This window comes from Nicotiana tabacum, chromosome 14 (assembly GCF_000715075.1).
Source record: "Nicotiana tabacum cultivar K326 chromosome 14, ASM71507v2, whole genome shotgun sequence".
Classification (NCBI taxonomy): Eukaryota; Viridiplantae; Streptophyta; class Magnoliopsida; order Solanales; family Solanaceae; genus Nicotiana; species Nicotiana tabacum.
The window spans coordinates 57,208,173-57,280,261 of NC_134093.1; the positions used below are offsets into that span (position 1 = coordinate 57,208,173).

Genomic DNA, 72,089 nt, shown 5'->3' on the forward strand with positions numbered 1-72,089 from the left:
ATGACTTAAGAGGGCTTAGGGCTGGGTCTGCTTCTGCGGAAAAGGGCCGCACCTGCGAGTGTTCACCTGCGGACTATTGTCCGCTTCTGCGATCTCCTCCGCGCCTGCGGGTCCTTTAGCGCATCTGCGGGCATCGTAGATGCGGCATTTCCCTTCGCACCTGTGACCCCTGACCACACATCCCAAATCCACTTCTGTGCTTGCCTCTCCGCACGTACGATCATGCACCTGCGGTCTCTCCACCGCATGTGCGAAAATGACAGATGCCTGAAGATTTCAGCAGCAACACAAATCCAACTTTTGATCCGTTAAGCACTTGAAACTCACCCGAGGCCCGTGGGACCTCAACCCAACCTACCAACCAATCCTATAACACCATACAAACCTAGTAAAGCATTCAAACCACATCGAACAACATCAAAAATCATGAATCACCCTCCAATTCAAACTTAAAGAACTTGAAACTTCAAATTCTTACAACCGATGTCGAAACCTATCAAACCACGTCCGAATGATCTCAAATTTTGCACAAAAGTCATATTTAACATTTCGGACCTACTCCAACTTCCGGAATCGCATTCGACCCCGATTTCAAAAAGTCCACTACCGGTCAAAATTTCCAAAAATTCGACTTCCACCATTTCAAGCCTAAATGAGCTACAGACCTCCAAAACATAATCCGTACATGCCCCTAAGTCCAAAATGACCCAACGGAGCTAACGAAACCGACGAAATTCCATTCCGGAGTCGTCTTCAAACAGTTCCGACTACCGTCAAAATTCTAAGACTTAAGCTTCCATTTTAGGTACTAAGTGTCCCAAATCACTTCGAATCACCCGATAATTGAATTCAACCACGCACACAAGTCAAGGCACATAATACGAAGCTGCTCAGGGCCTTATGCCTCCGGACGAGATTTAATTTCTCAAAACGACCGACCGGGTCGTTACATCCTTCCCCTCTTAAACAAACGTTCATCCTTGAATGTGCAAAGAATCGCCTCGAAGTCTTCAATCACTGAAAGCACATATTCAACATACACCCGCGGGGGACCCCACGTCACCCCAATCTACATAAGCCTAACGAAACCATCCCAACTGTAAATTATCCTTTCTATCAACACCGATAAGCCTTAGAGTCAAAATTCTCACCATCCATTTGTCTTCAAAAGACATGATTCTAAATCCATAACCGATATCAGACTCAACCAGCTGTAACAACTCATGCCTACACCCACAAGGTATGACCACACAACAAGACACACCACACATAGGCCTATAATAACATTTTTTATCACAATAGTTGCCCGTAATCAAAACCATCACCGGCAATTAGCCTCATATCCATTAGAACCCTGTTCAAACCTCCACAACACTGACAACGATGCAAGAAACATGAAGTCCTCTTAACTATAAACCCGAATCAACAAGTCACAACTAACACCACCGGGCACACACCCCGCAAAGTAAAACTCAATAAGCACCGAACGAAATTGACTGAATATAAAAAGAGAAACACATAAGGAAACTACCAAACAAGCCCGACAGGCACAGCTCTCTATCAATACTATCCTACAAAACAATATAACAAAGAAAGAATTAAAGCATATGAACAATCACAAGGGTCCCATCCTGATATAACTTCCATCACGGTACTCAGCCCGGTTCAAACATATCAAATCATATGGAATCGCGAGGGTCTCACCCTCAACTCTGAATCACAAGTTGAATACACATCATACCAATGGAAATCTTGCACTAATTCAATTCTGCCAATAAAATCACAACACTTACTAAACCCTCACCCCAGTAGAGTATCAAATCACAAATCGTAACCAATTTACTCAGGAATCATATCAAACCTGTCATAATGGACAACATGAATTCACTTCTAGTCTAGAAACATTCGATAATGAATAGAAACAAATGATAGACACGGGCTACCACTCATAGAGTCTCCCAATAGGGGTAAATACCTAAACATAATACTAAGTCATGAACTCACCCATAGGTGGGACAACAAATAGGGGAACTCGCCCCGATAAGCAGAACCGAATAAAAATACGAATGGTGCCCCTCTGTAACAAATCAAAAGAATACTTGTATGACATCATCTGGCGCAGTGGCCTCAAGCCTATTATATGAAACACATCAACGGGCCGAGCCTTCCCCTATTGGGCGCCCTATACTCGCCTGAATACTTCGATGTGACACACCTGTACAGAATCTAGGACAATCTCTCACCTTGTGACTGGTATCTCCACACTCGAAGCAACCTCTCTACTGACATAGCTGTGCGAACTGTGCGGTACGGGTACTCTGAGACCCATGAGCACCTAACATACTATGCGAAGCCTAAAGTGCAAACCAAACTGGATGACCCACAAAACCTCTTCCATGCCGTACCCTGCCTCGAAAATAAGGACCAGTAGATCTCTACAGTCTACGAAACCTCCTCACCTCCCTGTCCTCTCTCTCATGATCTTGCCTGCACTCTCCCTCATGGCCCTGTATGTCCTCTACACGGTGAGCGATCCCTACCACCTGCTGAAACGAAATAACTAACTCTAACTCCCGAGCCATACTGAACCGAATATCATGCATGAGTCCCTCAATGAATCTAAAGACACACTCTCTAACTGTGGCGACCAAAGCAGGTGCAGGCCCGGCCAAATCACTGAATCTCACGGCATACTCTGACACTGACATAGTGCCCTGACGCAGCTGCTCAAACTCCGCGTGCCATGCATCTCGACAGGACTAAGGTATAAACTCTCTCAGGAACATCTCTGAAAACTGAAACCATGTAAGTGAAGCTAACTCGGCTGGGCTACCCATCTATATGCCCCCCCACAACTGATAAGCCGCTCCCTTAAGCTGGAACGTAGTAACAACAACCCCAATTATCTCAACAATATCCATAGTACGAAGGATGTTATGGCACTCCTCTAGAAAACCATGTGCACTCTCTGAAGCTAAACCGCTGAATGTAGGAGGGTTATATCTCTTGAACCTTGCAAATCTAAGCTGCCCTTCCTCGGATGTTACTGCTCTGACCATAAGCAAAACTGGAACCACGGCATGTGTTACCATGACACCTGGAACCTGACCAACGTGAACTCGCTGCTCCGGAGTGTGGGCGGCGGGAATTTGGGCTCCTCCCCCGGTCTGTGAAGTAACTGGTGCAACTGGAATATCCCTGCCTGAGCCAATATACCAAATATGCTCAGGAACTGTGCTAAAGTCTCCGGAAGTCCGGGGGTAATAGCAGGCACCTTCGGTACTTGCCCCCAACTGGAACTACTTGCGGCTCCCCAACTGCTTCTCTGGTAGGTGCCCTAGCTGCGGCACGTGCTCCTCATTGGCCTCTGCCTCTGACCATAGCGGTATCTACTCCGAGGGTAACATCATCATGAACTGCAGCTCGTGTCCTCACAATTTGTAAGAGAATGGAATGGTAAATTTCAAACTTCAAGATCAATGAACTCGCACGATTGGAATGAAGGAAGTGAAATTGTCCTAATAGTTTTGTAGCCTCTCGAAGATAAGTACAGACGTCTCTGTACCGATCCGCAAGACTCTACTAAACTCGCTTATGACTCGTAGCACCTATGAACCTAGGGCTCTGATACCAAATTGTCACAACCTAATTTCTCCTCTGTGTGACGTCGTGACGGCACCTAGTCTCTACAACTAGGTAAACCTAACATTAATTGAAACAACATTATTTAATTAACATCTAAGAAAATAAATAGAAATCTCTTACAATTCCCAAAACCGGTAGTACAAGTCATAAGCTCTACATAGTGTTTGCTAGAAAACATCTAAATACAACTGTCCAGAAAGAAGAATAAACAGTGCAAAACGAAAACATGAAGGTGACTCTGAAACCTGCGAACGCAACGGCAGGTTTACCTTGAGTCTCCGCAACGACATTCCACATAGCTAGCTAACGAACAAATACCTGGGTCTGTACAAATACAAAAATTGTGCGGAAGAGTAGCATGAGTACACCACAGCGGTGCCCAGTAAGTATCAAGACTAACCTCAGTGAAGTAGTGACGAGGACTAGTCAAGACACCCACAGGTGTAATTAACTGAACAAGCATAAGTATAGGTATGACAGAACATGACATCTATCTAAGGACCCCGCGATATGGCAAACGACATAGCAACTGCAATAAGGAAGGAAAAATAGGAAGTAACAGCAGAACACCAGAATAAGACACAGAAGAATGAACGAAAATGCAACCCAAATCCAAAAATCACAATATAGTAGAGGCAAGTAGTAACTCAGGATCTGCAATAGTTCTCACATCAGGTCTCAGCCAACAACCCCAATAAATTATTCAAATCCTTCAAGTGTAAACTTTCACCTGTAAGTTTTTAAATTGAAGTCTTTAGAATATAATCCTTTCCAATAAGAAATTATTTTTGAAATATACTTCCTTCAAATAAATATCTTTCAAACGTAGTTCTTTCAAGATAAAATCTTTCAAATATAAACTTTTCAAATAATTAGCCTTCAAACATAGTTCTTTCAAGATAAATACTTTTGAAGTATAACCCTTTCAAATAAATATCTTCAAACATAGTTCCTTAAAGATAAATACTTTTCAAATATAAACTTTTCAAGTAATATCCTTCGAGTATAAGTCACCCTGTGACACCTAAGCATGGAGGATTAGCAGCTCCGAACACGGATATAACCACATGGGACATCTACCGGGATATCGGTCCCGCAGTCCCAAATTAATTATGCAGTACAGGGGGGGAGGGGGATCGCCCGGAATACGTCTTGTCACGACCCAACTGGAGGGTCATGACTAGCACCCGGGCCATACTTGCCGAGCACCAACGTACATTTTATCTAACCTTCCTTATTATCTTTAAGGGCCGACAAGACCAATATAAATGAAAGACATGGATCATGAACATCCAACAATGAAAGATAATGTCATGAACATACGTAACATGGGACGACAAGACTGTCAAGAAACTATATATAAGGTACGAGCTACCATGGTGCCATGAAAGACTATACAACAAAAATCAGCCGACAAGGCATTCCAAACCATACATGAGTCGACACCTGTCTATGAGCCTCTAAAAGAACATAAGTGTTACAACATTGCCGGAACAGGGCCCCGACATACCCATAATGTCTATAACAAAAATGCATACCAAGACCACGGCAAGTCCGGAGAAAGGATCTTGCCAATAATGCTGAACCGGATAGCCTACTGTGATGGGGGAGCTGCGTCTACCCGTCTATCAGGACCTGCAGCACGACATGCAGCATCCACAAATAAAAAGGACGTCAGTACGAATAAAGTACTGAGTATGTAAGGCAGAATAGCATAAGTAAGAACAATAATGTAAACAGTGATAGGGAATATACAACCTATGACATCTGGGTACCTCTGAGGGCTACTGACATGAAATACATGATACATACATATATATATACATAAACGTTTAAAACATATGCCTTTGTGGGCATCATCATCATCATATCGTACCCGGCCATAATAGGCTCGGTAAAACGTACCCGGCCATCATAGGGCTCGGTAGAATCGTACCCGGCCACGTGGAGCTCGGTAAAACCCAACTGATCAGTGGTTGCACAATAGGTGCCATACCCGGCCAACTATAGCGCGGCTCGGTAGAGTAAAATAGATATATATATATATGATGCATGCTGGACTCATTGGAATCACATTTTGAACCTTTCAGAGTGACGTAAGGTCGGTATCCTTCGTACACGTTATTAGGATTAACTCTTCATCAAGAATCTTATAAGAATCAGGAACTACCAACAACATTGATAATATAAGAATAAGAGAAGTAACATCAATATCAATCGTTTCATAAGAAGGGCAGCAATGTAAGTACTGCTAGCTTCTAAGAGTAGAGTATCTTTGGGAGCTCGTTCATTACATTATTACAATTGGAGTCGTGCAAAAGAATGAAGGGGATAGCCTCACATACCTTGTATATACTGCCCAACCTCAAGCTATGCAAATATCACGACTCCTTAGTCTACAATAAAAGAAATGACACTATCATTATCGTTTAAGCGTCGTAACTATTATGTATCGACCGCAACCTATTTTACGATGAAACGGACAGCACCTCCCCTATTTATATGACTTCACACAAGTCAATACAATCACCAAACAGCCCAAACGACATCATTAATAATCATATTGAGCCTCCAAAACAGTCCACCAACTAACAACGTTACTACCAAGCCTTTCGATATATATTTCACAAGTTCTAGCATCAACGACTTAGCCACAACTTGGATAATCTTAAATATATATAGAGTAAGAGGTTCATTACCTTTAAACAGAAAGAACAACTCCAATTTGACCTTAATTTTCCACGAAATATCCCTTCAATTCTGCCACAAGAACAAGGAAGCGAAACTAGCAATTAATTCGGGTTTTTCGGCACTAGAATTACTTTAGAAGACTTGAAATCACCTAGGGTTGATATTAAAAACTTGAAGGTGTATTTACAGAACATAAAGCACTTAAAACAACCTCCCACACGAGCTGGAACAACACAAAAATCAGCAACAACAAGAAGAACAAGAAACTTACTAGCGCCACGGGATTCCCGATATTTGATTTGTGTTGTTTTCCCTTTGTTTGGATCTTGGATCATGAGAGAACCTTGAGAGACTGTTTTTAGGGTTATAAGGTCTGAATATACTGAAAAATAATGACTTAAAACGGGGTTGAGTTATCTTATATATGTCCAAATGTCTTAAACCGCCTTTGTGGGCCCCATAGAGAGCAGCTTGGCGCACTCTCGCGAAAACGCGAATATCTCTCTATTCCGAGATCGTATCGACGAACGGTTTAATGCGTTGGAAACTAGACTCATAGATCTTCAATTTGATAGGTAGATCACCCCATAATTCCAAGCACATTGGGAGTAAAATGCAGTAACATTTGACCTAAAGTTTAAGTAAAATTATAAACCTAAGTTGCGACAACTTTTATCGACTTTTATTTCATAACTCGCTTGACTTCAAGACTTATGATGCGGATATTATATGATTCAAATACATTAAAACAAGACCTCTTGGGACAGTTAATCACCTCTAGTGTTATCCGAAAATACGGGTTACAACATCCTTGATTAGCTTAACTTCAAATACTTGTTAACCACTCTTATACACCCTTGTATCGTTTAAGACCAATAGGATTAACTTATTATCATCTCAAAGATAATCTCTTCTTGGATTTACGTCGACTACCTTACGGCGTGATCTATGATATGCGAATTTGGGTTGTAACATCCTCTCCCCCTTAGGAACATTCGTCCTCGAATGTAAGGGTTTATGGGGTGTCTAACTCATCGTGGATTCCGACGGAGATTTCCGGCTGAGTTTCCCCCATAAAATGGACACTAGCCAAACTTGCAAGCAGTTAAACCCAACCTATGGCCATACAAGACTATACAAAGCATTATGGATATGTACATTATCTGCATATCACCATTTTGTATTTAAAAAAAGAGTATTCACAAGCTATTGCTTACCTCATAGAGCCGTTTCACCTTATAATGCGTCCTTCTTTCCCCCGGTATCCTCGTTATTTTCACTCTGGAATAGGTAAGGGTATTTAGACTTCATCTCCTCTTCTGCTTCCCATGTCATTTCTTCTATATTCTTGTTCCTCCATAATACTTTCACGGAAGCTACATCCTTTGTTCTCAGCTTGCGGACTTGTCGATCTAATATAGCCACTGGCAGTTCATCATATGATAGATCCTTTGTAACTTGTACATCTTTGATAGGGATGACCCGAGAAGGGTCTCCAATACATTTCCTCAACATAGATACATGGAATACCGGGTGGACAAATTCCAATTCAGATGGCAATTCTAACTCGTAAGCAACCTGTCCAATTCGTCGAAGAATTTTGTACGGCCCAATATACCGTGGACTCAACTTACCCTTCTTCCCAAAACGCATAACACCCTTCATCGGCGAGATCTTCAGGAAAACCCAATCACCAACCTCAAATTCCAGATCACGACGTCGGACGTCGGAATAAGACTTTTGCCTGCTTTGTGCCGTCCTCAGTCTCTCTTGTATCACTTTCACCTTCTCAATGGCTTGGTGAATCAAATCTGGCCCATATAATTCTGTCTCACCGACTTCGAACCATCCAACTGGTGATCTACATCTCCTCCCGTACAGTGCCTCATACGGGGCCATTTTAATACTGGAATGGTAGCTATTATTGTAGGCAAATTCTATAAGTGCCAGATGGTCATCCCAATTCCCCTTAAAATCTAGAACACATGCTCGTAGCATATCTTCCAGCGTCTGGATGGTACGTTCAGCCTGTCCGTCAGTCTGCGGATGGAATGCAGTGCTGAGATTTACTTGTGTGCCTAAACCCTTCTGAAAAGACCTCCAAAAGTTAGCCGTAAATTGAGCTCCTCGGTCTGATATAATAGATACCGGCACACCATGAAGCCTAACAATCTCCTTGATATACAACTTCGCATAATCTTCAGCCGTGTAAGTTGTCTTAACTGGTAGAAAATGGGCAGATTTTGTAAGTCGATCAACTATCACCCAAATGGAGTCAAACTTATGATAAGAGCGAGGTAATCCAATAATGAAGTCCATATTAATCACCTCCCATTTCCAGGTCGGAATCTCTATATTCTGAATCAATCCACTGGGTTTCTGATGCTCGATCTTTACTTGTTGACAATTAGGACACTTGGCTACAAATTCTGCAATAGACTTCTTCATGTTGTCCCACCAATACTGCTCCTTAACGTCATGATACATCTTTGTCGAGCCAGGATGGATAGAATATCGGGACTGATGAATCTCAATCATAATCTTCTCTCGCAACCCTGCCACACTAGGCACACATAATCGGCCCTGGTATCTCAGTGTCCCATCTCCTCCGATCTTGAAAGCTGTAATCTTACACTGCTGAATTCCCTCTCTCAATCTTACTAAGGTAGGATCTTCATATTGCCGTGCTTTTACCTCGGCTACCAAAGATGATTCTGCTGTATTCTGTACAGTAACACCTCCGTCATCAGAGTCCAACAATCTGATTCTCATATTGGCCAGCTGGTGAAGCTCTTTGGTCAACCCTTGTCTACCTGCCTCAATATGTATTAAGCTTCCCATTGACTTACGGCTGAGAGCGTCTGCCACAACATTGGCTTTACCAGGATGGTACAATATCTCGACGTCATAGTCTTTCAGTAATTCAAGCCACCTACGCTGCCTCAAATTCAACTCCTTCTGCTTGAAGATGTATTGTAAACTTTTGTGATCTGTGTAGATGTCAATATGGACGCCGTATAAGTAGTGCCGCCATATCTTCAAAGCATATATTACTGCAGCCAATTCCAAATCATGAGTCGGGTAATCCTTTTCATGCTTCTTCAATTGTCGTGATGCATAAGCAATCACCTTCCCACGTTGCATCAATACGCACCCCAAACCTATACCTGAGGCATCACAATATACCACATAACCTTCTGTTCCTTCTGGGAGAGTGAGCACTGGCGCAGATGTCAATCGATTCTTTAGCTCCTGAAAACTATGTTCACAAGAATCAGACCACTGGAACTTGGTAGCTTTCTGTGTTAACTTAGTCAATGGTGCTGATATAGAGGAAAACCCTTCTACAAACCGCCTATAATATCCTGCTAGCCCCAGGAAGCTGCGGACTTCTGACGGTGTTGTAGGTCTCGGCCAATTCTTCACTGCATCGATCTTCTGAGTGTCGACACTAATACCCTCATCAGATATCACATGGCCAAGGAATGCTACTGAGTTCAGCCAGAATTCACATTTAGAGAGCTTAGCATATAACTTATGATCCTGAAGGGTCTGTAATACTATCCGCAAGTGGCCCGCATGTTCCGCCTCCGAACGAGAATACACCAGAATGTCATCAATGAATACGATCACGAACACATCAAGATAGGGCCTGAATACACTATTCATGAGATCCATAAAAGCTGCTGGGGCATTTGTTAGCCCGAACGACATCACCAAGAACTCAAAATGCCCATATCTTGTCCGGAAGGCCGTCTTTGGAATATCCTTCTCCTTAACCCTCACCTGATGATACCCTGAACGCAAGTCAATCTTGGAGAAATACTTGGCACCCTGGAGTTGGTCAAATAGGTCATCAATTCTTGGAAGTGGATACTTGTTCTTTATTGTAAACTTATTCAACTGTCGATAATCGATACACATCCTTAACGACCCATCTTTCTTCCGTACGAACAAGACTGGTGCACCCCAAGGTGAAGTGCTAGGCCTAATGAAACCCTTATCCAGCAAGTCCTTCAACTGAACCTTCAACTCTCGCAACTCTGCCGGGGCCATCCTGTATGGAGGGATAGAGATCGGTTGAGTGTCAGGCAACGCATCAATGCTAAACTCAATCTCCCTTTCAGGAGGAAGGCCTGGGAGTTCATCTGGGAAAACATCTGGAAATTCATTGACCACGGGGATGGATTGTAGAGTAGGCGGCTTCGCCTCCACATCCCTAACACGAACAAGATGATAAATGTAACCTTTTGAGACCATCTTCCTTGCCTTAAGATAGGAAATAAACCTACCTTTCGGTATAGCAATGTTCCCCTTCCATTCAATGGTGGGTTCACCCGGAAACTGAAACCTAACCATCTTCGTACGACAGTCAACAGTTGCATAGCATGAGGCCAACCAGTCCATTCCCATTATCACATCGAAATCAACCATTTCTAACTCAAATAAATTTGCCGAGGTTTGACGACTACAAATCATCACAGTGCAACCTTTATATACCCTTCTAGCAATCACAGAATCTCCTAACGGAGTGGATACCGCAAGTGGTTTACTTATCAATTCAGGTTCAATGCCAAACTTATTAGCCACAAAGGGTGTAACATATGATAAGGTAGATCCTGGATCAATTAGCGCATATACATCATAAGAAAACACAGACAATATACCTGTAACAACATCCGGAGATGATTCGAGATCTTGTCGACCTACTAGAGCATAGGTTCGATTTTGAGCACCACTCGAACTCGGCACTGAACCTCTACCTCTACCACGACCTGTCGACTGTTGAAAACCTTGTGCTGGAGGTCGAACTGATGAGGAAGAACCAGACACAGATCCAGTCGGTTGAGCCATACCACCACCTCCTCTGTTAGGACAATCCCGCATCATATGGCCACGCTGTCCGCAAGAATAGCACGCATCGGAACCTCGACGGCACAGTCCAAAGTGGGCCTTGCCGCACTGATCACAACGAGGTGTTGGGGGTCTCGTCTGACTAGTATCTCTATGAAATTGTGAGCCTGATGCCCTCGAACTCTGACCTGAACCAGAATAGGTAAATCGATCATACCGAGGCCTCTGAAACTGTGGAGGAGCACTAGCTACAGGTGGCGCCGAACTCCTCGAAGATTGGGGCCTGATACTGCCTCTGAACTCATCAGAATACCCTGCAAATCTTGCCCTCTTATGCTGGCCCCTATCCTGCTCCCTATCTGCCCTTTGCTGGCGCTTACGATCCTCTAGGGTCTGGGCATAAGCCTGAATACGGGAAATATCCATGCCCTCTACCAAGGAGGCTGTTGTGCACTCATTTATCAGATGTGGTCCCAACCCGTTCACGAACAGATGCACCCTATCACTCATCTCTGACACCATATGGGGAGCATACCTTGCTAAAGAATCAAACTGTATACTATACTCTCGTACACTCATATTACCCTGTCGAAGGTTCAAGAACTTATCAGCTCTTGCTCGTCGTATCTCAACTGGTAAGTAGTGACGAAGAAAGGCCTCAGAAAATTCCTTCCACACGGCTAGAGGAGCGTTCGGACCCCTAGATCTCTCCCAACTATCATACCAGAAAACCGCTAAATCCCGTAACCGATAAGAAGCCAACTCTACTGCCTCCGTATCACTAGCATGCATAACCCGCAATGTACGATGAACCTGATCAATAAATGTTTGTGGGTCCTCCTTGGGATCTGATCCGGTAAACACTGGAGGGTCTAGATTAATAAAATCACGAACTCTCGCACTAACCGGTTTATCAGCAACACCGGTATTCTGCCTCTGAGCCTGAGCAGCTACCAAGCTAGTCAACAACTGCACTACACTGCGCATATCGTGGTCTGTAGTGCCAGACGGTGGAACTGGATGTACTGGGTGCCTCCTAATATCCTCTGGAGGAGACGGAGAGGTATGAGACGGCATCTCACTCTGAGCCTCACTTTGGCCTGCTCTGGCTGGAGGGACCTGAATGTTACCCTCGCCCACAGCTGTATCAAGCCGTTTACTAATCGCTTGCTTCCTAGTCGAAGGCATCGCTGAAAGAAAACAATGTGAATATTAGATATGAACACTTACAACTCAACTCTACGCACGATCTAGATTTAGGAAGAAGGTAACAACCCTAGATGTCATGTAGCCTCCTGATTATAAATGTGGCGCGCTACACATCCATAATCAAAACTCTACTAGACACGGCTCATAGACAACCCCTAGGATAGACTTGCTCTGATACCAAGTTTGTCACGACCCAACTGGAGGGTCATGACTAGCACCCGGGCCATACTTGCCGAGCACCAACGTACATTTTATCTAACCTTCCTTATTATCTTTAAGGGCCGACAAGACCAATATAAATGAAAGACATGGATCATGAACATCCAACAATGAAAGATAATGTCATGAACATACGTAACATGGGACGACAAGACTGTCAAGAAACTATATATAAGGTACGAGCTACCATGGTGCCATGAAAGACTATACAACAAAAATCAGCCGACAAGGCATTCCAAACCATACATGAGTCGACACCTGTCTATGAGCCTCTAAAAGAACATAAGTGTTACAACATTGCCGGAACAGGGCCCCGACATACCCATAATGTCTATAACAAAAATGCATACCAAGACCACGGCAAGTCCGGAGAAAGGATCTTGCCAATAACGCTGAACCGGATAGCCTACTGTGATGGGGGAGCTGCGTCTACCCGTCTATCAGGACCTGCAGCACGACATGCAGCATCCACAAATAAAAAGGACGTCAGTACGAATAAAGTACTGAGTATGTAAGGCAGAATAGCATAAGTAAGAACAATAATGTAAACAGTGATAGGGAATATACAACCTATGACATCTGGGTACCTCTGAGGGCTACTGACATGAAATACATGATACATACATATATATATACATAAACGTTTAAAACATATGCCTTTGTGGGCATCATCATCATCATATCGTACCCGGCCATAATAGGCTCGGTAAAACGTACCCGGCCATCATAGGGCTCGGTAGAATCGTACCCGGCCACGTGGAGCTCGGTAAAACCCAACTGATCAGTGGTTGCACAATAGGTGCCATACCCGGCCAACTATAGCGCGGCTCGGTAGAGTAAAATAGATATATATATATGATGCATGCTGGACTCATTGGAATCACATTTTGAACCTTTCAGAGTGACGTAAGGTCGGTATCCTTCGTACACGTTATTAGGATTAACTCTTCATCAAGAATCTTATAAGAATCAGGAACTACCAACAACATTGATAATATAAGAATAAGAGAAGTAACATCAATATCAATCGTTTCATAAGAAGGGCAGCAATGTAAGTACTGCTAGCTTCTAAGAGTAGAGTATCTTTGGGAGCTCGTTCATTACATTATGTACAATTGGAGTCGTGCAAAAGAATGAAGGGGATAGCCTCACATACCTTGTATATACTGCCCAACCTCAAGCTATGCAAATATCACGACTCCTTAGTCTACAATAAAAGAAATGACACTATCATTATCGTTTAAGCGTCGTAACTATTATGTATCGACCGCAACCTATTTTACGATGAAACGGACAGCACCTCCCCTATTTATATGACTTCACACAAGTCAATACAATCACCAAACAGCCCAAACGACATCATTAATAATCATATTGAGCCTCCAAAACAGTCCACCAACTAACAACGTTACTACCAAGCCTTTCGATATATATTTCACAAGTTCTAGCATCAACGACTTAGCCACAACTTGGATAATCTTAAATATATATAGAGTAAGAGGTTCATTACCTTTAAACAGAAAGAACAACTCCAATTTGACCTTAATTTTCCACGAAATATCCCTTCAATTCTGCCACAAGAACAAGGAAGCGAAACTAGCAATTAATTCGGGTTTTTCGGCACTAGAATTACTTTAGAAGACTTGAAATCACCTAGGGTTGATATTAAAAACTTGAAGGTGTATTTACAGAACATAAAGCACTTAAAACAACCTCCCACACGAGCTGGAACAACACAAAAATCAGCAACAACAAGAAGAACAAGAAACTTACTAGCGCCACGGGATTCCCGATATTTGATTTGTGTTGTTTTCCCTTTGTTTGGATCTTGGATCATGAGAGAACCTTGAGAGACTGTTTTTAGGGTTATAAGGTCTGAATATACTGAAAAATAATGACTTAAAACGGGGTTGAGTTATCTTATATATGTCCAAATGTCTTAAACCGCCTTTGTGGGCCCCATAGAGAGCAGCTTGGCGCACTCTCGCGAAAACGCGAATATCTCTCTATTCCGAGATCGTATCGACGAACGGTTTAATGCGTTGGAAACTAGACTCATAGATCTTCAATTTGATAGGTAGATCACCCCATAATTCCAAGCACATTGGGAGTAAAATGCAGTAACATTTGACCTAAAGTTTAAGTAAAATTATAAACCTAAGTTGCGACAACTTTTATCGACTTTTATTTCATAACTCGCTTGACTTCAAGACTTATGATGCGGATATTATATGATTCAAATACATTAAAACAAGACCTCTTGGGACAGTTAATCACCTCTAGTGTTATCCGAAAATACGGGTTACAACATCCTTGATTAGCTTAACTTCAAATACTTGTTAACCACTCTTATACACCCTTGTATCGTTTAAGACCAATAGGATTAACTTATTATCATCTCAAAGATAATCTCTTCTTGGATTTACGTCGACTACCTTACGGCGTGATCTATGATATGCGAATTTGGGTTGTAACACGTCTGTAGTCCCAAAATAAATATGCAGTGCTGGGGGATCTCCCGGAATACGTTCGTAGTCCCAATATAAATATGCAGTGCTGGGGGATCTCCCGAAATATGTCCGTAGTCCCAAAATAAATATGCAGTGCTGGGGGATCTCCCGGAATACGCCCGTAGTCCAAATTTAAATATGCAGCGCAAGCAACTGAGATAACAACTATAACACGACGGAAACCTCGTACATTACCACAACGAGTACAAAAGCAACAATGAAAGAAATGCAAAGTACGACAAGCAAATCAACTCAAGAATTTAAATCACAAGAACGGTAGAACTCATTCACAAGGAATAACCACAATAAAGAATGGTAGGCACAAGGAGAAAAGCTTAACAAGGGAAAACAAAACAAAAATGTAGCAACGATTCCACAATATTCAAGTCAACAAATAAGTTCAAGCACGCACTCGTCACCTCGCGTACACAGATTACAATCAACATAGATGACTCAAATCCTATGGGGTAGTTCCCCTACACAAGGTTAGGCAAGATACTTAACTCGAGTCAAGCTCAATCAATCAGTAAGAATGCCCTTTCCACGAATATCCGGCTCTGAATGGCCCAAATCTAGCCAAAAGAAATTACGTATCATAAATACAACAATAATAATCTCATCTAATTAAAGAAATCCACATTTAACGAAAAATTTGAAATTTAACTCAAAAATCGCCTGTGGGGCCCACTTCTCGGAATTGGGTAAAATTAATAAAATACAAAAGCTCATTCACTCACGAATCTAACCATATCAAATTTACTAAAATTCGACACCAAAATCTCGGTCAAAACCTCAAAATTCGGCCTAACATTTCTCAATTTTTCACCCCAAATCCTAATTTAAACGATGAAGTCAAGCATAGATTAGTGCAATATAACCATAAGGGAGTTAAGAATCATTACCCAACAACTTCCTCTGAAAATCACTCCAAATTCCGCATTCTACCGAGCTCTCAATCAAATTTGTGAAGTGAACTTCAAACCCTCGAATCTACCCCTTTTCTGCCAAGTTATTCCGCATATGCGGACCTTGGGTCGCACTTGCAGAATTTCCTTCGCATGTGCGAAAACGACTTAAGAGGGCTGGGTCCACTTCTGTGGAAAAAGGGCTGCACCTGCGAGTGTGTGCCTGGGGACGATTGTCCACTTCTACGATCTCCTCCGCGCCCGGGGGTCCTTTAACGCATCTGCGGACATCGCAGATGCGGCATTTCCCTTCGCACCTGCGACCCCTGACCACACATCCCAAATCCGCATCTACGCTTGCCCCTCCGCACGTGCGATCACGCATCTGCGGTCTCTCCACCGCATGTGCGAAAACGACCGATGCCTGAAGACCTCAGCAGCAACACAAATCAAACTTTCGATCCGTTAAGCACTCGAAACTCACCCCGAGGCCCCCGTGACCTCAACCCAACCTACCAACCAATCCTATAACACCATACGAACTTAGTCGAGCCTTCAAACAACATCGAACAACACCAAAAATCATGAATCACCCTCCAATTCAAACTTAAAGAACTTGAAACTTCAAATTCCTACAACCGATGTCGAAACCTATCAAACCATGTACGAATGATCTCACATTTTGCACACAAGTCATATTCAACATTTCGGACCTACTCCAACTTCCGGAATCGCATTCCGACCTCGATATCAAAAAGTTCACTACCGGTCAAAATCTCCAAAAATTCAACTTGCACCATTTCAAGCCTAAATGAGCTACAAACCTCCAAAACACAATCCGGACATGCCCCAAAGTCCAAAATCATCCAACAGAGCTAACGAAACCGACGAAATTCTATTCCGGAGTCATTTTCAAATAGTTCCAACTACAGTCAAAATCCTAAGACTTAAACTTCTATTTTAGGGACTATGTGTCACAAATCACTTCGAATCACCCAATAATTGAATTCAACCATGCACGCAAGTCAAGGCACATAATATAAAGCTGCTCAGGGCTTTATGCCGCTGGACGAGATTTAAATTCTCAAAACGACCGGCCGGGTCGTTACAACCACGGTCGGTACCCAGTAAGTATCAAGACTAACCTCAATAGAGTAGAGACGAGGTACAATCAAGACACTCACTAGTCTAAAACCCTGTGCAACATGATATACAAAATAATAGGAAACAAATAACACTAAGGACAACACAAATCAACCAGTGAAATGCACATCAGGAAAATAAGAACACCATAATATTTCTCAACATATAATAATTACAAGTACACCCAATTGAATCAAGTCTTTCAAATATAAATCTTTCACCTATATACTTCTCAAATAATAATTTTCAGGATATGATACTTTCCAATAAATATATTTCAAATATACTCCCTTCAAATAAATATCTTTTAATATAATTATTTCAAATAATCTTTTTCAAATATAATTCTTTCAAATAAATCTTCTTGAATAAAATTCTTCCAAATAAATATTTTGAATATAATTCTTTCAATTAAAAAGTCACCATGTGACGTCTCATTTCATAATCACACAAATATGGGTCTCAACCAATTTTCATATTTTCACGGCAGTTCGTGCCCATAATTAAATCATCCCATTTTTCCGGAACCTCGTTTCCACTTTTCAAATCACAGCCGCATGGACAGTTCACGTGCCAATATCATCATTATTTACTCACGGCACCTCGTGCCCATATTCATTTCATAATCCGCCTGACAATAGCCACATGCTCCCAATTTTCAGTATAGATCAGACCATTATCATGTTTACTGAAACAGCACGATCATTTCACAAGATAAAAAAAGAAACACAATAAAGATCACAACATCACATAGAAATTACCAACTCAATAATTCCACATCATCAAATATCACCCATGACAATAGCCACCCTTATCTCTCCTATTGCCGCCCTTATCACTCCTATAATAGCCTCCCTTATCCCTCTGCCCTGACAATATCAATAGCAACCCTTATCGCTCCTATTGCCACCCTTATCTCTCGTATAGCCACCTTATCGTTCCGCCCAGACAATATTCTAACAAACACAACAACAGTGAAATGCCACCCTTATACCCACATAATATCAACAGTGGAATGCCACCCTTATATCCTCAAAATAACAACTCACACAACAAAATAATTTACATGAGAAATTATCAAGGCAACATGACAAAATCAATTCATATCACAATTTGCCCAATAGCCACAACCAAGTTCCAAAGATAAAACCAAATCAATTAATTTAACAACAAATAGTAGAAGGTTCCACACAATGTGTATAACACCACAAAAATAATCAACAGAGATAGAAATTATTCATCATAAAGCAAAGCTTTCATTAATCCAAATTTAGATAATTATATTAACACATCTTCTTAAGCTTTCTTAATTAATTATTTGCATAGGAAAAATGCATAATGAAAATTAAATTCCAAGAAATATCAACCATCAAACTCACGGAATTCACATAAATATACAAGTAATAATTACATCAAATTGTCATATAAAAACAAATTCAATAAATGTGACTTGAGGCATGGCAAACAAATGATTAGATACATGCCAACAATTATACTTTCCAAAAATCTTCTATTTTCCAACTTTCGCCAAAATGCGTCGAATTGTCCTACGGACTTCCAAATCCAAATCCGATCAGACGCCTTAGTCTAAAATCATCATACGAAGATATTTCCATCATCGAAATTCTATTCTAGGGTCGTTTAATCAAAAGTCAACTCTCCGGTCAACTCTTTCCATTTAAGCTTTTAAATAAGAATTGTTCTTTTAATTAAATTCTGAATCTTTCGAAAATCAAACTAGACCACACCCACGGGTCATAATATATATTACAAAGCTGCTCGAGACCTTAAGTCGCTGAACGGGGCGTTAATTCTTAAAACGACGAGTCGGGTCGTTGCAGAATTGCCCCAGTATCGTATTATGGCAATACTGCAATTTTCGAGAGGTGATGCTCGCAGGAATTGCCCAAGTATCGTATTATCACGATACTGCAAGACGGAAGACTTGGAACCCATGATAGCTTTGAGTTGCGGCTTGATTTGAAAGATTTGAAGAATTAGAGTTCCACTGATCGTATTTGAGTTTGAGCTCGAATCCTTGGCCCGCTTATGAGTCTATTGTCCCTCATAGCATTATAGCTTAGTTTGCTGCTTAGAAGGAGTTACACGTTTCGATGTTTGTTCCTGCAAAAATGAAATACAAACATACCCATTTATTGCAATGCAGAATATGTTACGATGTGATGTAAATGATGCATGAATGATGATGCCTAGCTGCCGGCTAGCCGTTATTTGGGATTGGGATGATGGGATACTAGAATTTGGACTCGATTGTTAGTCGGGTTGTGTACCGTTACGCAGTGTCAGAGAATTAAGTCTCCTCGTGTTGGGAGTATCACCGTACAATGGAAGTAGTTTACTTGTAATGTAGAATGCATATCCACTTGCTGGGAGAGGTTGCATCGAAATGTAAAGAATCTCCACGTGATGGGAGTGAATGCACTAAAACGTAAAGGATCTTTGCACGATAATAGTTTTTGACTTGTAAAGAATGTAATCATGTCTGTAAGATGCATGAGCAAAACGACAAAACATTTGAAATAAATAAAAAATTATCACGACCCAAAATCTCACTTGTCGTGATGGCGCCTATCTCAATACTAGGTAAGCCTACAATCTCAATAAACCACCATATCTTTTAAGTTTGAAAAACTAAATAATTAAATTCAGCGGAAGAAATCTCATAAATACAAATATGACACTCCCAAAACCCGGTGTCACTATGTACATAAGCATCTAATATAAATACAAAGTTTGATTGACATAAACCACTGTCTGAAAGTATAGAACAGTATAATAACTGAAGGAAAGAGAGACAAGGTCAGCGGACGCCAAGCACCTACCTTGATAGTCTCCAACTGATAGTACTCTTAAATCTAACAATCTCCGTGTCCGAAAGCACCTGGATCTGCACACGAGGTGCAGATTGTAGTATGAGTACAACTAACTCAATAAGTAACAAGACTAACCTCTCGGCTGAAAGTAATGATGAGCTCCGCAGGTACAGTCCGGTATAAATAATGGTACAGAAATGTAGGCATGCTTTCAAATTTAACAAATAAACTCAGTACAAGTGAAATATATCAATACTGCATGATATGAGGCATATGACATCTCAGTAGAAAGACCTCATGTAAATACTGGTCACAAATTATCCGGTCACTTGGTACTGTTTATGGCCAATCCAGCCCAGGGGTGTTCCAACCCGTATATATATTCACATCGACTGACAGTGAATCATTCAGTACCGTATAAGGCCAATCCTGTAACACCCCAAAAAATTTTGAAGTACTTAAGTGTAAAGCCCGGTAAAGTTTGCAAGGAAAATAATGTTTCATGGTGCGAGACTCGGACTTTTTGGGTTGAACAATGCACCGAAAAGTAAAAACAAATGTTTGGCGGAAAAGTGCATTTTTGCGGTCCATTTTGCGACCGCAGAGTGAGGCAGTTAATTGGGTCAGTTGGAAGCAACTATGCGGTCGACTATGCGACCGCATAACTGTTATGTGGTGCATTATGCGACCGCATAACTGTTATGCGGTGCATTATGCGACCACATAACAGTTATGCGGATCGCATACACAGACAGTTCTTTTGGCTATTTTGTAACCAATTATGTGACCGATATGCAGTCCGCATATCGGTTATGCGATCGCATACCTTGTTCCGGAGCTCCATTTTTGGGTTTTTAAAATCCGACCCTATTTCATTAAATACACTCTTTGGGCCATTTTTGAGACATAATCTGATATTTTAGAGTGAGAGAGAGTGCCCTAGAGTAAGAAGGTGTTCTTCAATAATTTTTCTTCAATTCTTGCTCAAGTTTTGGAAGATTAAGAAGGGAAGCTCACTAGGTCTTCATCCTAGAGGTAAGATTCTACACCCTAAACCCTAATTTCGAAATTTTCTGAAAATGGGTAACTAGCAAGATAATTTTTGGGCATGAGAGTTGTTTATTTTACATGCATGTGTTATCAAAGGGTGTAGGAAGATTGTTGAGCTAAAAATGGTAAAGATTGTGTTGTGGGATGATGGAATTCTCCATAAAAGGACCTTGGAACATTAATGCACACTTAGTGTTTGATAAAATGCTCAAATGAGCTCGAACCATGATCACCTTCCTAATTTTGATTCAATTTGTTATATTTCTACAATAGATTGAAGTTGCTAAGAATTCCGGAACATTTAGAATGTAAGGAATCTCAAGTGAGGTATGTTGGCTAAACCTTTCTCTTAGAATTGAATCCCACGATATTCATGTAAATTATGTAAGTCCCGAGTGATTCATTATGAAATTGGCTATTCCGAGTAAGAGTGGGTTGAAAGATATATGTTCAACAAGCATCCCAAATGCTCTATTCGTGTTATGTTACCAACTGAGGATGTGTTAAAATATGGGATGGGCATTAATAATCTTTTGACTTTAAGTCAAGTTCAAATGAAGGCTATTATGCCAAATTTTGTGAAATAACTCTATGTGCATTTGACTGTAAATTGCTCACATGTGTACTACATACTTTGATTGGAATTGTGTTTGTTGTTGATGATGAGGATGATATTTGAAATTGATAATGTGAGCATGAAATACTGAATATAGCCAACGTGCCAAGAATGATATTATAATTATGGCCACTAGTGCCAATGAAATGAAAAGATGTGAAAGTATTATGAGATGCGATGATTGATATAAAAAGGTTGATGTCTCAAATAAGATAGCCTAGCCGATCGGATCGTGATCGGACATCATGTCGCACACATGGTGGTGATTGTGCTGGAAATTGTAATTGAAATTGTGATTGTGGTCGATGTCCCTAATGGATAGCTTAGCCAATCGGGTCGTGATCGGACTCCGTGTTAAAGACGGTGGTATTGATATTGAGAGAAGTTGTGGTTGATGTTTCTACTGAGATAGCCTAGCCGACCGGGTCGTGATCGGACTCCGTGCTAAGAGTGCGGTGGTACTGGTTTTGTGAATAATGGTATTGTGAATAGTGGTATTGGTATGGTGAATAATGGTACTGCTATTGTGGACAATGGTATATCGATACTAAAAATCTCCCAATGTGAGATATGGAAATTAATTTGAACACTGTCTTGATCCTAAATTGAGGTTTGATGTTAATTAAGGCTTTCATTGATATTATGATAATCTTATTTGTATTATTTGTCATTCTATTGAGAGGGTGTTTAGTTATACATACTAGTGCTATTCGACAGTACTAACGTCCCTTTTGCCGGGGGCGCTGCATCTTTCAATGGATGCAGGTGGTTCCACCGCAGGAGATATTGGTCAGTGATAGCAGTGCATCTTCTTCCTAGCTGACTTGGTGAGCCCCACTTCATTCCGGGGTCGTGAATCTTTTGTGCTTTGTTTTTTTTGTTTGATGTATAGCCGGGGCCTTGTTGCCGGCATTATCATTGTACTCTTCTTTATCTATAGAGGCTCCATAGGCATAGTGTGGGTTGTGTATTGGTGCTGGGAAAGACAAACTATGCTATGTTGTGGTTATATTACTTGTCCATTTGAGAATTTAAAAATGGTGAAACTTATGGTAAGAAATTGATAATTGCAGACATGACCACTTTATTGTTTAATTAAGGAAAACATATATTCTCTTTATTCATGAATGAGTTTGGGTAGAAGAAATCTAACAGGCTTGTTCGGTCGGGTTCACTCGTTTGAGTGCCGGTCGCGCTCCTCAGTTTTGGGGCGTGACAAACTTAGTATCAGAGCCTAAGGTTTTAAAGTGTCCTAGGATGTCTCAGAGCCATGTCTAGTAGAGTCCTTATTATAGGTGTGTTGTCGACCACATCTATAATTAGGATGCTACATGGGCATTTAGGAATAATACCGTTCTTTCATGTTCTTGATCGTGCGATAAAGCTTGTTGTAAGATTGTTCCTCCTTTAACTCTTGAGTTGCTCTAATTTTCAGTACATGGTGCCTAAGAAGATGGCAAGAACTGGCCAAAGAGCCAATGTCACCCCAAGAGTGACAGTTGATCGTATAATTGATGATGCGGATGAGCACCCGAAGAGTGAGAATATTCCTCCAGTTACTGCACTGCCTGACTCTACTACAACTGATCAGACTGCACCTGTCCCTACACCTACTAAAGGTGTAACAGTTCCTCCAACTGATATACCAGTTCCATCTCCAGTTCCAGCTTCCGATTCTGGTGTTTCTGATATTGATATTAGGGGATCCATACAGATGTTGGCTCAAATAGTGGCTTCCCAGACCCAGAGGTCAAATGTTGCACCCACTTCTTCTAGTCAGCCAGGGGATTCTACTGGTTTCAGGGTGAACAGGTTTCTCCAGTTGGATCCTCCAGTGTTCACGGGTACTAACCCAGGGAAGATCCCCAGGATTTCATTGATGAGATGCACAAGACTCTCAGAGTTATGCGTGTTGCTGAAACAGAGGCAGTGGAATTGGCCTCCTACCGCCTGAAAGAGGTGGCATATTCTTGGTTTGAACTATGGGAGGAGTCTTGTGAAGAAGGGAGCTCTCCGGCAAGGTGGAGTGAGTGTGTCGATGCCTTCATTGATCATTTCTTGCCTACCGACACTAAGGCAGCCCGTGCTGCTGAGTTTGAGAACTTGAGGCAAGGTAGCTGTCTAAATATGCTATTTACATGCTGCCAACTATGGAGGCTAGAGTTCGCCAATTTGTATAGGGCCTTAATCCCTTGGTAATTAATGGGGCTGCTACAGTATCCGATATGAACTATGGAAAGATGGTGGCATTCGTTCAAGCCACAGAGACCCGCAAACTAAGGAACAAAATAGAGCGAGAGGGTAGTAATAAGGCCCGGTCTACGGGCAACTTTGGTGGTTCTTCAGGTGGGGGCAAGTCAACATTCAGAGGAGGGCCATTAAGTCCATCACAATCCTTTTCTGAGTCTTCGGCTAGTGCACCGCCATCAGGGCCTAGTCAGCAGCAGCAGTAGGGCCGTTTCAGGCCCAGTCAGGGCAACAGGGGATCCAATCAGCAAGGTCATCATGGTGGTAGATTGCAGCAGCAGAAGAAGCCCCCATGCCCTCGGTGTGGAAAGATGCACCTAGGAATATGCTACATGGACTTACCCATATGTTACGGATGCGGATTGAGGGGTCACATTCAGAGGAATTGTCGTTCGTCTCGCCAGGGTGCGGGCAGGGGCATGGCACAGCCAGCCAGTTTTGCAGCTACTACATCCACAGCACCTCCTCCAGCTCGAGGCACTCCAACACTCGCAGGGCGTGGTGCAGCTAGGGGTGGAGCACAAAGTTTGGGAGGATCCGGCCATTTCTATGCTATGAGGGGTCGCTAAAATTTAGAGGCTTCTCCAGATGTTGTCATAGGTATTTTGACTGTTCAATCTCATGAAGTATATGCTCTTATTGATCCCGGTTCCACTTTACCATATGTCACACCTTATGTTGCTATGGAATTTAGGATAGAACCAAAACAACTTTATGAGCCGTTCTCTATATCTACTCCGGTTGGTGAGTCTACTTTAGCCATGCATGTTTATAGGGATTGTGTTGTTACGTTGCGTGGTCGTGACACCGTGGCCGATCTTATTGAATTGAGAATGGTTGATTTTGATGTGATAATGGGGATAGATTGGCTTTATTCTTCTTTTGCCAAGCTTGATTGCCGAACCAGGACTGTTAGGTTCGAATTTCCAAATGAGCCAGTTATTGAGTGGAAGGGTGATGATGTAGTGCCGAAGGGTAGGTTTATTTCTTACCTAAAGGCCACGAAAATGATCAACAAGGGATGTATTTACCATTTGGTCCGGGTTACGGACACCGATACTGAGGCACCTACACTTGAGTCTGTGCCTGTTCTGAATGAATTTCCAAGAGTCTTTCCGGATGAACTCCCTGGGATCCCACCAAACAGGGAGATTGATTTTGGGATTGATGTGATGCCAGACAGGCATCTTATATCTATTCCACCCTACAAAATGGCACCGGCGGAATTGAATGAGCTAAAGGAACAATTGAGAGATTTGTTAGAAAAGGGTTTTATCCGGCCAAATGTATCGCCTTGGGGCGCACCAGTCTTTTTTGTAAGAAAGAAAGATGGGTCACTGAGAATGTGTATTGACTATCGGTAGCTTAATAAGGTAACAGTCAAAAATAAGTACCCACTGCCAAGGATAGATGACTTGTTTGATCAATTACAAGGTGCCAGGTATTTCTCCAAAATCGATTTACAATCCGGGTATCACCAATTGAAGATCAGGGAGGGGGATATTCCGAAAACAACTTTTAGAACCCGGTATGGGCATTTTGAGTTTCTAGTAATGTCTTTTGGGCTAGCAAATGCTCCAGCAGCCTTCATGGATCTTATGAATCACGTTTTTAAGCCATTCCTCGAATCTTTTGTGATAGTGTTCATTGATGATATTCTTGTATATTCATGAAGTCAGGAGGACCATGCTGACCATCTTAGGGTAGTTCTGCAAACCCTACATCAGCACCAGTTATATGTAAAGTTTTTAAAGTGTGAATTTTGGCTTGAATCAGCTTGGGTCATGTAGTTTCTAGTGAGGGAATTAAGGTTGATTCTCAGAAAATTTCAGTTGTGAAGAATTGGCCGAGGCCTACAACTCCAACAGAGATTCGTAGTTTCTTAGTCTTAGCTGGATATTATAGAAAGTTTGTGGAGGGGTTTTCTACTCTTGCCTCTCCATTGACTAAATTGACACAGATGGCAATTAAGTTCCAATGGTCAGATGCTTGTGAAAAGAGTTTTCAGGAATTGAAAGCAAGATTGACTAGGGCACCGGTGTTGACTCTACCAGAGGGTATAGATGGATTTGTGGTATATTGTGATGCTTCAAGAATCGGGCTTGGATGTGTATTAATGCAACATGGGAAGGTGATAGCTTATGCTTCTAGGCAACTAAAGAATCATAAAAAGAACTATCCAACACATGATTTAGAACTTGCGGCGGTGGTATTTGCATTGAAAATTTGGCGTCATTATTTATATGGGGTTCATGTGGATATATTCACGGACCATAAGAGCCTTCAATATATTTTCCAATAGAAGGAATTGAATCTGAGGCAGAGAAAATTGCTTGAATTACTCAAGGATTATGACATTGATATTTTATACCATCCAGGGAAGGCTAATGTTGTGGTGGATGCTCTTAGCCAAATATCTATGGGTAGCTTAGCACACTTGGAGGCATATCAAAGGCCATTGGCTAATGAAGTTCACCGATTAGCTAGTTTGGGAGTTCGTCTTGTGGACTCTAGTGAAGGAGGGGTAATTGTGCAAAATAGGGTTGAATCATCGCTTGTTGTGGAAGTCAAAGTGAAGCAATATAACGATCCATTTGTTGGTGCAATTGAAAGAGGGGATTCATAAACATAAAACCATGGCCTTTTCTCTTAGCATGAATGATGGTACACTAAGTTACCAAGGGCGACTCTGTGTTCCAAATGTGGATGGTCTCCGGGAAAGAATTATGACTGAGGCTCACACTTCTATGTATTCCGTGCATCCAGGTTCTACAAAAATGTATCATGATCTTAAGGAAGTCTATTGGTGGAATGATATGAAGAGGAATGTGGTGTACTTTGTAGCAAGATGTCCGAATTATCAGCAAGTGAAGGTCGAACACCAAAGGCCTGGTGGGTTGGCACAAAACATAGAAATTCCAATGTGGAAGTGGGAAATGTTTAATATGGACTTTTTGGTAGGATTACCGCACACTTCGTGCAAGTTTGACTCAATTTGGATGATTGTGGATCGGCACATGAAGTCATCACACTTTTTGCCGGTTAAGTCTACCGACACAGCGGAGTAGTATGCTTAGTTGTATATCAAAGAAATAGTCAGGTTGCATGGCACCCCAGTTTCCATCATTTCTGAACGGGGGGCACAATTAACTGCTAATTTTTGGAAGAAATTTCAGCAAGGTTTTGGTACTCAGGTGAATCTTAGTATAGCCTTTCACCCGCATACTGACGCGCAGGCAGAGCGGACTGTTCAGACGCTTTAGGATATGTTGCTTGCTTGCGTTCTAGACTTAAGAGGTAGTTGGTATGATCATTTACCACTCATAGAAATTTCCTACAACAATCGCTATCATGCTAGCATTCAAATGGCACTGTTCGAGGCTTTACATGGTAGGAGATGTAGATCTCCCATTGGGTGGTTTGAAATTGGGGAAGCAGAGTTGATAGGGCCAGACCTCGTGCATCACGCCATGAAAAAATTTAAAATCATATGGAGCAGTTGAAGACTTCTCAGAGTCATCAAAAATCCAATTCGGATGTTCGTCGTAAGGATTTGGAGTACAAATAAGATGATTGGGTATTCTTGAAAGTTTCCCCCATGAAAGGGGTAATGCAATTTGGTAAGAAAGGGAAATTGAGTCCGAGGTATGTCGTACAGCACAAAATCATTCAGAGGATCGGTGACGTGGCGTACAAGGTTGAGCTACCACCTGAGATGTCATTAGTACACCCGGTGTTTCATGTGTCTATGTTGAAGAATGAGAAATTGACTTACGAAGAAATTCCGGTTTCTATTATTAATCGGCAAGTCCAAAAATTGAGAAATAAAGAAATTGCCTCCGTGAAAGTGTTGTGGCAAAACCAACAGGTTGAAGAGGCTACTTGGGAGGCCGAGGAAGACATGAAGAAAAAATATCCATATTTGTTTGAATGACCATGTATTTAAAATAGTGATCTAGGAAAAAAATTATAAGACTTACTCTTTATGAATTTTATATCATGTGAACAATTGGCATTAAGGGTGTTCCTTTCTGGATAGACATTGCTTATGAAACCACATTTGGTGTTGTTTTATATTATGTTACGTCGTTGGAATACGTATATGTTGTTAGGATGTGTTTCTGGGCTATCTGACAGGTGGATAGGCCTAGTTACAAGGGAAACTCTAGCGAAATATTTGGAGATTTTGGGAGTTAGTCAAATTTGGGGCTGCTCGAATGTGGTATGAAACAAACTGAGTTGCATAAGATGCTAATGATGGATTTTTACCCTCATTCGAGGACGAATGATCCTAAGCGGGGGAGAATGTAACACCCCAAAAAATTTCGAAATACTTAAGTGTAAAGCCCGGTAAAGTTTGCAAAGAAAATAATGTTTCATGGTGCCGGACTAGGACTTTTTGGGTTGAACAATGCACCGAAAAGTAAAGGAAAATATTTGGCAGAAAAGTGCATTTCTACGGTCCATTATGCGACTGCAAAACCACTCTGTGGACCGCATAATGGCCACAGAGTGAGGCAGTTAATTGGGTCAGTTGGAAGAAACTATGGGGTCGACTATGCGACCGCATAACAGTTATGCGGACTGCATAGTGACCGCATACACATATAGTTCTTTTGGATATTTTGTAACCAATTATGTGACCGATATGCGGTCCGCATATCGGTTATGCGATCGCATACCTTGTTCCGGAGCTCCATTTTTGGGTTTTTAAAACCCGACCCTATTTCGTTAAATACACTCTTTGGGCCATTTTTGAGACATAATTTGATATTTTAGAGTGAGAGAGAGTGCCCTAGAGTGAGAAGTTGTTCTTCAATAATTTTTCTTTAATTCTTGCTCATGTTTTGGAAGATTAAGAAGGGAAGCTCACTAGGTCTTCATCCTAGAGGTAAGATTCTACACCCTAAACCCTAATTTCGAAATTTTCTGAAAATGGGTAACTAGCAAGATAATTTTTGGGCATGAGAGTTGTTTATTTTACATGCATGTATTATCAAAGGGTGTAGGAAGATTGTTGAGCTAAAAATGGTAAAGACTGTGTTGTGGGATGATGGAATTCTCCATAAAAGGACCTTGGAACCTTAATGCACACTTAGTGTTTGATAAAATGCTCAAATGAGCTCGAACCATGATCACCTTCCTAATTTTGATTCAATTTGTTATATTTCTACAATAGATTGAAGTTGCTAAGAATTCCGGAACATTTAGAGTGTAAGGAATCTCAAGTGAGGTATGTTGGCTAAACTCTTCTCTTAGAATTGAATCCCACGATATTCATGTAAATTATATAAGTCCCGAGTGATTCATTATGAAATTGGCTATTCCGAGTAAGAGTGGGTTGAAAGATATATGTTTAACAAGCATCCCAAATGCTCTATTCATGTTATGTTAACAACTGAGGATGTGTTAAAATATGGGATGTGCATTAATAATGTTTTGACTTTAAGTCAAGTTCAAATGAAGGCTATTATGCCAAATTTTGTGAAATATCTCTATGTGCATTGTACTCTAAATTGCTCACATGTATACTACACACTTTGATTGGAATTGTGTTTGTTGTTGAGGATGATATTTGAAATTGATAATGTGAGCATGAAATACTAAATATAGCCAACGTGCCAAGAATGATCTTATAATTATGGCCACTAGTGCCAATGAAATGAAAAGATGTGAAAGTATTATGAGATGCGATGATTTATATAAAAAGGTTGATGTCTCAAATAAGATAGCCTAGCCGATCGGATCGTGATCAGACACCATGTCGCACACATGGTGGTGATTGTGCTGGAAATTGTAATTGAAATTGTGATTGTGGTCGATGTCCCTAATGGATAGCCTAGCCAATCGGGTCGTGATCGGACTCAGTGTTAAAGACGATGGTATTGATATTGAGAGAAGTTGTGGTTGATGTTTCTACTGAGATAGCCTAGCCGACCGGGTCGTGATCGGACTCCGTGCTAAGAGTGCGGTGGTACTGGTTTTGTGAATAATGGTATTGTGAATAGTGGTATTGGTATGGTGAATAATGGTACTGCTATTGTGGACAATGGTATATCGATACTAAAAATCTCCCAATGTAAGATATGGAAATTAATTTGAACAATGCCTTGAACCTAAATTGAGGTTTGATGTTAATTAAGACTTTCATTGATATTATGATAATCTTATTTGTATTATTTGTCATTCTATTGAGAGGGTGTTTAGTTATACATACTAGTGCTATTCGATAGTACTAACGTCCCTTTTGTCGGGGGCACTGCATCTTTCAATGGATGCAGGTGGTTCCACAGCGGGAGATATTGGTCAGTGATAGCAGTGCACCTTCTTCCCAGCTGCCTTGGTGAGCCCCACTTCATTCCGTGGTCATTAATCGTTTGTACTTCGTGTATTCTGTTTGAGGTATAGCCGGGGCCTTGTTGCCGGCATTATCATTGTACTCTTATTTATCTATAGAGGCTCCGTAGACATAGTGTGGGTTGTGTATTGGTGCTGGGAAAGACAAACTATTCTATGTTGTGGTTGTATTACTTGTCCATTTGAGACTTTAAAAATGATGAAACTTATGGTAAGAAATTGGTAATTGCAGACATGACAACTTTATTGTTTAATTAAGGAAAACATATATTCTCTTTATTCATGAATGAGTTTGGGTAGAAGGAATCTAACACGCTTACTCGGTCAGGTTCACTTGGTTGAGCGCCGGTCACGCTCCTCGGTTTTGGGGCGTGACAAACTAGCCCTGGGATAATTTATCCCCAAATGTAAATGATACGGACAAGATCCATGTCCAGGTAAATACATTACAATACAAATAAGTAAGGCAAGTCCATGCCCTGGGAAAATCCATCCCAAATATATATATAATCAGTAAGTAAGGCAAGTCCATGCCCTGGGAAGTCCATCCCGAATATATATCATCATCCACACTCACAGGGGGTGTGTACAGACTCAGGAGGGGCTCCTTCAGCCCAAGCGTGATATAAAGCCAATATGGCCTACTGGAGGCGGGTAGTCCCAATCCGTATAATAATAAAGCCAATAAGGCCTGCTGCAGGCGGGCAGCCCCGATCAATTTAATAATAAAGCCAATAAGACCTGCTGCAGGCGGGCAGCCCCGATTCATAAAATAGTAAAGCCAATAAGGATTGCTGCAGGCGGGCAACCCCGATCCAAAACAATAATAATGTATAAAGCCATTCTGGCATGCTGCATGCGAGCAGCCCTGATCCATTTAATAATAACATATATAAAGCCAATATGGCCTGCTGCAGCGCGCAACTCGATCCCATAAATATCCTCAAAATGGACGTATATGACTGAGTGAGAAATGTACATTTTTAAAACAATTACTTCAACAACAACACGACCCTATGGGTCCCAAAGTATTGGCACGTAGCCTAAACATGATCTTTAATAGGAGCCTCAGCTCAATTTCTCTAACACGTGGACAATGTTCAGATAATAACATGATTCTTTAATCTTACAACTGCACAGGATTTATTCAAGACACAATTTATATGGTGCACGTCCACATGCTCGTCACCTATCGTGTGTGTCACTTCCAAACAATTTATATCATACCAAATTCGGGGATTCATACCCTCAGAACTAAGTTTAGATGTGTTACTTACCTCAAACCGTGTAATTCTTTACTCTGGTATGCCTTTGCCTCATGAATTGGCCTCCAAACGCCTCGAATATAGCCACAAATAATTCAATACAGTCAATGAAATTTATTGGAATTAATTCCATAAGAAAATGCTAATTTTCCATAAAAACCCAAAATTTATCTCAAAATTCGCCTGTGGGACCCACGTCTCAAAATCCGGTAAAACTCACAAAATTTGAACCCTTATTCAACCACGAGTCCAACCATATCAAAATTACTCAAATTCGATCACAACTCGGCTTTCAAATCCTCAATTAAAATCTATGAATTTTTCTACTCTTTTCAACCCAAAACACTAATTAGATGATAAATTCAAAGATATAATCATGGGATTTAACGAAAACCAAGTAAGGAACACTTACCCCAATCAACTCCGCGAAAATCCCTTCAAGAATCGCCCAAATCCGTGATCTCTAGCTCAAAATATGAAAAATGGGCTCAAACCCTCGATTTTGGATTTAACAATGTCTGCCCAGATTTTCTTAATCGTGATCGCAGAAATGACCTCGCGATCGCGAAGCACAAGCAGATTTCCCACATATTTTACCCTACGCGAATGTGGAATAACTCACGCGATCGTAAAACACTGCCTCTCAAACCTACGCGAACGCGTTCAGCTCCACGCGATCGCGTAGAGCAATTGCCTCCTCTTATCTATTGTTCAAATCCTTCTACGCGAACGCGACCTCATCCATGCGTTCACGAAGCACAACTTAATACACTTACGCGATCACGTTCCTTCCTCTGCGACTGCATAGAACAAAAATCACCTCTGCACCAAATAAGCTTACGCGATCGCGGATGAACTTATGCGATCGCGTATAAGGAAACCAGAAGAAAAATACCAGCAGTGGTTTTAAGTTCGAATTTGATCCGATAACCCTCCGAAACTCACTCGAGGCCCCCGGGACCTCAACCAAATATACCAACAAGTCCTAAAACATCATACGAACTTAGTCGAGTCTTCAAATCGCATCCAACAATACTAAAAACACGAATCACACATAGATTCAAGCCTAATGAACTTTGAAACTTCCAATTTCTACAAACGACTCCGGAACCTATCAAATCACTTTCGATTGACCTCAAATTTTGCACACAAGTCATAAATGACATAATGGAGGTATTCAAATTTTCAGAATCGGATTCTGACCCCTGATATCAAAAAGTCAACCCTCGATCAAACTTCCCAAAAATTCAACTTTCGGCATTTCAAGCCAAATTCCACTACGGACCTCCAAATAAGTTTCCGGACACACCTCCTAAGTCCAAAATCACCATACGAGCTATTGGAATTATCAGAATTCGAATCCGATGTCATTTACACATAAGTCCACATCCGGTCGACTTTTTTAACTAAAATTTTCAATTATGAGACTAAGTGTCTCATTTCACTCAGAATTCCTTCCGGACCCGAACCAACTAACCCGGTAAGTCATAAAACAACTGTAAAGCATAAATTGAGCAGTAAATGGGGAAATGGGGTTGTAATACCCAAAACGACTGGTCGGGTCGTTACATTCTCCCCCACTTAAACATACGTTCGTCCTCGAACGTGCCAAGAGTTATTCTTAAACTTCAAAACTTTATTCCACCTTAACACGCACATACCCGGGGGTGATCTCACGTCACCCTATTCTATATAGGTCTGACCACACAACATAACTGGAAATCATTAATTTAGCCTTAGACCAAAAACTTTGGAGCCAAATTTCTAACATCCGGAATTCTTCTCAAAACCCGAATCTTACATCTGCACACTGTATAAGCCTGAACAAGCTGTATCCAACCATAACCATAATCCCAGATATAATCGCATAACATACTACACAACTCGCATATTCGTAACACCATTTCTGATCACAGTAATTACTCAAAACCAACAAAGTACTAGTATAAAACCTCGCATTCAAGTGAACCTCATTCCAAAACCTTTGTACACTGCCAATGACGAAAGAAACAATCAAAAACTCACAACCACTCATCAGATCAACTAGCCATGGAGCTCTCTCGCCCCAACCAGAACCATAATCCTCTCGAATATACCATAATCAAGCCTGATAGTACCCATTCTAGGTCCAATGACCTTATATTATTAAACACAACTATCCCACAGACACGCCACATCAATATAGCTCCTGCCACCACTACGCAATCCGTGTACCCAACTTTGGGAGATGTCTGAATGAAGAGAACCATATTGCAAGTTCAACAAGAACCAACACAACTATAATGTTATGAGCTCATTATATATAGTAGAGCCAGGACACACAAATTTAATAACAGTAACCAGCTCTTTTAGAGCTCACATTAACATCACTCGCACGGACAACTCACGTGTTATAGTATCAATAATTTAAATATCAACAGTCTATCAACCAGGAGAGTACCGTAATACCAATGCACATCCGTAAATCAAAATACAATGCCCCTTTCAACCGCACACCCTTATCAGGGATTACCAAGTAACTATAACATTCATCTAAATATATAACACTGACCATTCCATCTAGAATTCGTGATCTTTCTTTCAAAAATGAATTGCCACCTCGTACATATAAATCTAAATCCCGCACAACATACCACATCTATCATGTGAAAAGTATGAGAATCTCATTATAAACTTTGAGTCACCAGCACATTACATACCCTATTAGTTGGAAACTTTTCTCTTGCTTCTTTCCCGGAGGAAATCACAATGCACAATACGTTTCCCCACACTGGTAGAAAATATCCTGTTCCAACCATTAACAAACACTTTGAAATCCATTTTCACCAAATCAAGCTATCAGAACTAATTTCCTCTATCTCGTCCAAACCACGCTGGTCACCAAAACCCAAAATATTGCCACCAAAATATCTATAAAGCCTCCACATCATTATTACCCAAGAGAACTGAGCATGCCATTACCATACTGGTCTAGCCTACAACCCAGTGGCCCTATTTTCTCCGAGGTTCCCCTAGATTACCTTCAAGTTGACATTTCTCCCTATCAGAACACTACTATCCTTACCGAAAGCTCACTATAAGACATTCCAACATAAAGCCACACCGTTCTAAGGTCCATAAGTCATCGTATTCTTCTTAAGCACCACAAAAGTTCCACAACCATAACACTCACTCTGAAAATACCTTATGTAAATTTAAAATTGTTCTTTTTCCCTTCTTATACTGGAATGTGGAATCCATAGTCGTACAAATTACTGCAAGTCCCGCACCATCTAGTGTAACAACTGATTCCAGCGATATACAAATTCTGAAATATTTTCAATTGACACATATACATTTTGAATCCATTATAACCCTTTCGAAAGTCACCCACTATGCTCAAATCTCAGTTGTACCGCTCGAACAGGCCAAAAGACACAAGCCACCATTAGCACAACAGCCCCCAAAGAAGTAACCCTGCCTTAACACCACCAATCAAATTTATACTCCGTGCGCACTACATCCTTCAAAATAACAATTTAATCATCTCATAAAGTGCAATATAACCCACATTCAAGAAATTTTCTTACTCAAGTCATCCCTGATCTCAACCTCTACAAGTCATAACTAATCCACAAGTTTACCACGGAACAAAACCAATACCGCACATAATCGCGCAATCAAATCGTAGATAGCAGACTCCCCCACTTGGTCCAAAGCCATATAACAAAAACATCTGATATCTCACCATACCCAGATAATATCTAATTTGATCATACTAAGCAATAAAAGATCAACTCTGGTCTCGTCCCCCAATAATTTCCTCACACAACCGATACACCTGGTACACAATTATAGTATCGCCCATCGGCGTAGATACATGAACATGTAAAACTAAGGACTCACGGGACATATCCAGAAAATGAACAAAATATGATGAAACATATGAATATGTGGAACCATGGTCAAATAACATAGATGATTGCATGTGGCACACTAAGACAATACATATGATCTCTGCATCTGAAGCAACAACATCTTGTCTGGCAGGAAAAGTATAGAATTGGCCCTGACCGCCACCGGATCGACCTCCCCCTTTTGGGCGACCCCTAGCTGACTGAGCTCTACCTTGAGGTGGTTAGGCGGGTGGGGGAGCAACTGGTGCAGAAGTAGTAGCCTGACTCCTCTGCTGAACTGTACCTTGTGTACGGCTAGGGCAATATTTCCTCACATGGCCCAGCATCTCGAAGAATGGTGGCGAGTTCTGGGGCGGACCGCGGGAACCAGAATAACTACCAGAAGGACCTGGTACATATGACCCATGAACTGATAGCGCACGGAGCATATTCGAAGCTGGAAGGGCACTGAGAGCTGATTGACTCTAATAAGAACTATATGAACCACGGCTTGATGATGCACCACGGTGAACTGGACGACCCCTGTTGTGGTAGAACTGCCCTCCAGAAGGTACCCCACCAAAATTGCCCAAACCTCGAGGCCTCTTAGCCTCTCTGTCACCACGCTCCTAGCTACGGACCACCTCTATCTGTCAAGCAATGTCAACTACCTCATCAAAGGTGGCACCAGATACCCTCTCCCTAGTCATAAGCAACCGCAGCTGATACGTAAGGCCATCAATGAAACTTATAATCCTCTCCCTATCAGTGGGAACCAACCAAACTGTGTGATGAGCCAACTCAGAAAATCTCATCTCGTACTGCATCACGAACATGCCATCCTGACGTAACTACGCAAACTGTCTGCACAGCTCCTCTCTATGAGACTGTGGCAGAAACTTCTCCAAAAAGAGAACGGAGAACTCCTGCCATGTAAGTGGTACTGCACCTCTCATAAGACTCCCACCATCTGAAGGCACCCCCCAAAAACTGAAAAGTAGTGAACGAGACTCCATTGGTCTCCAGAATAACTACTGTCCGAAGCATCCGCTGGCACTTATCTAGAAACCCCTGAGCATCCTCTGACTCAACACCGCTAAATGATGGAGCTCGAAGCCTCACAAATCTCTCAAGTCTTCTCTGCTCATCATCTACCACAGCAGGGACTACCGGGGCCTGAGCGGCTGCAACTGGCTGGGCTGGTAGTGCCCCCGCTATCTGAAGTTCCTGTACTACCTGGTCTGGAGTACGGGCAAAAGGGGTATGAGTACCTCCCCCGGACTGAGAAGTGGCAGGTGCGGCCTGAGCCGAAACCACATGAGCAAGACCAGTACAAACTATCAATATATGGGCCAGAGCCTCCTGAAGGCCTAGAATCACAATAGTTGTAGCTCGTGCCTGAGCTAGCCCCGCCGGCTTAACTGTATCCGGAATCTGTTCCTGAACTAGAGCAACTGGTGGTACTACAGGTACTGCTCCAACTGCCACACGAGCTATACCTCGACCTCTACCTCGGCCCCGGCCTCTCGCGGCCCTAACTGGTGGCACTAGTGGCTGACCATCCGATCTGGTAGTACGTGTCCTCACCATTTGTGAGAGAATAGAATAACATGATTTTTAATTTCCAGAATCAACAAGTTCGCATGACTGAATACAATAAAGTGAAATTTCCTAAGGGTTCGGCAGCCTCTCGAAGATAAGTACATATGTCTCCGTACCGATCCGCAAGACTCTACTAAACCTGCTCATGACTCATGAGACCTATGTCACCTATCGTGATAGGGCCTATCTCAATACTAGGCAAGCCGACAATCTCAATAAACCATCATATCTTTTAAGTTTGAAAAACAAAATAATTAAATTCAGCGAAAGAAATCTCACAAATACAAATATGACACTCCCAAAACCCGATACAGTCCAGTATAAATAATGGTACAGAAATGTAGGCATGCTTTCAAAATTAACAGTTAAACTCAGTACAAGTGAAATAGATCAATATTGCATGATATGAAGAATATGACATCTCAGTAGAAAGACCTCATGTAAATACAGGTCACAAATTATTCGGTCACTCGGTACTGTTTATGGACAATCCAGCCCAGGGGCGTTCCAACGCGTATATATATACACATCGACTGACAGTCAGTCATTCAGTACCATATAACGCCAATCCAGCCCTGGGGTAATTTATCCCCAAATATAAATGATACGGACAAGATCCATGTCCAGGTAAATTCATTACAATACAAATAAGTAAGGCAAGTCCATGCCCTGGGAAAATCCATACCGAATATATATATAATCAGTAAGTAAGGCAAGTCCATTCCCTGGGAAGTCCATCCTGAATATATATCATCATCTACGCTCATTGAGGTGTGTACAGACTTTGGAGGGGATCCTTCAGCCCAAGCGTGATATAAAGCCAATATGGCCTATCGCAGGCGGGCAATCCCGATCTGTATAATAATAAAGCCAATAAGGCCTGCTGCAGGGGGTCAACCCCGATCCACTTAATAATAAAGCCAATAAGGCATGCTGCAGGCCGACAGCCCCGATCCATAAAATAGTAAAGCCAATAAGGCCTATGCAGGCGGACAACCCCGATCCAAAATAATAATAATGTATAAAGCCATTCTGGCCTGCTGCAGGCGGGCAGTCCCGATCCATTTAATAATAACATATATAAAGCCAATATGGCCTGCTGAAGCGCGCAGCTGGATCCCATAAATATCCTCAAATAGGACGTATATGACTGAGTGAAAAATGTACATTTTTAAAACAATTACTTCAACAACAACACAACCCTATGGGTCCTAAAATATTGGCACGTAGCCTAAACATGATCTTTAATAGGAGCCTCAGCTCAATTTTTCTAACACATGGAGAATGTTCATATAATAACATGATTCATTATTCTTACAATTGCACAGGACTTATTCAAGACACAATTTATATGGTGCACGTCCACATGCTCGTCACTTTTCGTGTGTGTCACCTCCAAACAATTTATATCATATCAAATTCAGGGATTCATACCCTCAGAACCAAGTTTAGAAGTGTTACTTACCTCAAACTGTGTAATTCTTTACTCCGGTATGCCTTTGCCTTGTGAATTGGCCTCCAAACGCCTCGAATCTAGCCACAAATAATTCGATTTAGTCAATGAAATTTATTGGAATTAATTCCATAAGAAAATGCTAATTTTCAATAAAAATCTGAAATTTAGCTTCAAATTCGCCCATGGGGCCCACGTCTTGGAATCTTATAAAACTCACAAAATCCGAACGCCCATTCAACCACGAGTCCAACCATATCAAAATTACTCAAATTCGACCACAACTCGGCATTCAAATCCTCAATTAAAATCTATGAAATATTATACTATTTTCAACCCAAAACGCTAATTAGATGATAAATTCAAAGATATAATCATGGGATTTAACGAAAACCAAGGAACACTTACACTAATCAACTCCGCGAAAATCCCTTCAAGAATCGCTCAAATGCGTGATCTCTAGCTCAAAATATCAAAAATGGGCTCAAACCCTCAGTTTTGGATTTAACACTGTCTGCCCAAATTTTCTTAATCGTGATCGCGGAAATGGCCTCGCGATCGCGTAGCACAAGCAGACTGCCCATACATTTTACCCTACGGCGAACGCGTTCAGCCCCACGCGATCGCGTAGAGCAATTGCCTCATCTCATCTACTGCTCATATCCTTCTACGCGAACGCGACCTCATCCACGTGTTCGCGAAGCATAGCTTAATACATTTACGCGATCGTGTTCCTTCCTCTGTGACCCCATAGAACAAAAATCACCCCTGCACCAAATAATCTTATGCGATCGTGGATGAACTTATGCAATTGTGTATAAGGAAATCAGAAGAAAAATACCAGCAGTGGTTTTAAGTCCGAATTTGATCTGATAACACTCCGAAACTCACCCGAGGCCCCCGGGACCTCAACCAAATATACCAACAAGTCCTATAATATCATACTAACTTAGTCGAGTCTTCAAATCTCATCCAACAATAATAAAAACACGAATCATACATAGATTCAAGCCTAATGAACTTTGAAACTTCCAATTTCTACAAACGACTCCGAAACCTATCAAATCACGTCCGATTGACCTCAAATTTTGCACACAAGTCATAAATGACATAACGGAGGTATTCAAATTTTCAGAATTGGATTCCGACCTCGATATCATAAAGTCAACCCCCCGGTCAAAACTTGCCAAAAATACAACTTTAGGCATTGCAAGTCAAATTCCACTACGGACCTCCAAATAATTTTCCGGACACGCTCCTAAGTCTAAAATCACCATACGGAGCTATTGGAATTATCAAAATTTGTATCCGAGGTCATTTACATATAAGTCAGACTAAGTGTCTCATTTCGCTCTGAATTCTTTTCGGACCCGAACCAACTAATCCGGTAAGTCATAAAATAATTGTAAAGCATAAATTGAGAAGTAAATGGGGGAATGGGGCTATAATACCCAAAACAGCCGGTCGGATCATTACAGAAATAAGGAGCATGCCCAAGAGGTAATATTGAATGTGAAACTAAATTGCGGCCGTCGATTGGCAGAATGTTGGTGACGAGGTTTGCAGCTATCTATTTTGATCTCCGATGTGGAAGAGTGGTGGTGCAGATTGCTTTCGTTGGTGAAGCGAACAATTTGCTATATACAGGGCTTCGATTAGGCTCAATTTGCATAGGGCGCTCCGATCGATCGAGCTGACAATTTTCTATATACAGGGCTTCAATTGGCAAAGCTGATGGCTCGATTTTGTATAGGGTGCTCCGATTGATTGAGCAGGTAGTTTGCTATGTACAATATGCTTCGGTTGGTCTGGCTAGCGGCTTGCTATATATAATATGCTCCGTTCAGTTGAGCAGACGATTTGCTATATACAATATGCTTCGGCTGCGTCAGCGTTCTGGTTCCAGATGCATGCAAGGATATGAGAGTTAGTTTTTACTTATATAACAAAAATTTGAATAAGGAAAGAGGGATGAAAGTTATGAGAGACTGGCAAATCCATCCTTGCCCTAGTGTGTCCTAACATTTCTTCATGTCTTGTTAGCCCTGCATTCAAAGAAAATTTGTTAGCAATGGGGGGGGGGTGTTGGTTTATGTCGACTGTAGTCCTGGCTTTTCCCTGGTCCTTATGAGGTTATTCCATGAAGTTCGGTAGGTGGAACAGATTATAATATATCTAGAAATCATTTTTGAAAAATATTTTGTTTCATGGAAAATGACATCATTACAGATTTTGACATGTTTCGGCAGTTCCTCGAACGCTAACATTGTTTCAGAAAGACTCTATCCCATTGATGTCGATCTTCCAAAATGCTCCTGACGACATGGGCTCTTGCCGCTATAATTGCGTCATAATTTAAACTAATGCATTACAAAGGTTTTCCTAGGGTTATGAACGAAACCTTTCAGGTTGCCTACGTATCTGAAATGGAATCAGGTCTGAACGTAGTTCGTGGTTAGTGATAAAGAAAAATATGATGAAGATGAAGATGAAGATGACCGAGCCTGACTCAGACAACCTACATATCAAAATGGAATCAAGTCAAAATGTAGTTCGATTATAATAGATGCAAAATGATGAGATTGAAAAATGAAGTGGCTGAGTCTGACTCAGAATTCCTACATATCCAAATTGAATCAGTCCATAACGTAGTTCAATTACAAAAGATGACTGAATTCGATGAGGATTTCCTACATATTCCTTCCAAAGAAATAAAGTCGTGGCGTAGTTTTGAATGATATTTAGATTTTCTATTACAAAAGAAAGGGGGAGAGACAAAAACCGAACCCTACGTGGGTTGCCTACGTATCCCTCTGTGGGAATTTAGGTCGAGCGTCGTTCTGTTACAACCAAAACCTAACTTTATTGTCTTCAAACATAGTATCTCTTGACTGCGTCTGCGTTTATAGGCTTCGCGCTGACTCTTCCATCCATCTCTGCCAGGATCAAAGATCCTCCTGAAAACACTCGGTGGACCACGTAAGGGCCTTGCCAATTTGGTGCGATTTTTCCTTTGGCCTCTTATTGATGAGGGAATATTTTCTTTAGAACCAACTACCCCGGTATGAACTGGCAAGCCTTCACCTTTTTTTTGAATGCACTGGCCATCCTGTTTTGATATAGCTGACCCTGGCATTCTGCATCTATTCTCTTCTCATCAGTGGCATGAGTTGCTCCTGCCTGACCCGTATCCATCCTGCATCGTCTAGCTTGGCTTCTTGAATGACTCTTAAAGATGGTATCTCAACCTCTGCAGGTATCACAAATTTGGTACCATATACCAACATGTATGGCATTGCCCCAGTAGATGTCCTCATGGTGGTCCGATAACCCAGTAAGGCGAAGGATAATTTCTCATGCCATTGCTTTAATGTTTTTGTTGGCCGCTTCAACTGCTCCATTCATTTGCGGTCTGTAGGATGTAGAGTTACGGTGGACAATTCTAAACTTCTCTCAAATTTCTGACATGAGATCACAGTTTAGATTAGTTGCATTATCGGTGATGGTTGACTCGGGTATCCAAACCCGGAAAACTATGTTGTTACGGACGAGTTCTGCCGCTACTTTCTTTGTGACTGCCTTGTATGTAGAAGATTCAACCCATTTAGTGAAATAATCAATTGCTATCAAGATAAAATGGTACCCATTTGATGCAGCAGGCTTAATAGGTTAAATCACACCCATGCCCCAAGCAGCAAACGACCACGGCGAACCCATTATATTTAACTCATTAGGCGAAACCCGGATGAAATCCCTGTGGATCTGTCACTGGTGACACTTCTACACATAGCGAATACTATCGCTTTCCATGGTCATCCAAAAGTATCCGGCTCTTAAAATGTTTTTGGCTAAGGTGAAGCCATTCATGTGGGGTCTGCATGTTCCTGTATGTATTTCTTCTAGCAATATGGTTGCTTCAACGGCATCTACACATCTTAACAGACCCAAAAACATGGGGTCCTCCTACATAGGACTTCCCCATTGAGGAAAAAGTGATTTGCCAGCCTTTTGAATACTCGCTTCTGACCATTAGTAGCATTCTATGGATATTCTCTTGATTCAAGGAACCTCTTGATGTTGTGGTACCATGGTTTACCGTTTGGCTGTTCGTCTACATGAAAATAGTATGCGTGTTGATCCCTGATATCTATCTCGATAGGGCCAGTGTAATTCTTATCTAGATGTTTAATCATGGATGATAAGGTTGAAAGAGCATCAGCGAACTCGTTCTGGATCCTGGGAATGTGCCTGAACTCGATCTTTGTGAACTTCTTGCATAGCTCCTTTACACAGTGCAGGTGTGAAAGGATCTTGACGTTCTTGGCAGCCCATTCTCCTCAAACTTAATGTATCAAAAAATTAGAGTCCCCTATGACCAAAAGCTCCTTAATATTCATGTCGACCGCCATCCTGATCCCGAGGATGCATGCTTCGTACTCGGCCATATTATCGGTGGAAAGGAACCTTATCTTTGTTGATGCCGGGTAAGGCTATCCCTATTCGGAAATTAGGACTGCCCCAATTCATACTCCTTTGAAATTTGCCGCCCCGTCGAAGAACATTCTCTACCCTGGGATGATTCTGCAATATCATTTCCGGCGAACAACACTTCTTCATCTGGGAAGTATGTGGTGAGTGGCTCATAATCCTTGTCCACTGGATTCTCTGCACGATGGTCGGCTAAGGCTTGTCCTTTGATGGCCTTCTACGTTATGCACACAATGTCAAATTCAACGAGAAGAATGTACCATTTGGCTAGTTTCCTTGTAGGCACTGGCTTCTGAAAGATATACTTGAGCGGGTCGAGCCCGGAAATTAAATGTGTGGTGTATGCTGACATGTAATACCTCAATTCCTGGGTGATCCATGTCAAGGCGTAGCAGGTGCGATCTATCAAAGTGTATTTGGCCTCACGTGGTGTGAACTTCTTGCTTAAATAATAGATAGCATGTTCCTTTCTTCCAGTTTCATCGTGTTGTCCCAGCACGCATCCAAACAAATTGTCCAAGACTGACAAGTATAACAAAAGTGGTTTCCCGAGCTCGAGAGGGACAAACACTGGTGGATTTGACAAGTACTCCTTAATTTTGTTGAAGGATTTCTGACATTCTTTTGTCCATTTTGTACCGGCATCCTTCTTTAGCAGCTTGAAGAGAGGTTCACAAATTACTGTGGCCTAGGGGATGAAACGGCTGATGTAATTCAGCCTACCAAGTAAAATCATTACTTCCTTGTTCTTGGGCGGTGGCAACTCTAGTATGGCTTTAATCTTTGAAAGATCCAGTTTTATCCCATTCCTGCTTATACTGAAACCTAGCAATTATCCAACAGGGACTCCGAATGCGCATTTTGTAGGGTAAAACTTCAAACTATACCTTCACAAGCATTCGAAAAACTTCTTTAGGTCTTCCAAATGCTCTTAACTCTTTCGAGACTTGATGATAACATCATCCACTTATACCTCAATCTCTTTGTGAATCATATCATGAAAGAGGGTTGTCATGGCCCTCATGTAAGTAGCGCCAACATTTTTTAGGCCGAATGTCATAACTCTGTAGCAGTAAACTCCTCACGGTGTAGTGAACGCCCTCTTTTACGCATCTTCTTCGTGCATCAGGATCTGATGGTACCCGGCGAAACAATCCACGAATGACTGTAGCTCGTACTTTGCGCAGTTGTCGATGAGGATATGAATATTTGGTAAAGGAAAGTCGTCCTTCGCGCTGGACTTGTTAAGATCTCGATAATCCACACATATCCTGATCTTCCCATCCTCTTTGGTACCAGGACAATATTTGCCAACCACGTGGGATAATTGTTGACCCTCACTACACTCGCCTTTATTTGCTTGGTTACTTTTTCTTTTATCCTCAAACTCAAGTCTGGTTTAAACCTTTTGGGTTTTTGTTTCACAGACAGTCTAGTGGGATCGGTAGGTAATCGATGCTAAATGATGTCAGTGCTTAACCCAGGCATGTCATCATACGACCATGCAAACATGTTGATGTACTATCGGAGGAGCTCCACGAATTCTTCTTTCTGCTCTACTTCTAGATGGATGCTGATTCAGGTTTCTTTCATTTCTTCTTCATTTCCCGGGTTGACCATTTCTGTCTCTTTGAGGTTAGGCTTTTTCTGGCTTTCCAGCAGCTCGATCTCTTGTGGGAGACTATATGGCATCATGTATTCGTCATATTCTTTTTAATCTGGGTCGCTTTGCTCGAGGGTTTTATTACATGTCATAATCGTGGAATGGAGGTTTTTATTATTTTGATTACTGAAAAGAAAAACTAAGTATAAATAAAGCGATAAATAAATTTGCAAATTTTTTTAAGAAAGCATTTCTTTTATTTCATCAAAAAAGGATCATCGGAGCATTCAAAGAGGCGAATGAAAAAAAAGTACAAACATGGTTAAAGCCTCAATTGACCATGCGCTCTTTTCAAAAGTTTAACAATTCTACACTACCAAGACTCCCGGTGAACCAAAGACGGACTGACGGTCCAATTCTGCAAGTCCTCTCCTGGTTCGGCAATCTGAATGGTCGGTGTCTTGATATCAGCTTCGTCACAGCATTCCTCGATCATGGTCACTAACAGCCTTCCCATTCCATCGACGATGTCATCCTCTAGTGTTGAGCTCTAACCCCTATCCAAAACAAGCTCTGGCTTAAAAGATTTCTTCCCGAAGCTACCGGTACAAGTCTTCCTTGTCGGAGGCTAATACCCTATGCCAGCTCTACTTTTCTGCCCACTCGGCTCAATCGGCTCTGTTATCCCATCTGATCGGGCTCCCAGCTCGGTTCCTGGTCTATATCTGTACTTCATCATTTCTCTCATGTCTATCTTTAACCTGTATGGTGACTGCATTCCAAAATTTTACTCGGTCTTTTCTATTTATGTGGTCAGCATGATATCAACTGCATGGAAAGTGACCTCGTCTAGTCCTTCAATGTACGAAACTGCATCTTCCATATAAGCGGACTGGCTCTATTCGCCGTGGATTACAATCTCTTGGCAACCCTACTTGAACTTCATGCAGTGGTATACGGTAGATGGGACTGCCCCTGCCATGTGTATCCATGGTCTTCCCGGCAATAGATTGTATGAAGATGAAATATCCATCACTTCGAATAGTACGGAAAACTCAACTGGTCCAATTTGTAGAGCCAAATATATTTCTCCAATGACGTTCTTTTGTGACCCGTCGAAAGCTCTTACCCTCACATGACTTTCTTTTACTTATCTCAGATGAATACCCAACTCTCGCAGGGTAGAGAGCGGGCAGATATTGACTCCTGATCCCCCATCAATGAGTACTCAGACACCACCTTATCTTCATATTTGACGGTGATGTATAAAGCTTTTTTGTGACCCAAACCCTCTATAGGAAGTTCATCTCTTCGGAAAGTGATCATATTTGCTTCGACCATCTTCCCGATGGTTGCTTCCAATGCTTCGCTAGTGGTGTTGCTAGGCACGCTCACTCCACTTAACACTTTCATCAGGGTATCTGTGTGACTGTTAGAACTCATCAGTAGATCCATGATTCATATTTACACTGGGGTTTTCTTCAATTGTTCCTCCATAGAGTATTCTTTGGTTGACATCCTCTACTAGAATTCTGCGGCCTCCAGATATGTTATATTTCTTCTCTTAATCTATTCCCTTCCTGGATTCCCTCGGTTTACATCCTCATGAGCATAACACCTCCCCAACCTGGTCATTCCATGAGCCACTGTGGAATCTGTCATCTTGGCTTTCCCTTTCTGTTATGTCCACATGACTATATTGTATTCTCGATCCTCTTCATCCCTGATAGCAGCAGTGGACTATTTCTGGTAAGTCTGGACTATCACTGTAGGTTTTAATTGTACAGTGATCATCGGAGCCCTTCGAGGTGGACCCCTTGCAGCCTCAGCGTTTCCTATTATGAGGGTGGTTCCTTTCAGGTCATATTCTTCATCTAGGGTGATGATATTAGGTCCATGATTCCGGTGATTTGGCAGCTAGTTTCGGTTCACATTTGGCGGAGCTGGGGTGCACTGAATGGCTCCACTTTTGATCAGTGACTCAATTTCATTTTTCAGTTTGACGCAATCCTCGGTAGCATGCCATGGTATATTTGAATGGTAGAAACAACGTTTTGTTGCATCAAAATATTTTGAGGGATACTCAGGAACCCTTCTTTCTATTAGATGTATCAAACCTGCCCTCCTCGGTCTTTCAAACAGTTGAGCCAAAGGTTCAACAACCGGGGTGAAGTTTCTAGGACCTCTTTCTTCAAAATTTGGGTGAGGTCGGGGTGTGTAGGTGGGTTGGTTTTGATGAGTGGGAGTTTAAATTGGAGCGTATGGTCGTGGTGCATTTGGATTTTAATGGGCGCGAGGTGGGTTATATTGCGTTGGGGGTTGTAGTATGGTTGTGTGTTGTATACTAGAGCATAAGTAGGTGGATGTGGGGAATGTGTATTTGGAGAGTAAGAGGTGTTTCCATGGTGTGGATTGAATTGGCAATAGGGAATGATTGTTGATACCTCTTCCTTTTTCTTCTTTTCGATACCTATTGAACCAGATTGGATTTCTTTGCTAGCCACTTGCAATGCGGCCATAGTTTGTGCCTTGCTGGATTTTATAACTTCCTCTAAAAAGTCTCCCATTTTGACAAGTTTAGGAAACTTTTGTCCCATCATGCCCATTATTTTCTCAAACTAGAACCCTTCCTGAGCCCTGATGAAATACTTAGTCAACTCACTGTCATCTTACGGGTATTACGCTCTAGCGGCCTCTGACCTCCATTGACGTTCATATTATTGGAATGATCTGAAAGTTTATTCTTCAAGTTTATCAGTTCGAACCTATCAAGGGTAATTTCTATGTTGAACCGGAAGCGATTCATGAAATATTCTGCCATATCTTGCCACTCCCTCCAGTTTCGGGGACCTTGGCGAGTGTACCAAGTAAGTGCTTCCCCTGTCAAACTCCATATGAGCAACTTCATCCTTAACTTCTCATTACTTCTTACTACAACTAGCTTATCGTAGTAGGCTCTCAGGTGCGCGTGGGGATCACATTTCCCATCAAAGATATCAAACTTCAGAGGCTTGTACCCTACCGTCATGTTCACATCAGGGTGGATACACAGATCCTCATAGTCTAGACTTTCTCTCCCTCGAGCGACCTGAAGGTTCTTCATATTTTTCTCAATGCTCGTAATTGTTTGAACACCAATTCTTTCTCCTTATACTTAGCTTCCCTTTCCATTTTGGGATATTGATCAACTTCATAAGGCATTATAACCCTGACATGCACTGTAAAGGTGGGTTCTGAAATGGCATATACAGGAGGAACATATCGCTCATGTGCAGTGGTATGTGCCACGGTTATGTGCTGGTTTTCGCTAGTGGTAAAGGTGACTCCATAAAGGCATTCAATGTAGACCCCCATACCACAGTGATACCCTACCACATGAATATATACATTTCTCGTAACAGCTATACAGAATATCATAGGATCATAAGGCAGCCAATTCACATTGTTGTAACAACAATTCAAATATAAGTATATGATCCACTGTGAACACCATAAAATGTTAAGCATGCTCAAAATTAACTTCAGGGAACACACAAGGAAAAGAGCACTAGAAGATTACTTTAGAAACCCAAACACCTGGACCATGTGTCTTAAGAGTAGAGGAGATACATAGTTCAAACTCATAACAGTCCATGTTCATGACTATATTATCTTAATAGTCTTGAATTAGATTAGTCAAGGATTTGTTATCACTAGGTCTTAACTTCTAGCATACATATAGGTTAACAAATTCATTTGGAATGTCTAAAGAGTATTAACAGAGATACAGATTAACAACTTTAATTAAAACTTCTTAAGAGTATTAACAGAGATACAAGTTAACAATCTCAATTGAAACTTTCTAAAGAGTATTAGTGGAGATACAGGTTAACATCCTTGTTTCATTCTAAAGCAAATGACATGATTACTTCTTTCTAAAAAAAAGCTCCCAGCTTTATACTAATCTCATTAGGGAATAAAGCATACTACTATACTCAAACAGGGCAGAAGATTCATCTTAGGTTCATGAGTTAAGCGTAGTTCATTTAAGTGAGCTTAGTGAAGTTTTAAGGACAGTGTAGACATGTACATGATTATGAAAGCAAGCAGAAGTATTGAAGAACAAGATGAGTGTAGGGTATCCAAGAGAACACCCACAGGGGACATTTAGCTGAGGTCATATTATTACAAACATGATCTGTCACGATCCAAACCGATGTGCCACCACATGAGTTTTAGAAAAAGCGATAGGGGTACCATTACATTGAGGATCTGCTATGCAAATCAAGTGTGGGATTTCAAGTATAGTGAAAATTAATTTTAGCACTTTAGCACAACAAATAAAATATCATAACATGAACACATATTAACCAAACCTCATAATGTAAGTTAAGTGTTTGGCAATTATCGGAATACACACAAAGGTGGAACAAGGATCCAATTAGCTTAGAACATGTTTATGTAGTGTGATCAAACACTCATGAGTTTAATCAGATGATCAATGACCTTCTAAGAATTAACAGAATCGCAGAGGCATCTTAGAAATAAGAGATTGATTTAAATGTAATGAACTGGTGTTCCCAAACTAAGGTGGCAGGTTTGTCTTCACTACTAAACATGTTCATATTCACTTAAGTCTAGTTCATCGGGTGAATTAGTACAAAATGCAAATAATACCCAAGGCAGGTTAGTATAACAGTCATGGTGGTTCTAATAGAACATTAGGGAGGTTTGAAGGTAGCTATTAGGATTGTTTGAGAGTTCTTTAATTATTTTCACAGCTTAACGGTAGATATGAGTTATCAGATGTTTATTAGGATCAATAAACAGTTCTAATTTCAATAAATTAAGGAAACTCATGATTCCATAATCCATTTATCAGTAATATGTCATTAACAAATACACAAAAATAGTCAGCCATAGCACATTGTCAATAACATCACTAATAAAAGATAACATAACCAATGATGCTTAGAAATTCAAACAAAACAAAAGAAAAGTAAGGTAGAGGTTTTACTGACCACTTTTAGGGCAGCAAACCAAACAAAAGACTTAGTTTAGCCATTTAGAAATCCAAGACCCAGACTCCAATCAGTGAGTAACACGGAACCTGAAAAGAGAGGAAGCAAAAATCGAGTGAGAACTTAGCCTCAATTGAAAGGATTCTGAAACTGTATTGTGTATTAATTTCTTCATATTGTTAGGTGTTGTTATGTGATACCCGTTAAGGCTCGTATTTATAGTGCCTCAAAGCCTAGGGTTCCGGCATATTCAAATTGGTGAGTGGAAAGTGACGAAAGATTGATGATGCGAGCAAGTCAAGTGAAAATCAAAGGAACAGAGATGAAAACAAAGATGGATTTTACCTAAGTGATGAAAGGTTGGCTACTAAAGATGAAGACCCATCGGGCCAACTCTATAACCTAGAGGTCACTGTGTTTGACCTCTGGGTAATGAGTTTTCATGATGAAACCTCTGCAAATCTCCATGCATGCCCTGATTTGAAAGGTCGTAGTGAGAATCAGACGAGTTCAAGTTTCACACTATAGTTTATGACTTCATAATTGGAGTTTTTGAAATTCCATTGGTGAAATGGAGAGAAAACAACATGTTTCATAGCTCAGGGACAAAATGAGAGATTCTGTAAGTTTTATTTGAAAAACAAGAATGAAATCGGGTCAGTGATGTTTCAAGCTTAGGGTTTCAGATTTGGGCGTTTCAAATGTAGTGATTGAAGGAGGAAATTAGCAGCGGGATTCACGGATAGAGAGGCATAATAGATGATTTCCATTGAAATCTCATGACCTTGCATGAAATTGTGCAAGGTCTGGTGATTGATGTGGTTAGGCGGATGAGAGAGGAGAGAAAGAAAGGGGAGAGAGGGCGGATGTGTCAAAAGAAAAATGGTTTTTGGGTTAGGGGTTTGGGAAATCGTCTCTAGGGATAAAGTTAAGGGGAAAGATCTGGGTCGTTGATATTTTAGATCGACGGTCTTGATCATTCTAGATTTAAACATTTTTATGAGGAATTTCGGTGGCCCTTCGATTCTTGTGATCCAATGTCTTTAAGTAAATCTATTGAATGTTTTAAATTAAAGAGAAAAATGGAGACAAAATCGTAGGCCATTGATCTAAGGAACGGACTGTCTAGATTAGTTGTCCTTCTTTTGTGTGTGTTGGAAATGGATGACATGGCGTGATCTCATTGGCCAAGAATAGGTGATGGGGATTGCCAAGGTGGAGAGAAAAGAATTGGACCTGGGTCAGATTTGGCTTTGGGCTTGGTAATTTGGGCCAAAATTAATTTAAATGATAGCCATTTTGTGTTTAATTATGAGATTGCAATTGTAGACTTTTAACCCTTTTGAAATTAATTTAAATAAACTTAATTATTTTCAATAAAACTTAGTAAAAATTATAATTATCAAATATACTACTAATTATTTTAATTATTATTTATGAAATACCTTGTGTTCCTTATTACGACACTAATTTTTAATTAATAACATAGTAATCTAATTAATTAAAAATTAAGGAATAATTCATTTAATTAATTATAAATACTATGTGACGTATGTAAAAGTTACTTTAATATTCTTAAAATAGTAAGTATGATACATTTTGTAATTATAATACTAAATTATTAATTTCAAAACTTGTTATTGATTGAAAATATTTGCAAAACATTCATTGCAAATTATTAAGTATAAATAAATAAATTTTAAAATGGTGGGTCAAAATTGATTGTCAACACCGACCACATGATATCGCTCGTCTCTGATCATGTCTTCTCATTTCTGCAGTATTCTAGATTATGACTAGGTTGTCATTTGTGTTCCTTACTCGAATGGTAAAAATGATTCTCCTCGCCATAGTAATGTCTTAGAGTCCTGTGGGGGAACATATTTAGCGTGTCATCTCCACTCCACTTTTTATTATCTCTAAGGCTGGTACTCTTCTAACTGCCTTTATCGTAGAGCTATTATAGAAAATGTTCGTTGTACTATCTCTCTTATACGTATGCTATTAAGAGTGATTTTGCAATGTTCTAAGTCATGGTTTCTGTAATCATCTGGGTTTAATAATCGGACTCCTGATTTACTTAGGTGATGTAACTCTCGAGATTCCTCTTCCCTCTCAGCCTTTAAGTAGTCCTAAACTGTCTTCCAATATGCTTCTCATGTTATTAGCTATTACATTAACCTTTCGTGGATGCTATGGAACATCCATGTTATAATATTCTAACAATTCAAGCCTTTGTATGTGACGTGGACTCAACTCTTTCTTCTAACGATATACTGGAGTCTTTTATAACTGTAAGGATGTCAACATATATGCTGCATGGATAATACTCTAAAATCTTAAGTGCGTTCATAACGTAACTAACTTTGGGCCATAGATCAAAAAAATTCTTTCGTGCCTTCTTAGCTGTCTTTAAACGTAAGCAATTACTTTTCCTGGTGGTTTTCCATTTGTTCCATGAATAGTTTGCTTATCTTAGTGCCCACGCATACTGGAGTTTCATGTAACACATATGATCTCAAATATTTCTTTGATTTTACGTCCCATTCATTATTTATGATAGGTGTCACTTTTCTTATGGAGTGCATACAATGTTCTAATGAGACTGTTGTTACCACATCATTTCTTCTATAATATCGATTTAAGTTTCTATGCTTAGGTCGAAACCTTCTTCCTTATTTCCTCAGTTAGTCTTTTTTTGTAGTACTTAGGAGAGACCCTCTGACTCTTGTAAAGTTGTTAGCTTATTACATCGTATACCCGACGGAATCTTCGATGTGCTTAACTCTCTTAAAACTGCGAGCTTATTACATCGTATACCTTATGGAATCTTCGACATTCTGCACTAAAAATTTTACTTTCTCCCCAATGGGACTCTCTTTTATTTCCTTAACACTTATACGGTACCTTTAACTACCCCAACTCCTATCGAAATATGTCACAAGGATTACGATCTCGTATTTGTGAGACTGAATTTCCTATGTTGGGGTTCACTACATTTGTCTTGCATGATCTGCTAATTTATCTGTGACCTCTAGTCTAGTTATAACTAGGCTCTTCCTGAATCAACTACTAACTACTCATCGGTCCATTCTATCAATATTATGTGTAGCCTCTTTTGGGTTATGTCATTTATCTTAACTTACCTCTTACATTGTCTCATTATATATCAAGTGTCCATTCGCACTTATTTATCAATTAACATCCTTGTCGGAAACCGTTACTATCTCTTTCCAGCATTATGCATGCAAAATGTTATGGAGTCATGACATATCTATAGGATCTGGATAAATTCAATCTCCTTCCTTTTTCCTTTTTACCGCTTAATTCCTTTACCATTTTATATTTACCTTAACCACTTAACTCCAACTCAATACCATATCACACCATCTTCCCTCTTTTAGGGGAGTACTAACATTTATTTCTCTGAAGTTTTAGCTGTATATTCTTTGCCTCTACATCTTTGACGTCTTTTGACATTTTTAATGACCCTTACTAACCTTGTAGTGACCCTTTTGTACTAGGGATAACTGAATTTCTTATGCACCATGATAACACCTAGTGTAACTGGCACATTTAGTCCCTTAAGCTTAACTGTACTCACAACACTTGCTAAAGGAAATTATCTTCCTGAATGGCCTCTGAAGGTTATTCTTCTGTTGTCCATTCTATTATTGCCGAAATGCGTCCTCTGAAATTCTCTCAATGTCAACTATTATCGAATACTCCGGTCCCTAATTCATATTCGGGTTATCTTGCTTACTAGCCCATACTGATTTCTATCACTCCGGGGGTCTAACTTAGCCTTCTAGTAATCACGTTGGAGTCGCCAACTCAGTTCTCGAAATGCGGATATGACTTTATGGCTTATACTCTTTAATAGTCTCAAGGCATGTCTCCTCTTATCTTTTCCATCACTTGAGTATAGACTCTGTCATCCTGTCATATTTTGATTTACCTTTATCACCCATTTATCATATCTTACTCATAAAGCTTCATTTACTCTTTTCTTATTCTCCTGCTAATGTTTCTGTATATTACCTTATTCTGAAAATATCAACAAAACATTCTTTCACTTTTAGCTCCCCGGGCTCCATCTCACTAGCTCTTTGGGTCACCTAACGTTCTCCTTTTACTAGAGATGAGAGCCATACTAAGGTAAATTTTTATCCCTTCTAGGATTACAGGGCCTATCTTCTGAATTTTTTGAACATTCTAGTATTCATATCTGACTGTACTATTCTAGAGTGCACCACCTGGGTGTCTCACAAGGAGAAATAATATCACGTTTTCAATATCCTTCGGAATTGTCAGCTAATGCTAACAATCCATCCACGATTTTGGGTTACTCTAACCCCAACTAGATACCGATATCCCATCCTTCAACTACATTTGTATGCTCCCATAAGGCATAACTGAGATGGGTATGGCCAATTGTACATACCTCTAATACTGTTCAAAGTAAACTGAGAATGCTTATATTTCTCTATTTGAATTGTAAATACTGATAATCTTCACTAACTGAGTACATCGTACCGTTCTTCACCTTGCTTCCTTTACATGTTGAAACTTACACTTCTACCTTTTGATACTCCCATGGCCTGCTATTCGTGGGGTGTGTTAGATATTCCGATCTTAGGGTCTTAAGCAGAAAATTTGCACATTCGGTGTGCACGATGTGATAGGGCCTCAAACTGGGCCACGTCTTCAAGAACTCTTTCTCTACTAGTGCCCCTACCCGTTGTTGTATTAGCCCTCTGGCTAGATGGAATATTTCTAATTGCTAGAAACTCTATTTCATTATCAAACATAGGCCCAGAATCTAACTTTTATGTGTCACGACCCAGAATTCCCAACATCGGGACCGTGATGGCGCCTAACAATTCATTTGCTAGGCAAGCCAACGTTAGAGAATCATTTTAACCAAACCCTTATTTCCATTGAATAAATAACAATAATTAGCTAAGATGAAATATAATAAGTACAGAATAATATAAAAGTTGTATTAATTACTACCACCCGAATCTGGAGTCACAATTCACAAGCATTCTAGAATTTACTACAAGTAATAATCTGAAAGAAATACATCTGTTTGAATGAAAGAAACAGTAAAACATAATGATAGACGGGGACTTCAAGGTCTGTGAACACCGACAGATCTACCTTGAGTCTCCGGATAGCGGGTCCAACAGCTAAAATCTCGATCAACTCGAGCCGGTACCAACATCTGCACAAAAAGTGCAGAGTGCAGTATCAGTACAACCGACCCCATGTACTGGTAAGTGTCGAGCCTAACCTCGACGAAGTAGTGACGAGGCTAAGAAAAGGCACCTACAAATTAACCTGTACAATATAACAGTGTATATACAAATAACAGCAAGGAAAAGATAGACAGAAAATATCGGGATGGGGAAACATGCTGAGGGAAATACGAGATAAAGAACTACAACAGAATAATAACTGGAACAACCAATTTACTATGAATCAACAGAAACAACGAATACAGTAAAGGAAAAAAATGCACGGCATCACCCTTCGTTCTTTTACTCTCAATATCACCATAAAATCAATAAAAAGGGCACGGCATCACCCTTCGTGCTTTTACACTCGCAATATGGCACGGCATCACCCTTCGTGCTTTTACTCTCACAATATGGCACGACATCACCCTTCATGCTTTTACACTCACAATATGGCATGACATCACCCTTCGTGCATTAACACTCTCCCTTACCATAATGCAATGCATAAATATCAACAGGGAGATAGAATAACAAGTACAAGCCTTACCTCAATATTTGGTTCCACAATATCAATCTCAACTTTGAAATAAATACTCAATTATCACCAGAAAATCCATAAACATGATAAGAACGATCAATTTAACAACACTAGTATAAATACGTAGCAATTAGGCATAGAAAAGAGACAAAATAGGAAAAACGGGTGAAACAGGCAAAAACAGGTAAATTGGCGGCGCATAAGTACTTGTCACCTCACGTATACGCCGCTCACAGGAATTTCACATAACAAATAGTCTGGGGTTCCTAATTCCCTCAAGTCAAAGTTAGACACAACACTTACCTTGCTCCATAGGCCACTTAATTCTTAATCACAGTTTTTCCTCTAGAATTCACCTCCAAGCCACTCGTATCTATTCAAAAATGACTCAATAATATCAAATATTGCATAAATTAAATTTTCCAAATTTTTCTCCAAAAAGTCAAAAAATTGACCCTGGGCCCGCTTGGTCAAAACCTTGGGTTTTGACCAAAATCCATTTACCCATTCACCCCCGAGCCCGAATATATAATTGGTTTTAGAATCCGACCTCAAGTTGAGGTCTAAATCCCCAAATTTCCGAAATCCCTAGTTTCTACCCTAACCCCTAATTCTACCATGAAAACTCTAGATTTTAGGTTGATAATTCATGAAATGTAATGGGTAATTGAAAGAAAATGGTTTAGAATCACTTACCAACACTTTGGGGAAGAAAATGACTCTTGAAAATCGCCTCTAGTCCGTTTGGTTTTTGAGAAAATGAAACAAATGGCCAATACCCATTTTTGGATTCTATTAATTGCTGGGCGACAGTGTTCATCGCGATCGCGTGAACACTATCGCATTCGCGAAGAGCAGCCTCCTAAGGACTTACACGATTGTGGGAGACTTTACACATTCGCGAAGGTTTAGCCCGCCTTACCTTCGCGTTCGCGAGACAGGGCTTGCGTTCGCATAGAGCTTCCCAGGTCCCCTACCGAGCCTAGCTAAAGCTACGCGTTTGCGTTCGACGGGTCGCGTTCGCGTAGAGCAATTCCCCCCAATGTTCCGCGTTCCCGACCATGCTCTCGCGTTCACGTAGAGTAAATCCTCCCTAGCCTAGTTTCCCTTTCACAATCGCGAGAGTGACTACGCGATCGCGAAGCACAACGTATCAGATACCAGATATAGCAGAAACACCAGATTTTCTTAAGTCTAAAACATCCCGTGGCGTATCCGAAACTCCCCCGAGCCCTCAGGGCTCCAAAAAAAAATATGCACACAAGTTTAAAAACATCATACGAACTTGCTCGCGCAATCAAATCGCCAAAATAACACCTAGAACTACCAATTTAGCATCAAATCGAATGAAATTTTCAAGAAAGTTTTAAAATTCCTATCTTCTCAACTGGACTTCTGAATCACGTCAAATAAACTCCGTTTCTCACCAAATTTAACAGACAAGTCTTAAATATGATAATGAACCTGTACCGGGCTCCGGAACAAAAATACGGACCCGATACTAACAATGCCAAACGTCTATCAATTCTTAAAATCAAATAGATTTTTCGACTTTTAATTTTCATCAAAAGTTCATAACTCGAGCTAGGGACCTCCGAATTCGATTTCCGGCATACGCCCAGGTCCCATATTTCAATACGGACCCACCTGGACCGTCAAAACATAGATCCTAGCCCGTTTACCAAAAAATTTGACCGAAGTCAAATAAAAATCAACTTTTAAGGCAACAATTCTTATTTTCATCAATTTTCAACATAAAAGCTTTCCGGAAACCCGCCCGGACTGTGTACGCAAATCGAGAAGGGTAAAAAATGAGATTTGTAAGGCTTAAGAGCGTAGAATCGAGTTCTAAAACATAAGATGACCCTTTTGGGTCATCACATTCTCCACCTCTATAACAACCGTTCGTCCTCGAACGGACATAGAAAAGTACTTGGGCTGGTGAGAAGGTGGGGATATCTTCTCCGCATATCGGACTCAGCCTCCCAAGTGGTTGCCTCAACAGACTGACATCTCCACTGCACTCGAACTGAAGGGTAACTCTTTGATCTCAACTAGCAGACTTGCCGGGCTAGAATAGCCACCGGCTCCTCCTCGTAAGTCAAATCCTTATCCAATTGTACAGAGGTGAAATCTAACACATGGGACGGATCGCCGCGATAGTTTTGAAGCATGGACACATGGAATACCGGATGAACAGCTGCTAAACTAGGTGGCAATGCAAGCCTGTAAGCCACCTCTCCTACCCTTTCTAGAATCTCAAAAGGTCTGATATACCTAGGGCCCAACTTACCCTTCTTTTCGAACCTCATTACACCCTTCATGGGTAATACCCGAAGCAACACTCTCTCTCCGACCATGAATACAACATCACGAACTATGCGGTTGGCATAACTCTTCTGCCTGGACTGAGTTGTGCGAAGTCGATCCTGAATAATCTTGACCTTATCCAAGACATCCTGTACTAAGTTTGTGCCCAACAATCGAGCCTCCCCCGGCTCGAACCACCCAACTGGAGACCGGCCCCACCTACCATATAATGCCTCATAGGGAGCCATCTGAATGCTCGACTGGTAATTGTTGTTGTAGGGGAACTCTGCAAGGGGCAAGAACTTATCCCATAATCCTCTGAAGTCTATAACACATGCACAGAGCATATCCTCCAAGATCTGAATAGTGCATTTGGACTGCCCGTCCGTCTGAGGATGAAATGTTGTGCTCAACTCAACCTGCGTACCCAACTCACGTTGTACTTCCCTCCAGAAGTGCGAGGTGAACTGTGTACCTCGATCAGAAATGATAGACACAGGCACACTGTGAAGACGGATGATCTCACGAATGTAAATATCTGCTAACCACTCTGAAGAATAGGTAACTGCCACAGGAATGAAGTGTACTGGCTTGGTCAGTCTGTCCACAATGACCCAAACTGCATCGAACTTCCTCTGAGTTTGTGGGAGTCCAACAATAAAATCCATAGTGATACGCTCCCACTTCCACTCAGGAATCTCTAACCTCTGAAGTAACCCACCAGGTCTTTGATGCTCACATTTTACCTGCTGGCAATTTAGGCACCGAGCTATATATTCAACTATGTCTTTCTTCATCATCCTCCACCAATAATGCTACCTCAAGTCCTGATACATCTTGGCGGTACCCGAATGAATAGAATACCAGGAATTATGGGCCTCCTCAAGAATCAAGTCACGAAGTCCATCCACATTAGGCACACGAATACGACCATGCATCCTCAAAACCCCGTCATCTCCAACAGTAACCTGCTTGGCAACATCGTGCCACACTGTGTATCTAAAGATAAGTAAATGAGGATCGTCATCCTGCCGATCTCTGATGCGCTCAAACAAAGAAGACCGAGCAACTGTACAAGCTAGAACACGACTGGGCTCAGAAACATCCAACCTCACGAACTGGTTGGCCAGGGCCTAAACATCCAATGCAAGCAGTCTCTCACCAACTGGAATATAAGCAAGGCTACCCATACTGGCTGACTTTCTACTCAAAGCATCGGCCACCACATTGGCCTTTCTGGGATGATACAATATGGTGATATCACAGTCTTTCAATAGCTCCAACCACCTCCTCTGCCTCAAATTGAGCTCTTTTTGTTTGAACCAATACTGCAAGCTCCGATGATCCGTGAATACCTCACATGGCACGCCGTAAAGATAGTGCCTCCAAATCTTCAGCGCGTGAACAATGGCTACCAGCTCTAGATCATGAACAGGGTAATTCTTCTTGTGAACCTTCAGCTTCCGCGAAGCATATGCAATAACCTTGCCACCCTGTATCAATACCTCACCCACACCAATACGAGATGTGTCACAATATACTGTATAAGATCCTGAACCTGTGGGTAAAACCAATACTGGTGCCGTAGTCAAAGCTGTCTTGAGCTTATGAAAGCTCGCTTCACACTCGTCTGACCACCTGAACGGGGAACCCTTTTGGGTCAACCTGGTCAACGGGCTGCTATGGACGAAAACCTCTCCACATATCGACGGTAATAACTTGCCAATCCCAAGAAAATACGAATCTTTGTTGCTGATGTGGGTCTAGGCCAGTTCAGAACTGTCTCAATCTTCCTAGGATCCACCTGAATACCCTCTGCTGACACAACGTGACCCAAGAAAGCAACTGAGCTCAACCAAAACTCGCATTTTGAGAACTTAGCATATAACTGGTTGTTTCTTAGAGTGTGAAGAACGATCTGAAGGTGCTGCTCATGCTCCTCTCGGCTGTGGGTGTAGATCAAGATATCATCAATAAACACAATCACAAAGGAATCCAAGTAAGGCTTGAACACCTGGTTCATCAAATTCATAAATGTTGCCGGGGCATTTGTCAGCCCAAATGACATCACTAGAAATTCATAATGCCCATATCGAGTCTGAAAAGATGTCTTAGGGACATCGGATGCCCTAATCCTCAACTGATGGTAGCCAGATCTCAAATCAATCTTCGAAAACACCTAGGTACCCTGAAGCTGATCAAATAAATCATCAATCCTCGGCAATGGGTACTTGTTCTTGATGGTGACTTTGTTCAACTGCCGATAATCTATACACATCCTCATCGATCAATCATTCTTCTTTACAAACAACACAAGTGCACCCCAGGGAAAGACACTAGCTCTAATGAAGCCCTTATCAAGCAAATCTTGCAACTGTTCCTTTAATTCTTTCAACTCTAGCGGGGCCATGCGGTATGGCAAAATGGAAATGGGCTGAGTGCCCGGAGCCAAATCAATGCACAAATCAATATCCTTGTCGGGTGGCATCCCTGGCAGGTCTGCAGGAAACACCTCTGGAAACTCACAAACAACTGGTGCTGAATCCATGGAAGGAACCTTCGCACTAGAATTGCAGACATAAGCCAAATAAGCTAGATACCCCTTCTCGACCATATACCGAGCCTTCACATAAGAGATAACCTTGCTGGCAGAATGGCCAAGATTCCCTCTCCACTCTAATTGAGGCAACCCCTATAAGGCTAAGGTCACCGTCTTGGCATGACAATCTAATATAGCATGATAAGGTGACAGCCAATCCATACCCAGTATGATATCAAAATCAACCATATCGAGAAGTAGAAGATCTACACGAGTCTCAAGACTCCCAATGGTGACCACACACGAACGACAAACACAATCTACAACAATAGCATCCCTACCTAGTGTGGACACATACACAGGAGCACTCATAGAATCACGGGGCACAACCAAATATGAAGCAAAATAGGATGACACACAGGAGTAAGTAGACCACGGATCAAATAGAACTGAAGCATCTCTACTGCAAACTGAAACAGTACCTATGATAACAGTGTAAGATAACTCAGCCTCAGGCCTAGCTGGGAAAGTATAACACCGGGGCTGGGCCCCACCACTCTGAACTACGTCCCTAGGACGGCCTCTAGCTGGCTGGTCTTCACCTCTAATAGCCTGACCTCCACCTCTAACAGTCTGGCCTCTACCTCTAGCTGCCTGACCCCTGCCTCTGGCTGGCTGAGCAGCTGGTGCAGCAACTGGTGCCGGAACTATGGTATGAGAACTCTGATGCTGTGAGTTACCCGTTGCCCGAGGGAAAAATCTAGCAATGTGCCTCAGATCACCACAAGTATAACATAACCTCGGCTGCTGTGACTGCTGACCCTGAAACTGACCCTGTCAACCTAAGTAACCACCATAATAACTATGGAGTGGAGGTGTACTAATAGGAGCTGGTGGTGAACTATAGTCTAGCTGGTCGGAATAATGCATCTGAGGGCCCCGACCACCTGAGGCACCGTGGGATGCCTGGAGTGCTGAATGAAACGGCCTGGGAGGATGGCCTCTACCAAAAGTACCCTTGCCTCTAGATGAGGCACCGCTGAACTCACCGAAATAACGAGGTCTCTTGTCAGACCCCTAACCTCCCTAAGCAAGAACCACCTCGACTCGTCTGGCGACATTAGCAGTCGCCTGAAAAGAAATCTCACTCCAGTCTCCTTAGTCAGCTACAATCTGATAGGCTGAGCAAGTCCATCAATAAACCTCCTCACCCTCTCTCTCTCGGTGGGAAGTAGAAGAATAGCATGACGGGCCAAATCTATAAAACGGGTCTCATACTGAGTAACAGTCATACTGCATTGCTGGAGACGTGCAAACTGACGGCGACGCTCCTCTCTCAATGTGATAGGCAGAAACTTCTCTATGAAGAGCTGAGAGAACTGGTCCCAAGTAAGAGCAGGCAACCCAGCTGGCCTGGTCAACAAATAATCTCTCCACCATTCCTTGGTGGAACCAGTCATCTAAAATGCAGCAAAATAGACCCCATTGGTCTCCACTATATCCATGTTCCATAGAACCTCGTGACAGCTATCGAGAGACTTCTGTAGATCCTCTAAAGGGGCACCACTGAAGTGAACTGGGAAGATCTTGGTAAACCTGTCCAATCTCTATAAAGCCTCAGAAGACATAGCTGGCCCATCTCCGGCATGTTCTGTAACAACTGGCTTAACTACTCTGATTGGCTGGGCTGCTGGAGCTTGATACTGGGGAGCTATCTGCTCCGGAGCAGGAGTAGTGGGAGTCTGGGCTCCTCCTCCAACCTGAGAGACTGCTGGTGCTATGGGAAATGCGCCAATCTGGGCCACACTCTCCATAAGGCCCACCAAACAGACCAAAGCATCCTGGAGTACTAGGGTGGCAATGAACCCCTCCGGAACCTGAGCTGGTCAGGCAGGAACAATCTGGGCTGGAACCACCTCGTCAAGATCTATCTGAGGCTCCACTGCCGGGGCTGATGCTCGGGCTCTAGGCTGGGCCCTGCCCCTACCTCGGCCTCTGGCACGGCCTCGGCCCCGACCTCTGCCCCGCGTAGGAGCTGCCACTAGAGGCTCTGGCTGCTGCTCAGCTGAGAAAGCGGTACATGTTCTTGCCATCTGCGAGAGAATAAAAGTAGAAGAGTTCAATCAGTATTGAGAAAACAAAAATGGCATGACAGAGAAGAATAGAAGTGAAACTTGTTCCTAAACTTCATAGCTTCTAGAAGATAAGCACAGACGTTTCTGTACCTATCCTCCAGACTCTACTAAGCTTGCTCGTGAATCGTGAGACCTAAGCAACCTAGTGCTCTGATACCAACTTGTCATGTCCCGAAATTCCCACCATCGGGACCGTGATGGCGCCTAACAATTCACTTGCTAGGCAAGCCAATGTTAGAGAATCATTTAAACCAAACCCTTATTTCCATTCAGTAAATAACAATAATTAGCTAAGATAAAATATAATAAGTGAGGAATAATATAAAAACTGTATTAATTACTACCACTTGGATCTGGAGTCACAATTCATGAGCATTCTAGAATTTACTACAAGTAATAATCTAAAAGAAATACAGTTGTTTGAATGAAAGAAATAGTAAAACAGAAGGATAGACGGGGGCTTCAAGGTCTGTGAACACCGACAGATCTACCTTGAATCTCCGGATAGTACAGAGTGCAAGAAAGTGTAGAGTGAAGTATCAGTATAACTGACCCCATGTACTGGTAAGTGTCGAGCCTAACCTCGATGAAGTAGTGACGAGGCTAAGGCAAGGCACCTACAAATAAACCTGTATAATTTAACAGTGTATATACACATAACAGAAATGAAGAACCAAACAGAAAATATCGGGAGGGGGAAACATGCTGAGGGAAATACGATATAAAGAACTACAACAGAATAATAACTGGAACAACCAATATACTATGAATCAACAGAAAAAACGAATATAGAAAAGGAAAAAAATGCACGGCATCACCCTTCGTGCTTTTACTCTCAATCTCACCATAAAATCAATAAAAACGGCACGGCATCACCCTTCGTGCATTAACTCTCATATCATGGCACGACATCACTCTTCGTGCCTTAACACTCACAATATAGTACGGCATCACCCTTCGTGCTTTTACTCTCCCAATATGGCACAGCATTACCCTTCGTGCTTTTAATCTCACAATATGGAACGGCATCACCCTATGTGCTTTTAAACTCACAATATGGCACGACACCACACTTCGTACATTAACACTATCCCTTACCATAATGCAATGCATAAATAACAACAGGGAGATAGAATAACATGTACAAGCCTTACCTCAATATTTAGTTCGACAATATCAATCTTAACTTTGAAATAAATACTCAATTATCACCAGAAAATTCGTAAACATGATAAGAACGATCAATTTAACAACAGTAGTATAAACACGTAGCAAATAGCCATAGGAAAGAGACAATATAAGAAAAACGGGAGAAACAGGGAAAAACAGGGAAATTGGCGGCGCATAAGTACTTGTCACCTCACATATACGCCACTCACAAGAATTTCACATAACAAATAGTCTGGGGTTCTTAATTCCCTCAAGTCAAAGTTAGACACAACACTTACCTTGCTCCGAAGGCCACTTAATTCTCAATCACAGCTTTTCATCTAGAATTCACCGCCAAACCACTCCTATCTATTCACAAATGACTCAATAATATCAAATATGGCTAAAGGAGTTAATTATATTGCATAAATTAAATTTCCCAAATTTTCCTCCAAAAAGTCAAAAAATCGACCCCGGGCTCGCTTGGTCAAAACCTTAGGTCTGGACAAAAATTCATTTACCCATTCACCCCCGAGCCCGAATATATAATTGGGTTTAGAATCCGACCTCAAGTTGAGGTCTAAATCCCCAAATTTCCGAAATCCCTAGTTTCTACCCTAACCCTTAATTCTACCATGAAAACTCTAGTGTTTAGGTTGATAATTCATGAAATGTAATGGGTAATTGAAATAAAATGGTTTAGAATAACTTACCAACACTTTAGGGAAGAAAACAACTCTTGAAAATCGCCTCTAGTCCGTTTGGTTTTTGAGAAAATAAAATAAATGGCTAATTCCTGTTTTTGGATTCTGTTAAGTGCTCGGCGACAGTGTTCATCGCGATAGCGTGAACACTGTCGCTTTCGCGAAGAGCAGCCTCCTAAGGACTTACGCGATCGCAGGAGGCTTTACGCGTTTGTGAAGGTTTAGCCCGCCTTTCCTTCGCGTTAGTGAGACAGGGCTCGCGTTCGCATAGAGCTTCCCAGGTCCCCTGCCCAGCATAGCTAAAGTTACGCGTTCGCGTTCGATGAGTCGCGTTCGCGTAGAGAAACTACCCCCAATGCTCCGCGTTCATGGCCATCGTATCGTGTTCGCGTAGAGTAAATCCTCCCTAGCCCAGTTTCCCCTTCGCGATCACGAGAGTGACTACGCGATCGTGAAGCACAATGTATCAGATACCAGATATAGCAGAAACACCAGATTTTCTTAAGTCTAAAACATCTTGTGGCCTATCCGTAACTCACCCGAGCCCTCGGGGCTCCAAACCAAACATGCACACAAGTTTAAAAATATCATACGAACTTGCTCGCGCGATCAAATAGCCAAAATAACACCTAGAACTACGAATTTAGCACCAAATCGAATGAAATTTTCAAGAAAGCTTTAAAATTCCTATCTTCTCAACTGGACGTCCGAATTACGTCAAATCAACTCCGTTTCTCACCAAATTTCACAGACAAGTTTTAAATATTATAATGAACCTGTACCGGGCTCCGAAACCAAAATACGGACCCGGTACTAATAATGCCAAACATCAATCAATTCTTAAAAATAATTAGATTTTCAGACTTTTAATTTTCATCAAAAATTCATAACCCGAGCTAGAGACTTCCGAATTTGATTCCGGGCATACGCCCAGGTCCCATATTTCGATACGGACCCATCAGGATAGTCAAAACACGAATCTGGGCCCATTTACCAAAAATGTTGACCGAAGTCATCTAAAAATCAACTTTTAAGGCAAAAAATCTTATTTTCATTAATTTTCAACATAAAAGCTTTCCGGAAACACGCCCGGACTGCGCACGCAAATCGAGAAGGGTAAAAAAAATGGGATTTTTAAGGCTAAAGAGCGCAAAATCGAGTTCTAAAATATAAGATGACCCTTTTGGGTCATCACATTATGACTCAGCTCTATAGCATGATTTGGATTTGAACAAAGGGTAATAGACTCCTAAATGCACTGTAGCTTCTTGTTTATATAATGTGGTAAACAACACATCTATAAACAAGGCTCTACTAGAGATGACTTGTAGACTCCTTAGGATAGAACTGCTCTGATACTAAGTTTGTCACACCCCAAACCTGGGGAGGCGTGGCCGGCACCCGGTGCCATACTTTCCCCGAGCATATCACTCTATAACTGTGAACTATAGAGGGGTAACCCTCAACTTAGGCCAACGAGGCCTACCTGCAAGCTGACAATGCCAATCAAGGTCGTACACAGAAATCATCTAAAGATAATGTCTAACTCACCTGAAGGGTAAACATACCCAAACATATATACATAACTACGCAGGCCGACGAGGGTGCCATGAACGTCTGCAACCAGCAATACAAAAATGAACAATGTACATAGGGCCGCCAAGGCCACAATACTGACATACAAAACATACATGTCTCATCAACAAGCCTCTAAAGATTTAAAACCGTATCATGTTTGGGACGGGGTCCCGACCTACCTATAAAGTCTGTATTTACATAATGGACTCAAACGTCTAGATTTAATAACTTTGGGGAGTGGAGCTTACTAATCAAGCTGATGTCTGGCTCTTTCTATTGGGAAGGTCTATCCGGCTGTCTATCAGAACCTGTAGGCATGAAATACAGCACCCCTGGCAAAAGAGACGGTATTACGAAATAATATACTGAGTATGTAAGGCAATAGAATAACTGAAAGCCGAAACTGAACTGAAGTACATAGTAATCTAGAAGCCAAAGAATACTTAGAGAGATACTCACCTGTTCTGACTCAACACAATGTAATATAGTGAAATCATAGCTAGCTAGCCACATATAGGGCTTATTGTATCTCTCACTCACCAAGTGGCCAGACAACAATAAACTCTCACTCACCATAAGGCTAGGCAAATATAAACTCCCACCATTCATGTGGACAGGCAAATATTAACTCTCACAGACCAAGTGGCCAAGCAACAATATATTTCACTGACCAAGTGTCCAGGCAACAGAAAATATATGTATATGTGTTATACATCATGTATATAATAGAATGTATGAAGGTGCATATGTAACTTCTCTATTTCTATCCAATATCATGAAATGACACGAAGCGGATAAGAACCCCTCTCAATAAGATACGATGGAATTGTACGGAAAGATGTAACACCTATGAGACACGAGCTCTATAGTATGAATTTCTCGTACAAGATTCATCCAACTCTTACTTACTATGCATTCATGCGAATTAAAGAATAGGTATAGCCATTACATACCTCCCATCGTCTATGCAAACTCAATAACTAAGTCGTGCTGAATAGCACCTCAATCTATAACATTGAGAATACGTTCGTTAACTTAAAGAATACTAGTATATGACATATATCGAAGGATAACTCGTTCATATAAAGAATCGAGCAGCATCGCCCCTTATTTTATACTTTCCTCAAGCCTACAATAGGCATAATAATGACAATAACCGGCCAGCAACTCAAAAATAATGTAATGAGCGACAAGCTTGGTCACAGATTAGTAAACGACATGTTTCCAACTTCTTTTCTTTCAAATCGAGTAACATAACAGACATCAAATAATCAGCCTCGTTCCCATGTAAACCACCCATTAATTTAACATAGAAATTCGCTCATAATCAACGAATATCTGGCGCAGCAACAACAATAATAAACGACAATAGGACTTTCATCAACGAAAAGAAAAACTAGAATATAACGTATTGAGAGACGAGCTCATCTCCAGCCATAAATATAGCTCAAAAACATTCCAAAAGAGTCCAACAACTACAATACATCAAACTTGGTTTTTACTCCTTTTATCTAACAAGTTCTCTAACAAAAATATAGCTATGACTTATATAAGCTCAAGAACAAGTAGAAGAGTCATAATCTCACCTTCAATCAGCAAGAACAGCTCTAACTCAAGCTTACTTCACCATGAAGAGATCTCCCAAAACAACCACTAGAAGAAGAACAACAAATCTATGAACAACACAAGGTTCCTAGTGTTTGGTTCACTTTGAGCACCTTAGGATTATATCTTGAACTATGTGAGAACCTTTAGAGAGAGTTTTAGGGCGTATAGGAACTGATATGGAGGAAACATGAGGTCTCCAAGTCGTTCTACGACACGCCCCAACCTTAGGGAGCGCGACCGACGCTCAACCGAGATACCTCGGTCAAGCAAGCCTTTACAATACCTTCTACCCAACTCACCCATGAATAAAGAGAAGAATACATTTTATTAACTAGACGGTAAAAGGTCATGTGAATAACACCAGTTCATTTCCATTAGTTACGTCATTAGCAAGTCTCCAAAATAGTACACTGTACAATCATAATCAAAGTGAAACAAATGAAACAATTACAACATTTTTATTGTAACCTTTCCAAAGATAAGATACAACCCACGCTACGTCTACGGAGCCTCTAACAGGAACAACAGAGTGCTATGACAGTGCATGCAACAAGGCCCCAACTATACCTCAAAACACTATGTACAAAGGATAAGAGATACAGGACCCCGAAATGAAGTGGGGATCACCAAGTCAACTGAGGAGGGGGTGTGCTGCTATCACTGATTAATACCACCTGCTATGGAACCACCTGCATCCATTAAAGATACAGCGCCCCTAACAAAAGGGACATTAGTACATATGGAATAGTACTTGTATGTAAAACTAAACACTCTCTCAATAGAACGAGTAACAGTAAACGAAGAATAAAACATGAAATCAATAAGAGACTTAAACAATATCAAGGTGTCAAGTTAGGGGAAAGGTAAATTTCAAGTAAGTTTTAGTAATTTAAATTGGGAGATCTTAAGCACCGATACACCACCGTATTTTAGCATGGAGTCCGATCTCAGCCCGACCGGCTAAGCCATCTCACCCCGGGATATACACTCGCAGTACCACCATGTGCGCGGTATGGTGTCCGATCTCAGCCCGATTAGCTAAGCCGTCTCACCAAAATGTCGTGTGGGTCGACATCACATCATATCTCGCTAGTAATAATCTCATCTCATTTAAAGGGAAACATCTCAACACACCAATCTCATCCCATATAAGGGGAAATAGTTTCATCATATTAACATGGGGATTTACCCCTCAATCACTCCTACACCGGTACGTGTAGTTTCGGGGTTAGGTTATTCCGACCTACCCTTCCTCGGTGGTTAAATGATACTCCCAAGGCATTTATTATTAAAAGGATTTACCATTCATTTCATATTCTTTTACATGTCATTCATTTTATTGGCACCATTGGCCATAACGCAATATCATTCTTGGCACGTTGGTCGTACTTCATAATTCATGCTCACTATTTCACTTTCAATCATTATCACGGATTGTCAACAACAAACATTTCTATTCAAGACTTTAAGCACACATTTGAGCAATTTAGGGTCTTAGGCACATGTGATTTCTTACACAATTTGATATGATCACTTTTATTTGGGCTTGACTTAAAGTCACAAGATTTTAATACATACTCATACTTTGAACATGTTCCCGAAGAATAACATAATATGATAAGAATATTCCGGAACACATTTTGAACATATTCATATATGTACATCTTTTGACACCAAACCTATTCAGAAACGTAAATTCATAATGGACAACTCGGGACTTACAAGAACATCGTGAGAATTTAATTCTAAGAGAGAAGTTTAGCCAACATATCTCGCCTCGAGCTTTTTAAATTACTACAATGTTTTGGAAATCTTAGCCACTTCGATTTATTTAGAGATATAGCAAAATTGAACACGAATTAGGAAGGAGTTCATAGTTCCAGCTCACTTGAGCATTTTATCAAACACTAGGTGTGCGTTAAGGTTTCAAGGTCCTCCTATGGTGGATTCTTTCATCCCACTACCCAAAGTTTACCTAAATGAGCTCAAAAAGCTTCCCACTACCCTTTATGGTACATGCATGCATAATGAACAACTCCCATCCCCAAGAATTGCCTTACTCACTACCTATTTCTAATTAAATCTCGGAATTGAGGGCTAGGGAGTAGAATCTTACCTCTAGGATGAAGACCTAGTGAGTTCTTCTTGTAAATTCTTCAACTTTGACCAAGAATTGATGAATGATAAGCTTAGGAACTTCCCCTCTCACTCTATTGCACTCCGTCTCTCTAGAAATATAAGTTTTAACCTTCTAAAATGATCCCTAAGACTATTTTATAAGAATGGGCTACGGTTCAAAATTTAGAAAAAATGAAGCCCCGATGCAGATCTGTGGTCGCATATGCGGATGCATAATGCTTCTGCGGTGCGCAAAATGGGCCGCATAATGGCCCTCCGGAATTGGGCACTTCTGCCTACCTCTACGACCGGTCTGCAGTCCGCAAACCTATTCTGCAATCGCATAATGTACCGCAGAACTTCCCTCCAAATATTTTTGTATTGGGGCTGTGAGGGGTTATGCGGCGTGCAAAATGATTATGCAGCCGCACAATGGACCGCATAATGGTTGAAACGTTTGCCTAGATTTTTGCTTCAGTATACGGCAGATCTGCGATCCGCAGATCAGTTCTGCGACCGCAGAATGGGCCGTAGAAATGGCCTACACTTTCAAAAAATTTCTTCAACTCCTCAACGCACTGTTCAACCCAAAAAGTCTGAACCCTACAATTTTTCAGCAAGCTCGCCGCGAAGAATCCCTACAATTTTTCATCAAGACCGAACCCTAACAACATATACAATAACCAACGACGCAACATAAAATAAAAACAACGCCAACCGTGGCCTCACGAGCAGTATATCACCAAAAAGGAACACTCTTAATATCAACTGTACAAATGATACATAATTCATAGAAGGTAAACTCCTAGCATTTTCATAGAATACAACTTTATAAATACATGACTATTCAAACAAATCAGGGTACTACTTCTCCATTTCTTCCTCGGCCTCCCAGGTGGCCCCTTCAACCTGCTGGTTCCGCCATAGTACTTTCACGAAGGCAATCTCTTTGTTCCTTAACTTTTGAACTTGCCTATCAAGAATGGCAACTGGCATTTCTTCATAAGTCAACTCTTCATTAACCATAATAGTCTCAATCGGAACAATAAGCGATGGATCTCCAACCAACTTCTTCAACATGGATATATGAAACATCGGGTGCACTAAAGACATCTCTGAAGGTAGTTCTAGCCTCTAAGCCACCTGGCCAATCCTCTAAATGATTCTGTATGGTCTGATATACCACGGACTCAATTTTCCTTTCTTACCAAACTGTATTATACCCTTCATAGGGGAAACCTTCAAGAATACCCAATCATCCTCTTGGAACGCCAAATACCTATGACGTATATTCGAATAGGACTTCTGACGACTCTGGCAGTTCTCAACCGTTCTATAATAATCTTAACCTTCTCTATAGCCTGATGTACGAAGTCTTGCCCTATCAACTCTACTTCCCCAGTCTCGAACCACCCAATGGGAGATCTACATCTCCTAAAATATAAAGCCTCGAACAGTGCTATATGAATGCTAGCATGATAATTGTTGTTGTAGGTAAACTCTATGAGCGGTAAATGATCATCCCAGCTACCTTTGAAGTCAAGAACACAGGCACGTAACATATCCTCGAGCATCTGAATAGTCCGCTCTACCTGCCCGTCAGTCTGCGGGTGAAAGGTTGTATTAAGATTCACTTGAGTACCCAAACCTTGCTGAAACTTCTTCCAAAAATTAGCCGCTAACTGTGCCCCTCGATCTGAGATAATAGAAACTGGAGTGCCATGCAACCTAACTATTTCCTTGATATACAACTAAGCATACTGTTCTGCTGTGTTGGTAGCCTTAACAGGTAAAAAGTATGTTGATTTTGTGAGTCGATCCACAATCACCCAAATCGAGTCGAACTTGCGAGGCGTGCGAGGTAGTCCTACCACAAAGTCCATGTTGAACATCTCCTATTTCCACATCGGAATGTCTATGTTCTGTGACAACCCATTGGGCATTTGGTGTTCGGCCTTCACTTACTGACAAGTTGGATATCTTGCCACAAAGTCAGCTATATTCCTCTTTATATCATTCCACCAGTAGCCTTCCCTAAGATCATGATACATCTTTGTAGAGCCCGGGTGCACGGAATACCTAGAAGTGTGAGCCTCGGCCATGATTCTTTCCCGGAGACTATCCATATTTGGAACACATAGACGCCCTTGGTACCTTAGGGTACCATCATCCACGCCAAGAGAAAAGTCCATGGTCTTATGTTTATGAATCCCCTCCTTCAATTATACCAATAATGGATCGTTGTATTGCTTCTCTTTGACTTCCACCACAAGTGACAATTCAACCCTATTTTGCAAAATCACCCCTCATTCACTAGAATCCGCAAGATGAACTTCCAAACTAGCCAACCGATGAACCTCCTTGGCCAACAACCTTTGATATGCCTCCAAGTGAGCCAAACTATCCATAGATTTCCGGCTAAGAGCATCCACCACAACATTAGCCTTCCCCGGATGATATAGGATATCGATGTCATAATCCTTGAGTAACTCAAGCCATCTTCTCTGCCTCAGATTCAATTCCTTCTATTTGAAAATATATTGAAGGCTCTTATGGTCCGTGAATATATCCACACGGACCCCATACAAATAATGACGCCAA

General features: G+C 41.3%; 1 protein-coding gene across 1 annotated transcript; it reads right to left on the bottom strand.

The window, feature by feature from the left end:
* Positions 1-7,572: 7,572 nt before the first annotated feature.
* Positions 7,573-42,807, bottom strand: LOC142168957 (uncharacterized). The gene is made up of 4 exons (XM_075230135.1): positions 42,700-42,807; positions 8,726-8,970; positions 7,943-8,374; positions 7,573-7,843 (listed from the first exon to the last, which is right to left on the bottom strand). Exons 1-4 carry the CDS (start codon positions 42,805-42,807, stop codon positions 7,573-7,575), a joined length of 1,056 nt encoding a protein of 351 aa, XP_075086236.1.
* Positions 42,808-72,089: the final 29,282 nt, after the last annotated feature.

What these genes read in the sequence shown, in the direction of transcription:
- LOC142168957 (XM_075230135.1), bottom strand. Translation starts at nt 42,807, where the DNA reads ATGGGCTGCCAAGAACGTCAAGATCCTTTCACACCTGCACTGTGTAAA. An exon ending in ATTCCCAGGATCCAGAACGA is followed by an intron (nt 8,971 to 42,699) that starts GTTCGCTGATGC and finishes GGAATTCAGCAG; the next exon opens with TGTAAGATTACAGCTTTCAA. An exon ending in AGTCCACGGTATATTGGGCC is followed by an intron (nt 7,844 to 7,942) that starts GTACAAAATTCT and finishes ATCTATGTTGAG; the next exon opens with GAAATGTATTGGAGACCCTT.